Below are 72,089 nucleotides of genomic sequence, written 5' to 3' on the forward strand. Positions count from 1 at the left end.
TGGAGTTTTCAATCAAAGAAAAAATCAACAGGACCAACTGGAACACAATTCACCCATAAAGGACTTTCCGATAAATTTCCCTATATTATATGACTAAAGGTGTAAACATACTCCTTTTCTGAAATCAAAAGGGGTATATTTTCACGAAAGGCGTAAGGAATTTCAGAAAAAGGCGTAAGTCAACTCACATTTTTCTTAAAACTTACGCCTACTGTGAAATCATTTACACCTTTTATGAACACTTACTCCTTTTGTGAGTTGACTTACCAAAGGTGTAAACAAACGAAAACTTATACATTTTGCTTAAGCTTATACCTTTTCGTGAAAATACTTACACCATTTTTTGAAAAGTTACTCCTTTTGTGTAAGAATTTTTGGCATAACATTTATAGCTTCTCTTCGAACTTACACCTTTTGTGGAAGCCCAACTTAAAGTTTTTTCGGAAGTTACTTATACCTTTTGTGAAAAAATAAATTCATCAAATTTACACCTTTTGCTTCAGCTTATAGCTTTTCGTAGAAGTGCTTATATTTTTTTTGAAAAGTTACTCCTTTTGTGTAAGAATATTTAGCATAAGATTTATACCTTTTGCTTCAAACTTACACCTTTTGTGGAAACCTAACTTAAAGCTTTTCGGAAGTCACTTATACCTTTTGTGAAAAAATAAATTCATCAAATTTACACCTTTTGCTTCAGCTTATACCTTTTCGTGGAAGTGCTTATATTTTTTTTGAAAAGTTACTCCTTTTGTGAAATAATTTTTGTCATAAGATTTATACTTTTTCTTCAAACTTACACCTTCTGTGAAAGAGTATATAAGCACAAAAGTATAAATGTTATGCCAAAAATTCTTACACAAAATGAGTAACTTTTCAAAAATGGTGTAAGTCTTTTCAGGAAAAGGTGTAAGCTTAAGCAAAAGGTGCAAATTTCATGAATTTTTTTTTTCACAAAAGGTATAAGTGACTTCCGAAATAGCTTTAAGTTGGGCTTTCACAAAAGGTGTAAGTTCGAAGAAAAAGTATAAATCTTATGCCAACAATTCTTACACAAAAGGAGTAACTTTTCAAAAATGGTGTAAATATTTTCACGAAAAGTATGAAGGAGTAACATTTCAAAATGTTGATAACCAGAAAAGGAGTAACAAAGGGTTCATTTCAAAATGTTCGTAAATATAGAAGGAGTAATATATGTTCATCTCAAAGTAGTAAATACAAAAGGAGTAACATTTCGAAGTGTTCATAAACCAATTGCGACAACCACTGAACAAATCAAAGGGTCGTGACCCCCGCTGACCACCCAAGCGTCGGTGGGCTCCGGTGCTCACAGCCTTCTGAGATCGGCACCTCCACTGGCACCGCCGCCGCAAATCAAAGGTTTTTTGAAAGATTGGCTATCGATCTTGGTCTCTCTGTGTCGATGTCAGTCTCTCTCTGTCGATCCCTGTTTATCTCGGTCTGTCTCCAGCGATCTTGATTTGTCTGTGTCCATGTTGGTCTCTTATCTGTCGATCTCTGTCGATTTCGGTCCCTCTGTCGATCAGTGTCCATCTAGGTCTCTATGTCTGTTGATCTCAGTCTATCTCTCTCTCTCTCTCTCTCTGTCCGTTGCTCTATATTAAAAACGGTTCTCTTTTACATTGACATACTTGGTTGGGTTTGGGCTCGGAGTCGCTATTCCAAGCCCTCCCAGACTCGTCTTCTCTGAAACGGAGTTCTACTGAGAGAAAGGCCAAGCCCTCCGAAACGCCCTTCTCTCTCACATTGCCATTATCTGAACAAGACAAATACAGTGTGATTGGATTTTAGGAACTTACAAAAAAAACGGAACTTAGACGTTTTGCGAAGTTACTTACATCTCTTTGTGGCATAAGATTTATACTTTTTCTTCGAACTTACACCGTTTGTGAAAGCCCAACTTACAGCTTTTTCGGAAGTCACTTATACCTTTTGTGAAAAAAAAAATTCATCAAATTTACAAATTTTGGTTAAGGTTACAGCTTTTCGTGGAAGTGCTTACACTATTTCTGAAAACTTACTCTTTTTTTGTAAAAATTTTTGTTATAAGATTTATACGTTTTTTCCGAACTTACACCTTTTGTGAAAGTCCAACTTAAAGTTTTTTCGGAAGTCACTTATACCTTTTGTGAAAAAATAAATTCATCAAATTTACACCTTTTGCTTAAGCTTATACCTTTTCGTGGAAGTGCTTATATTTTTTTTTGAAAAGTTACTCATTTTATGTAAGATTTTTTGGCATAACATTTAAACCTTTTCTTCGAACTTACACCTTTTGTGAAAGCCCAACTTAAAGGTTTTTCGGAAGTCACTTATACCTTTTGTGAAAAAATAAATTCATCAAATTTACACCTTTTGCTTAAGCTTATACCTTTTCGTGGTACTGCTTATATTTTTTTTGAAAAGTTACTCCTTTTGTGTAAGAATTTTTGGCATAAGATTTATACCTTTTCTTCGAACTTACACCTTTTGTGAAAGCCCAACTTAAAGGTTTTTCGGAAGTCACTTATACCTTTTGTGAAAAAATAAATTCATCAAATTTACACCTTTTGCTTAAGCTTATACCTTTTCGTGGAACTGCTTATATTTTTTTTGAAAAGTTACTCCTTTTGTGTAAGAATTTTTGGCATAAGATTTACACCTTTTCTTCGAACTTACACCTTTTGTGAAAGCCCAACTTCAAGGTTTTTCGGAAATCACTTATACCTTTTGTGAAAAAATAAATTCATCAAATTTACACCTTTTGCTTAAGCTTATACCTTTTCGTGGAAGTGCTTATATTTTTTTTGAAAAGTTACTCCTTTTGTGTAAGAATTTTTGGCATAAGATTTATACTTTTTGCTTAGAACTTACACCTTTTGTGGAAGCCCAACTTAAAACTTTTTCGAAAGTGCTTATATTTTTTTTGAAAAGTTACTCCTTTTGTGTAAGAATTTTTGGCATAAGATTTATACCTTTTCTTCGAACTTATACCGTTTGTGGAAGCCCAACTTAAAGCTTTTTCGGAAGTCACTTATACCTTTTGTGAAAAAATAAATTCATCAAATTTACACCTTTTGCTTAAGCTTATACCTTTTCGTGGAAGTGCTTATATTTTTTTTGAAAAGTTACTCCTTTTGTGTAATAATTTTTGGCATAAGATTTATACCTTTTCTTCGAACTTACACCTTTTGTGGAAGCCCAACTTAAAGATTTTTCGGAAGTCACTTATACCTTTTGTGAAAAAATAAATTCATCAAATTTACACCTTTTGCTTCAGCTTATACCTTTTCGTGGAAGTGCTTATATTTTTTTTGAAAAGTTACTCCTTTTGTGAAATAATTTTTGTCATAAGATTTATACTTTTTCTGCAAACTTACACCTTTTGTGAAAGAGTATATAAGCACAAAAGTATAAATGTTGTGCCAAAAATTCTTGCACAAAAGGAGTAACTTTTCAAAAATGGTGTAAGTATTTTCAGGAAAAGGTGTAAGCTTAAGCAAAAGGTGCAAAATTCATGAAATTTTTTTTCACAAAAGGTATAAGTGACTTCCGAAATAGCTTTAAGTTGGGCTTTCACAAAAGGTATAAGTTCGAAGAAAAAGTATAAATCTTATGCCAACAATTCTTACACAAAAGGAGTAACTTTTCAAAAATGGTGTAAATATTTTCACGAAAAGTATGAAGGAGTAACATTTCAAAGTGTTGATAATTAGGAAAGGAGTAACAAAGGGTTCATTTTAAAATGTTCGTAAACACAGAAGGAGTAACATATGTTCATCTCAAAGTAGTAAACACAAAATGAGTAACATTTCGAAGTGTTCATAAACCAATTAAGACAACCACTGAACAAATCAAAGGGTTCGTGACCCTCGCTGACCACCCAAGCGTCGGTGGGCTCCGGTGCTCATAGCCTTCTGAGATCGGCACCTCCACTTGTACCGCCGCCGCAAATCAAAGGTTTTTTGAAAGATTGGCCATCGATCTTGGACTCTCTGTGTCGATGTCGGTCTCTCTCTGTCAATCCCTGTTTATCTCGGTCTGTCTCCAGCGATCTTGGTCTGTCTGTATCCATGTGGGTCTCTTCTCTGTCGATCTCTGCCGATTTCGGTCCCTCTGTCGATCAGTGTCCATCTAGGTCTCTATGTCTGTTGATCTCAGTCTATCTTTCTTTCTCTCTGTCTGTCTGTCTGTCTGTCCGTTGCTCTATATTAAAAACGGTTCTCTTTTACATTGACATACTTGGTTGGATTTGGACTCGGAGTCGCTATTCGAAGCCCTCACAGACTCGTCTTCTCTGAAACGGAGTTCTACTAGGAGAAAGGCCAAGCCCTCCGAAACGCCCTTCTCTCTCACATTGCCATTATCTGAACAAGACAAATACAGTGTGATTGGATTTTAGGAACTTACAGGTTTTCGGAGGAAAAAACGGAACTTAGACATTTTGCGAAGTTACTTACATCTCTTTGTGGCATAAGATTTATACTTTTTCTTCGAACTTACACCGTTTGTGAAAGCCCAACTTAAACCTTTTGTGTAAGAATTTTTGTCATAAGATTTATACTTTTTCTCCGAAGTTACACCTTTTGTGGAAAAAAAAATTCATCAAATTTACACATTTTCCTTAAGCTTACACCTTGTCGTGGAAGTGCTTACACTATTTTTGAAAAGTTACTCCTTTGGTGTAAGAACTTTTGGCATAACATTTATACTTTGTCTTCGAACTTACACCTTTTGTGAAAGCCCAACTTAAAGCTTCGTCGGAAGTCACTTATACCATTTGTGAAAAATAAAATTCATAAAATTTACACATTTTGCTTAAGCTTACACCTTTTCGTGGAAGTGCTTACACCATTTTTGATATGGTGTGGGCTTCGTTTAGGAAATCCTTATTGGTTTGAATATCCTTCGAGCAAGTCTGAACCATCTCTGAAAGGGTTGGCCATTCCGTAATGATCTTGGCCAATTGCTTTAGTTGAATAGGGTTGAAAGGATTAGGGGAGAGGTTTACAACAGCAGAAAGACGGGACAAGGTTTCATCATGTTTGTGGAGAATGATTTCTTCAACTGGGGTGTTAATGAGGTTGATGAAGGTGGTTAAGGTTTGTTGAGTTTCAGCATCAAACAGATGTAGCCTTTGAGGCAATGGTGATATTTCGTCTAGATCTTGTTGAAGAATAGAAAGTTCGGCCCAAATATCCTGGCATGGACCGACGGCCTGTGAACATTAATAGTTTGGTAAGAATATATGCTTGCAAGTAATAAAGAGTAAATAGGATGAGGTTGGAAATGATAGTACCTGTCCTAATAACGTGCGCGCAGACGGTTGGCCTTGTTCAGCTGTGGTTGTGGCATCAAGACGAGTTGTTTCTAGTACTGATGAAATGGCAGCATCAGCGCCTTGAGGCTCTTTCTCTGGTTCTGCTAACAGGGGAAAGTCATGAGGACCTTCAAGTTCTGTCTCGCCCATTGGTCGTGGAGATGAGTCCTGTATTATGTCCATCCCTGTAAATTGGAGAACAATACCAGTTACTTAAAGAGAAGTTTTTTTTTTCCCAAACGAACAGTAACATTTGTATTTCTATTTACCTTGGTTGTGGTGAACTTCTAGTTAAGGGGATTTTGTGTTGTCATCTGTTGGAGAGGATTGGCTGTTGATTGAAATGTCAAATTCAATCTTCTGTGATTCTTTGTTTGACGTTTGGGAATTGGAGGAATTAGATGGTGATGGTTGAGGGCTAGAGACAAAAGGGACAATGTGTTGAGGAGAAGTGGAAGGATGTTGTGATGCAGACTGTGTAGATTGCTGTGGCGAAGACTGTGAAGCAGGTTGTAAGGAAGTTTGTTGCGATGCTTCAGGTGGTGGTGGAGTTGGTTGTACAGTGGGTTCTATGGGTACATTGCTGATTGGACTAGGAATTTGATGAATGTGTTGAGGAGAAGTGGAAGCATCGTCATCATCAGCAGCAGCAAGGAGTAATCTCCTTCTTTTTCTCTGCACAAAAGTAAGTGATCAGTCGGGCGTGAATGGAAATTGAGATGCTGTAAATATGTAAAGTGAAGGCTTACTTGGTAGAGCTGCCCTGAAGGATTTGATGTTGTTTGGCCAACCATTTGGCTGAGACGGATATCCCACTCACTTAGGTCTGTGCTTAGAGCAGGAGTAGTGGAAGGCTCTTTTTTCTTCTTCGCCGTGACCTCTATCTCGGCAGGGGTACGGGTGGTAGTTCCTCTCTGTGCTTGTGTTTGCGCGGCTGCGAAAGAGTCTGCCATTAATTTTGGAACTGATGGGGTGTTTGTCTGAGTAGTTACATCCATTGGATCCTTGCCTTTACATTGGTCCCTAACCAATGGTTTAGCAGCAGGCCCAATTTTGGCTGTCAAAGGTTAAACAAGTTAGTGTTGTAGAGAAAAAAACAAAACAAATTGCATGACACAGTCAGGGATATGAAGTATATGAAGGAAGGATACCTGTAGCCTTAAGCTTGGAAGGCGAGGATATGCGGCCCTGAATATGAATACAAGTATCGTTAAGGCAGCTTTCAAGTGGCTTGCAGAAAATAATGGCAGACATAAGTCCCCACCAATGGTCAAAAGCAGCCGAGCAGTCTGAAGTAGGTTTGAAGAAGAAGGGGCCAAAATCTTGGAAAAGTTTGGTGTTCTCTGTCAGAATGGATTCAGCTTGTGTAGGATCTTTGAAGTGGATTCTGGACCCAATCTCCTTATGGATGGTTGGGTGGAAATAAAGATAAGGGATAGCCTGGGAAAGACCAAATTGCCTGGACCATTGATTGGGACAGTATGTCTCAAAACTGCAGCTGGATAGCTTGGCGGAGGATATGGAACAGCCAACCAAGACATGTCTAGAGGTGAGAATGTGTCTCCAACTCTCATTTTGTTCTTGGACTTGCTCATTGTGTAAATCAGAAGGGTCTGTGCAGAGGAAACGAAGTCTACTGGAGGAGAATTCAAAGTTTTGAAATGGCATGTACAGGTTGGAAGGTCTCTGCGAAGGAAGGTTGTAAAACATGGTAAGATGATTTCTGAAAGTGAGGATGGGTTGGCTGTTATAAGTGAGCAATTGCTCAGCATAGGAGTAGCAAACAGGTTTCAAGGTGTTAGGTGGTGGGGGTCGTGCCTCAGGGAAATAGGCATACAACCAGGCCTGGAAGAGCTAGAAGGGGCCACCACAGTTGCCAGAAATCTTCTTGTCGACAAAGGAAAATAGGGCCTTGTAAAGGGTGGCAAGAAGATAAGGGGCTAAAGCCATAAGTTGGCCATCTTGCATACACAAGGCAAGGGGGAGGTATTCTTTCGTGATCTTGTACCTAGGGACACAAAAAAAAAACTCACAAAGCCAAAGTAAGTAAAAAGCAGTTTTTTCTTTGTCATCGACAGGGGAACTAGGCTTGCCTTGGTATTTTTTGGCAAAATTTGTATAACACATGTCAGTGTTTAAAGTAAATGTCACTTTTGGAGGCTCAAGGAGAGCATGAATTGGATTGCCCAAGATTGGGAGACCAGTCAAGTGAGCTACATCTAAGATGGTAAGGGAAATCATACCAAAATTGAGGAGTAGGGAGTTACTAGACTGTGACCAAAAGCATGCAGCAGCAGCAATCAGCCCTTTGTCCATGTCATAAATTTTAGTCGACAGTCTAATTGCTTCACCAATGCCCTGGTGCTTCCATACTTCAGCGTCGTGACCTTCAATTCTCCTGGCCCAGCTTCGCCAATCAGAGTCTGGTGACCTCCACCCTCTGAGTGGGTTTTTGCTGACATTCCAGTTAGTCTACTTGAGTCCAGCTTGGTTGAGAAAAAGGTTCTCACCATTACCAAGGGGATAGTATGGAGCTAGCTCATCTGGGAAGTAAGACGCGAAGGTAGGGCCTAGAGTAGCCTTAGCGACAGAGCTTGTGCTGGGCAATAGGGTTGCAGCAAATTTTAGAGGAGCGATACGTGCTCTGATAGGGTCTGGGAAGCGGAGTAAGTCTTCATTGTTCTCCTCAAATGGAGATGGTTGAGATTTTTTCGGCGCTATGGCTTAGGGTTTTGTGGTGCTCTGGTTTTGAACAGCAATGGTTGAGAAGAAGGAGTACAGTTTGGGGAGTTCGAATCAGAGGGAAATGAAGTGGTTTGAAGTTGAAAGGGTGGGTCTTTTATAGCTTATGATGGGGCCAGTATATTTAAAAGCTCTTATATTGGGCTGTAGTTTATGTTTGTTTTGGCCCCGTATTAAGAAATTTACTATTGGGCCCAAACAATGGCCCCCTCGTTGAAGTTAAATATCATATGACTTGGACCCCCACAATGGGGGACCCCCATGACCCCCTCTCTCTCTGATTGGCCACTTTTTTTTTTTTTTTTTTTTTCAATTTCTTATTTTTTTTTCCTTCTCCAATCAGCAGCACCCACGTGTGTGTATGTGTGGGGGGGTGGGGGTGGGGGTGGTGCAGGTGGTGATTGGAGGGGGTCTCAATCACTTCCGCAATATTTAACTTGAACATGGGGGCCATTGTTTGCACCAAGTTTTGCCAGTCTCTGTCGACAGATGGTCCACTTAATTGAGGGCATGTGGCCAAGTCTGAAGGAATGCCCACGACCTGAAAGTGGGCTCTCTGCATGTGGGTCACCTAGAAGTGATAGGGGAAGTTTTTACCACCAGTCATGGAGTTAGTGGGCACACTTTCAAGAGGAAGCATGAGACAAAGCAGGAGCCTTGCTCTGTCGACAGAAATTTAAAACAGTTGGTGGCCATGAAATAAACACAAGAAAATGGAGCTCGACAGATAGAAGTGGAGGTTTAGTATTGATATCCGTATACTGTTTTTGTGGCCCATCATTGCATGATCCCACACGTCTACACCATAACTGCCACTGTAACTGCCCTCTGACTTCGAATCTTCAAGTCCCCTGAAAACCAATATTGACTCTTCCCCGTCGACCTTCCTTTTCACTATTGTGGGGCATGTCCCGTATCATTATGAGTTAGTGGGCATACTTTTAGGAGGAAGCATGAGACAAAGCAGGAGCCTTGCTCTGTCGACAGAAGTTTCAAACAGTTGGTGGCCATGAAATAAACACAAGAAAAGGGAGATCGACAGATAGAAGTGGAGGTTTAGTATACTTGGAATGCCTAGAACGGAGATCGTTGGTTTCGATATCCGTATACTGTTTTTGTGGCCCATCATTGCATGATCCCACACGTCTACACCATAACTGCGACTGTAACTGCCCCCTGACTTCGAATCTTCAAGTCCACTATGCCAAATATTGACTCTTCCCTGTCGACCTTCCTTTTCACCATTGTGGGGCATGTCCCTCATCATTATGAGACAAAAATCGACAGAATATTGTCCACTAAACACAACCACAATCCTTGCAAACTGGGCCAATGAACCGCAACACTTGGCCACTCACTGTTACTGCCCCTGACTATGAATCATCAAACTCTGCCAAATATTGAATTTTCCCTGTAATTTAATCAAAATATATTCAATTTCGGTAAACTTGAAAATATGTTTGAAATAACCTTTTTCTGTATTGTAATGACTTAAACACAATTGTTGTCCTACATTTTACGTAACGAAAATACACAACTTATTTATATCAAAAACAAAATATACATCTCGGGTTTATAATCAAAAAAATGGGGACTACTTTTTTTTAAAAAAAAGTTCACTCATATTTTCAGCTACATTCTGATTGGATATTAGATTAAAAATTCCTCTTTGCGCCTATTTTTCCCACATCCTCCCAACAGCTGCTACATTCAACTAACATTGAATCTTGCATGCCACCTGACTTACACGCTGGAGCAGTTACTGGCAGTGCTCATGGATTTAGTGGCCACCCTCCAAGAGAAAACATGAACGAATTGGGAGTCTGTATCTGTCGAGGAAAGGCTAAAAGGACCTGGGCACAGGTGGCAACTTCAATTATATGCACTTCGACAGGTACAAGTGAAGCTTTTATGTGGTTTCAATACACGGAAATGACCGTGCAGTTACAGAAGTTGCACAGAAGCAGTTGCAGAATTGGCAGATCATGGGGTCGTGGTAATTTTATTGCTATAAAGGGCAGAATGTTTGCAGAGAGAGAGGACATGAACAACAACACAACTTACTTTCTACATTGTAACTTCTGTGTAGTTTTTTCCCTTCTACTTTCTACTTTGTTACAAACAACACAACAACACAACAACTTACTTTCTACTTTCTACTTTGTTACTTTCTACTTTGTTACTTTCTACTTTGTTACCATCAGTTCATCGAAAGAAGTCTTCATCCATTTCAGGCATTTGAACCAATACCACAATTGCTTGATTTTCTTCTTGAACTTGTCAACTTTAAATTACTGCTTCGTTGCTGTCAATATAGGCCCACCATAATTTTACAAACAATAAACCCATACTTCCATAGTAAACATTAAATAATTTCACAACTCCTGTTCGTAACTCGTAATTCATATACCAATTAGCATGGAGATAAAGTAATGAGTTCGTTGGGTTACTTTCTCCAAGTAACACCCAAAATTAACTGCCACTTGGATTATATACAAAATGCACGTGCTGGTATGTAATTTTGCAAACCCACTTGGACAAAATTCGTATTTTACTCGAAATATAATACTAATTTACCGACACAAGTCATAACAAATCAATACGAAGCGAAACACATCGTTAGTTGATAAACCACACCGCAAAAAACCCTTCAGTTAGATCCAACCAAATATGGAACAGAAACAAGCAACCCGCAATAGAAATCTTGGAATACAGACATAAGCCAATTTCCCACCCAAAACAATACACAGACAACCCATATATATCTCACCTCACCTTCAATTAGCTTTGAAAATGACAAGTCACTGCAAACACAAATGACAGCATCACTTTAAACAATATGGGAAATTTACAACTCGTGGCCTTGTACATAAGTAATGTTGTGCCATTTCCTGGCATTGTACATAACCAATTATTTACACGTTACGTACAGCAATCCGTGCAAAATGAAAACTACATACATTATTTCCATGTGTTTTCAATAGCTAGTATTGTCTACCTAATAAATTAAGGGAATAAGTAAATCATACAAATTATACAATTACCTGATTCACCTCATCAATTGTGTTTGAATCATTTTTCCACACTGCTGCTTCAACACTACCGTATTGGCCCACAGGCTGCTTGGAATCAGGAGAAACATCGAAAAATAGTCGCCGTTGTTTAATGTGCGGTGTACTTGGATCCACCAACCCAGTTTTGCAGCGAACGGGAAATGACTCCGCATTGTACTCACGGTCAGTTATGTGGGGTGTATCTGCATCTGAGTTAGTACCCACTGTTCGGCTAAACCGAACCTTAGGACACGTTCGCTTTGTGTGCCCAATGCATTTGCAATTCCCATATTTTCTTGGTCTTCGACAGTTGGACGAGGCCCGTCCTGGGTTCCCTTTTGTCTTCACAACATCAGGATCTTCTACTGCAAATTGTCGACGGAATGAATGTTTCCCTTTGTCTCCATTCCCACCGTTCAAATTCTTCTCATATAACTCCTTCATCTGGCTCGTCATCGGAAGACATGCATCCTTAGCCTCTTTGAAACCTTCCGTTGATTGCGAGGCATAGAAACACATTTCGTTGTAGGAAGAACACAATATCCCATACCGGGCCATCTGTGTTGTAGTGCTATCAATTGAGGGTTGAGGCCATTGCTGGCCATCCTTGTTTGCAGCCCTTGTCCATCTATGCAGCACACAAGTTGGGGGAATTTGCGTAAAATTTTTAGCTTTCATAACACATATCATGTGGCAGCAAGGTAGCCCCAACGACTTAAACTTCATGCAAGAACATCTCATTGCAGCATCCACTGGACTGTGTGTTACTATCCATGATCTGTCATTCACTTTGTACTTATGAATATAGTAGCATTTCTGACCATCCGGCAAAGGGAACACGTCCTTGACATTCAACTTCCCCTCTTCTAAGATTTCATCACGGAACATTCTAAATATATTTCGGGTGAATAGCTCAGCTCCATGTCTCTCTATATCTCGCAATGGAGTAATTAATACCGGAAAAGTGTTATTTGTTTCAGCATCATCTCCAGCCTCGTTATACCTTATCCTTGCAAGAGCCCGATCATAGTGCCTAACAAATTCATATAGCTTCAATTTGTGTTGGAGGAAGGGATTGAAATAAGCATTCATACACTCCGAGCGCTGAGTGCTCTTCATCCCAGCAAAGAAATGTCCACGCATATATGCCTCAGCCCACATATGACGCTTCTCATATGTCTCCAACACTCAACTGTTGGTTTGAAGTCCAAATTTTTCGACCATTGTCGTCCAGCCATGCTCAAACTTTGTCTCATCCGTTTCCATGTCCATGCACTGCTTGAAAGCATGTGCAAAGCCACTTATGTGAACATTTGAAACAGCATTTTTCCCAAGATGCCAATTACATAATCGATGTCTTGCGTCTGGAAATACTCTTCTGATTGCCTCTCGTATCGCCTTATCCCCATCTGTCAGTACGGACACAGGTGCTTTATTGCCCATCGCCTCTATAAATGTTTCCAAAACCCATGTGTATGTCTCAATTGTCTCATTAGCTAGCAAAACACATGCAAATATCGTGGTCCTAAAGTGGCTAGTCACACTAGCCAACATGACAAAAGGTTTCTTGTATGCAATGGTTCTGTAAGTTGAGTCAAATATCAACATATCACCAAACTTTGCGTAGTCAGCCCGCGATTTCGAATCTGCCCAGAACAGATTTTGTAACTTGTTATCGTTACACACATCATTCTTGTAAAAAAAATGTGCATCAACATCAAGTTTTGCGCATAGGTGAACCAACGCACCCTGCGCATCACCATCCATAACCTCTGCTCTACGTTCGGCTTGAATATGGTTGTGCAGATCCGTACGGATGAAACCAACATTCTCATAAGACCCGGACTGATTTACCATATAGTCCATGATTTGGCTAGTCTTCACACCGACATTGCGCATAGCCATTGCTTGAGCTTTGTCACCGCTGTTTAAACTGCGATGTGACATCAGATACATCACACAGTGTTGTTCTGCCAATTCATGGTTGTGGTCTGCGACGAAGTGAGTCACAACATACTTTCCTCCTTCACCAGCATCCGCATCATACCGTATGCGAAATTGGGCTTTGCAACCTACTCTTGTTAGTGCCTTAGGAGCTCTACTCTTCTTAGCAACACGGTCCAAGTATTTTGGTAATCTCTGACCTTCCCTTGAACACAACCACAGCTTACTAACGACCTTTCCCTCTTTATTTGTGTTAAATCTGGATTTTCGTATACTAAATCCCTTGGCTTTAGCATACGCATTGTAGAAATCTTCTCCATCTTCGACCGAATCAAATTTCTGTTCCAGAATATCACGTTCAACATCACCAACCATGTCATTGCGATGAGCATCGTCAACCATTTCTTTTTTCACATCGGCTCCGCCATCTTCAACGTTCATGTTTGTTGCTTCTTCATTGCTCGGACTAGCTTCGCAACCATGACCAGGTTCTGCCCGACTTTCATTCATCAAACGAATGTCATCTGCTTCATTTGGAATGTCATAATCATCACCTTCCCTTTTAACTTCCGCTGGGGCCATACTGCACATGACATTACTACAAACAATTACTTGATGACCGAAAATTGTTAACACAAACACAAACATGACATTTTCACACGGTTTACCTGTTTGTGCAAACACAAACACTCGCTTGAGAAAGAGAAAGAGAAAGGTTAGCTGCCAATGGAGGGGTTTCCGTTGGAGCGAAGCGTAGAGTGGTTGAAGTTAGGATGGGGGTTTAGTTGAGGGAAAATAGCTGAAGTGAACGGGCCAGAGAGACAGAGAGGGAGACAGAGAGAGGGAGACAGCTCCATACCTCATATCTAGTTCGAGAGAAGGGCTTCACTTCAGCAATGGAACCAACACAGCCTTGTAGTTACGTTGTTGTTGGAAATCGCCCGTTATACTGTTCCCTATAGAGCTTCGTCAATGGAACGAACCCAACAGGGGCTTCTCCCTGTTAATGGAAATCAACAGTTACACTGACTCAACCTTACACAGAGAGGAGAACAGAGAGAGATAAAGACGAAATACAGAGAGTGAGTGGGATGCAATCATGCAAATACAAGCATTAACCGGTTGCCCCGGTTTTAACTTTTTCACGATTAAACAATTCAATGGTCTTGATCAATTATTGTAATCTAACGGCTAACAATTGGGTTGCATATGGTGTGCAACCTTAAGGGGGTTGCACACTTAAGCAGGACCCAAAATATATATATGTTTTTTGATTAAAATAATTTTTTTAAAAAAAATTCTTGTCACAAGTTTAGAAAGTTCAAAAAAAATAATAAATAAATACTACTCAGCTTTTTCACTTAAAAAAAACGAATTACACTAACCCGTCCCTATAGTTTGGGATTTGTGTTACTTTAATATTGACTTTTCAATTGTGATATATTTGACCTTAAATTTTAAATCTTGTTCTACATAAGAACAATTGAAAATACTATTGTTCAATTTCAATGGCAAAGTCGTTACTTTTATAAAATATAAACTAATTTGATAAAAATAAATGTAAAATTTTTTTAAAAAAAATTTAAAAATTATTTCTACCCACCAAAAATAATTATGTAAAATTGATAAATTTTCTACATATTTATGTATTTATTTATTTTTATCAAATTAACTTTTATTATATGTTTGGATGATGATCGTGTAATGGTTGGGGGTTTTTTTAATGCTTTTTTATGGTTATTATGTAATAGATAATTGTATTTGTTGTTAACAGATATTTTTTGATAATTATCATGTAATTGACGATTATTAGGCTTTTAATGTGTAATCGATATATTGAACCTATGAAATGTTTTTAGTTTTAGACTTTTTAATTTAATAGATTAGTTTAATAATGATATCAAAGTTGTCGCCATATTTGACTTTTTAAAAAATATAAAATAATTTAATGAAAATAAAAACAAACATCCATTACATGATCATTATCCAAACATATATTCAAAATTAATTTGTTAAAAATAAATATGTAAAAGATTTATCAATTTGATATAATTTTATCTTTAGTGGGTATAAATAATTTTTAAAAATTTAAAAATAATTTGTTGATATTTATTTTTATCAAACTAGTTTATATTTTATCAAATTGACGACTTTACCTTTAAAATTGAACAATGAATTTTCAATTGTCTTTATTTGAAACAATATTTAAAATTAAGAGTCAAATGTGTTACAATTGAAAAGTCAGACACCAAAGTGATACAAGTCCCAAACTATAGAAACCGTTAGTGTAATTCGCCAAAAAAAAATTCGAAAGCTGCCAAACTTCTTAAATGCATTTTACAAAATAATCATAAATAAATAAATAAATAAAATAACCCAAACGACCTTGTTGGACTTGGGGAAAACATTATCATAATCTTAAAAATCATTTTCTAATTTTATCTATAATGATATTTGATCTTATATGGCTTTAGGGATGGCAATATAAACCCGGCTCGACGGGGACCCGGACCGCCCCGTCCCGATAAATAGGGTTTTCCCCGAAAATTATTCCCCATAGGCCCGGGGCTGGTATTAAAAAATACATCCTCGATGATTTTCGGGCCGGGAATGGTGATAAGTCCTCCGGCCCTGGCCCCGTCCGAAATTCCCCAAAAAATCTCCACCTGTGTGTTTAGTTGTATTATATATATATATAGCTCATTCTTTGACTCTTTCAACTCTCTTACTGACTCACTCTCTCAACTCTTTCACTCTCTCATTCTTCTCTCTCTCACTCTCACCGACACGGCGACACAGTCACCGACTCTTCTCTCTCTCTCTCTCTCTCTCATACCTCGTTTGCTCTCTTATCTCTCCCCTTCAGCCGCTGATCGCACACTAGTCATCGACACCACCACCACTGCTAGTCCAGACTCCGATCTACAGATGACGACATCGACTTAGGACAAAAACCTCGGATCTCATTTTCTCCATCGTCGATCTCAAGTCTCTCCATCGCTGATCTCATTTTATAGATCTGTGTTGTTTGAATCTGTTTGTGTGTGTGTGTGTGATGACGACGACGACGACGACGACGACTCAGATCCGTAGATGTGTGCGCGTGTGTGTGATGATGATGACTACTCAAATCTGCAAATGTCTGTGTTTGTATGTATGTCTTTGCAGATGTCTATATGTGTATGTGTTTGTGTGTGTATGTCTCTGTGTGTGTATGTCTCACCGTCGGGGGTTTTTCAGGGTCGGGAAAACCTGATCCCCGTCGGGGGCGGGGGTGGAGGGAGTGATGGATTCCCTGCCGGGGATCGGGGCCGAGGATGGGGAATTTCATACTGTCGGGGATCGGGGACGGAGAGGGCAATCCCTGGCCTAGCCCCGCCCCGCCCCGTTGCCATTCCTATATGGCTCAACCCCTTTATCATTTTTAAGAAGGTGAATTATGAAAGAAATATCATTTTGTCTCTCAAATTATTATTTGAATCAATTTAACTCTTATACTTTCAATTATATTAATTTTATACCTAAATTATTCAATTTTGGATTAACTTCACCTATGCCGTGAGCTATGGTCTATAATTAGACGACACATGTTGCCGGATTCATTTGAGATTTCATTTTATCCCTTAAAGTATCCCAAGATATCAATTAAACCCTTAAACAATATGAAGTTTGGGATCTAATTGATATTTTTTAAATTGTTCGGGTGCAATTTCAAATGAAATTTCGGTATCACGTTAGCAACTTCCATTTGATTATAAATGGCAGCTAACTGTAAGGGTAAAATTTATCGAAAATCAAATAATTTAAGTGTAACATTGATATTATTAAAATAATATGAATTTAATTGATTTTTGAATAATAATTTGTTGGGCAGAATGATATTTCGTCATGAATTGTGGGTCTTTTAACATTCATTTTTTGAGTTCATGTACTTATTTCAATACTAAATCAACCAGTATATTTTTTTGACAAATTGTATATTAGTGGGATTGTTAAAAAAAATTGCACTACATGTGATAATCATTTTGTGCAAATTTGATACAGTACACACACAAATATATATATATATATATATATATATATATTATACCACTAACATATTTTTTTAAGCCTTAAAATAATTTATTTAAGACTATATTTTTTTAATCTTAAAATCTTATTTTACATATTATTTTATTTAGTTGGATTGAGCAATATATGGGGATATTAAGGCCAAGTTTGGCATATTATAAAAAAGTCAAAAAGTCAAAAAGTTGCTCAAAAAGTTAAAAAGTTAACACTATTCACCAAAAGTCAACAATTACGGCTGCACAACTCCCAATCCTAATTTTTCCATACAAATCAATTTTTATAATTTTTTATTACACATTTTCCATAAAAAGTCAAAAAATTAACCCAAACATCCATATTTTCTTCCTCAATTTTTTAGTCCAAAAAGACAAAAAGTGCACTTATTTAGGACATCCCAAACAACCCCAAATCTTATTTCAAAATAGAGGAAATATCATTTGTTAAAATGTATGTGAGATACATTTGATTTTAAAGGCCAAGATGAATCCTGAGCTTAGATCAACGGCCAAGATGAATCAGAGATACATTTCCCACCCGTTTTGAGTTCATCTCTCCCTCTGTCCCACGTTCTCTTCAGCTCCCTCTCTCCAGTGTCTCTCATCACCACAGCCATTGAAGACCCTTCGAACCCTTCGATACCCACCCTCCCTCTTCGCTACGCTACTCCTCCTTCCCTTACAACCCTTCTCTTCGGCCTGACCGAGGCTGTCACCGACCAAGCCTCCCTCCATCCGACGATCGAGTCGAGTCTCTCTCTCCGATGATCGAGTCTCTCGCCTGACTCGCTTCTCGCCGCTCAGTCCCGCCGGACTCTCTTCTGTCGACGATCTGTCTTCTCTCAACTCTCTCTCTCCGACCAGCCTGATTCTGTCTCCGACCCGAACCAGCGACTCCAACCTACAGGTATATAACTACAAATTGAAATCTGTTGTTGTAGAATTAGGTTTTTTTTTAGGATTTTTTTTAGGTTGTAGAATTAGGTTTTTTTGTTGTTGTTGTAGAATTTGGGATTTTTTTTTTAGGGTTTTTTGTAAGGGAAAAAAAGAAAAAGAAAATTGAAATGTGTTGTTGTAGAGATTCTCCACTGCTATTTTTTGTAGAAAATTGAAATTGAAAATTGAAATTTGTTCGACGCTCTGGAGTCAGCTCTCCCAAATTCTACAAATTGAAGGTGAGCAAATTTAATTTGTAGTGGCTATGCATTTTATTCTCCCACAGGGTTATTGGAAATGAGATTCTCCACTGCTATTTATGTTTGAACATCTAATTGATGCCATTCACTTCATTGCATAAAGCTGCATGCTCCTTCTTTAAATTCTGAAACAAAAAATAAAAATTAGAGACAACTACAAGAAATTTAAGAGTATAAATTTCAATGTATAAGAGTATAAATTTCAATGTATAAGAGTATAAATTCTGAAATCAATGTTTAAGAGTATAAATTTCAAGATTTACCTGAACTTGGTATTTTCAGACTCATGTTTCTTCTACCCTTAAAGCTTCCCTTCGATTTTCAGCTTTAGCAAATGCAATTACGCTCAAGAATCTCATAAGGAAGGGAATTCCGGCGGTTTTACGGCCTAAGGTCTGGTTTTCGCTCTCCGGGGCGGCTAAGAAGAAATCTACGGTGACTGAGAGCTATTACAATGATTTAATTAAGGCTGTCGACAGTAAGATCACGCCCGCTACAAGGCAGATTGATCAGGTGACTTTTTTCTTTCAGCAATACATTGATTATTGTGGCACATTTATCATCATGTGAAAATTGGATGGTTGATCAGTTGTTTCAGATACAATGTTTATGATATAATGATCATTGTAAATTTGTAATGTTTGATGTTTGTAGGACTCCACTTCATTACAAAAGATGGATTGTTTTGCAATTGGATAACGGATTCTTATCTTAATAATGCTATTTGTTTGATCCTGAACATGAAATCTCCAGGTTCAATTGAGCTTATTTAGTTTGCATTACATTACTTAACGACATAATTTTTTATCATACATTATTGTGGCACATTTATCATCATGCGAAAATTGGATGGTTGATCAGTTGTTTCAGATACAATGTTTATGATATAATGATCATTGTAAATTTGTAATGTTTGATGTTTGTGGGACTCCACTTCATTACAAAAGATGGATTGTTTTGCAATTGGATAACGGATTCTTATCTTAATAATGCTATTTGTTTGATCCTGAACATGAAATCTCCAGGTTCAATTGAGCTTATTTAGTTTGCATTACATTACTTAACGACATAATTTTTTATCATACATTATTGTGGCACATTTATCATCATGTGAAAATTGGATGGTTGATCAGTTGTTTCAGATACAATGTTTATGATATAATGATCATTGTAAATTTGTAATGTTTGATGTTTGTGGGACTCCACTTCATTACAAAAGATGGATTGTTTTGCAATTGGATAACGGATTCTTATCTTAATAATGCTATTTGTTTGATCCTGAACATGAAATCTCCAGGTTCAATTGAGCTTATTTAGTTTGCATTACATTACTTAACGACATAATTTTTTATCATACATGATGCTTGCTTGAGGACAATGTTTACTGAGGGAAGAATTTTCTGTCATTGTCAATATCCAGAATGGAATAGAAATACTGGAAATGGTTTTGGAAACCTTTTTCTGCATTGAGTCAAGTGGCTGATTTTATTATAGGCCAATTGGGGAATCTCTTGATTTAGTTTAATATTATTCGAAGGAATACAAATGTCAATATTTTCTAAGTTAAAGAGTTAATAGATATAGATGGATTTAATAATTATGGAGATGAATATGAGATCATAGCCTATTTTAGGTACACTTATACTTTTTTTTGGCAACATTTGATGTGATATGTAAGGACTGTGGAGACTTATAGCTGTTTTTTCTCTGAGAAATTTCTTTTTGTAATTTTTCATTTGTTTATGTCTTGGTAATGCATTTATGTCCTCAAGTTGAAGCTTATGGGTTGTGATCAAGCAGTAAGAATAGAGCATAAACAATATCTGTTTGTGTATGTATATGTTTGTAATTGGCTTTATTTATAATATGTTTGTTCAAATTTCTGCAAAATTGGAAGAGTCTGCACTTCATTAGAACACATTTCTTGGGTTCCATGTCCATCCGAAACATCGCTATCGTCCATCAAAGCTGTATTTTCCCCAATAAATTCTATTTTTATTTATTTATTTATTTATTTATTTATTTATTTATATATTTGTGTTTTCAATTCATGGCTATATTCAGAAAAACTTTATGGATTACCTACTAGATCTGTTTGAATGATTTTGATCGATTTTGGTGTTTAACTGACTATCTTTGATTGAGTCTCAAATTTTTTTTTTTGATTGACTATTTTCCGTCTGTTGCAATTCGGGTTTGAACTATGTATAATATTTTGTTTTGCCTCTGACTTGGAGATATTATCTGCTTAATTTTATGGTTTCTTTGTGTATGTGGACTATGCATGTATGTATTTAGTTCATTTGTGAGGATGTGGAGGATTGCAAGGCAAAAACTTGGAGCTGGAGGATTTCCTATTCCGGTAGGTCTTTCAATCGTGTGTTTTGATTTTGAAAAAGGAAGATTTTTTTGCATCTAATAGATAGTATTTAATTTCAGATTTTAGAACAATCCTTGCAGAGGATACAGCAGCCTGCAGTATCCGCGTTGAGATGTTATTCATCTGCTACCAAAGAGGTAGTTGTGGATTATGTTCATTGTGTTCAATTTTTTCGTTTTTCTTTGATGCTTATTTGGTTGTTTAGAGATGTTAGAATTAATTTTATTTCATGAGCTGATTTTTCCTATTTTGAAAATCATGAAAACATCGATTAGGTTATTGAAAACTTAACTTTTCACTTTATTTTTTTAGTTGGTTATTTATTTAGTTCAAACCCGTTAGTTATTTAAATAACTTAACTCCTCTGAAGGTGTTTAACTGACTATCAGATAATATTTATTTAGTTATTTATTTATTTAGGTCTCAATTTATTTATTTATCTGATAATAACTTCTCACCTTTAGATTCAAACTTAACTTCAATTAGGTTATTTATTTAGTTAGTTATTTATTTATTGTCAAATACCATGACCTGATTCTAACATATCCCTTTTTGGTAATGTTTATTGAGATGTTGGTAATGTTTATTTATTGAGATGTTGGTAATGTTTTTTTTTTTTTCCAGTTAAATTCTCATTTCTGTTTATCTCAATCCCTCTTTGTTCCTCTTCTTTATCTCTCCCTTCTCTCCGACTGGCTTCAATTCGCAACCCTTTGATTTGAAATTTTTGAATCATTTTTTTCATGGAAATCTTATAAGCCTCCTCGAGTTCTTGAGTAGTTAACATAGTTGTTTATTCTGAAATCTATGCTTTCCAAATTTATTCTGAAATCTATTCTGAATGAGTTTATGTCATTCATTCTATTTATTTCCTTTGTGTAGTATAAGTTTGGTTGCTGAGAAATTTGGAAGAAAAAGGGGAAAAAGACTCTATCATTTAGAATTAGAAGTCACACCCATTAAGTGTTTGTTTGAATGGGTCTGAGAGGTTCTTCCATTTTTTAACTGAATCGATAGTTGGGTTTTCTTGAGCTATCCATTTCATGGTTTTGTGCTGCTGGGTTTTCTGGTTCGGGTTCAAGATGGTATTACCATTGAAAATACTGAATTTATACAAAAAAAAAAAGCTTAAAAAAGTGAGATGAGAAAAAATCCCAAACTGTTTAAGAACATTGAATTATTGAAGAACATTGAATTTTTTAAATACACACCAAAAATTTAAGAACACAGTTTTTAAACACACAAAATGAAGACACAGAAAATTTAAGAACATTGATTTTGTTTTTTTTAAACACACACAAATTTTATGAACACTGATTGTATTAACAAATAAATCAAACTAATAAACCTTTCAATTTCCTATTTCAGTTCCAAGCTTTGCGAGCTATGGTGCAGGCCAATCCACAAATTTTGTAGGTTCTTATCCGCCACTCTGCAGCCAGTCTTTTTGTTTGTCCATCTAACATTTAAAAATGTGAACATTTTATTTTTCATTTTTCTTCTGAAAAAAAAAGAAGAAAAAAACCCACCCTAAACAGCCCCAATTACTCTTCTTATTGACAGCCCATGCTTCAGGAGCTAGGGAAGCAAAACCCTCACCTGATGAGGCTTATTCAGGAGCACCAGGCTGATTTTGTTCGCCTGATCAATGAACCTGTTGAAGGTGGAGAGGGGTATGTTCTCTGGTTGGTTATATTCATTTAAATGATAGTTATGAATGTTCACGGTCCTAATTTGCTGTTAATATGTTATCAGTAACGTACTGGGACAGCTTGCTGCAGCAATGCCACAGTCTGTAACAGTTACACCTGAGGAGCGTGAAGCCATAGAACGTGTAAGTATTGCCTTTTCCTAATTTTTATTTGAATTTATATGTGTTTAGTGTGGTGGTCTTGAAGTGATCTTTTGATAGGGGTTTTTTTCCCAATACCTATGAATTCTATTGGATCCATAACTATACATTGGAAGACTCCTTTGGATCTCCTAGAAATATATCCATCCCTGACCCCTCACATCAATTCCATGATCCTCTTAATCCTTTCTCATTCGAGTCCAACATCTGTTGGAATTGATACTTTGGATCCAGTTAGATAATATTTTGTAAATTTTAATTTTTTGTCAATTGTCCTTTATGTAAGCCACTTTATTTATTTGCATTTTTTTTGTCCAACTCATGTTTTTTGTTGTTCAAAAGTTTGACTTTTGTATTAGATGCTTGCTCTATTATTAGAATCTTGCGGTTTGCGATTCAGGTCATGATTCGATTTGCAATTCATGCATATATTGATACAAATCTATGGGTGAATCTATTATTAGAATCTTAATTGAATGTTTTGGTGGTCATAGGTTATGTTAAAGGAATAGTTTTGGTGGATATAGCAACCATGGTTTAAAGGAATATTATGAAAATATTCAAAGTTTGATTTTTTTATTTTGTATTCAAACAATCTGCCTTATTTTTACAATCTGCTTTATTTTTGTATTCAAACAATCTGCTCTATTTTTATTTTGTATATGGAAAGTATTTTTTCTGAGTTCTGAGGTACGGAGATAAATAAGGATTATAAGATTTACGTGGTGTGAATGCAACTGATTTTTGTGTTTGGAAAAAACTCTGGGAATCTTGAATTCCCTCTAAATGGGCAGTATTTGTGTGGAAGTGTCTTCATAATATAGTATCTGTGAGATGATAGTTAAAGATAAGAGATATTCCCAATCCAGTGTGATTGATTTGCGAATGCGGCCAAAACCATTGAACATCTCTTTTTTCAATGTCATGTATCACAAAGAATTTGGAGAGGTACTTCTAGGGGCTTGGACTTTACCTGTGGCCACCCAGTTTGCTTTAAACATGGTGGATCAATTGGGTTACAATGATTAAAGAAGAGGACATGATTGTTCAATCTATTGCCTTGCTATGGGCAATTTGGAGGCAGCGAAATAGTGTGGTCTTCCATAATGAAAAGATGACAATAGAGCAGAACTATTTCAATTGCTAATGAGATTCATCAACATTGGACTAACTGTGCATTCATGTTTTCCAATGATAATATCTTAGAATGTCTTACTGATATCTTTGGAAAAAGATGGAAATACAGAGAATTGTGGTCTTCTTGCTAATAACCTATCTTTAAATTCTGTTTTCCAGTTATATACGTGTGGTAGATGGAGCATGGAAGTGCAAAAATGGAGAGGCAGGAATAGCATGGGTCTGTTTCAATGAAAATCAAGACATTGTCTATCAACAAGCTGATTGTCTATCAATGAAAATCAAGACATTGCAGAATCCATTTTTAAGAAGTAAAACATGCTTTGGGAATTTTGAATTTTTATAATGAGCAGATGTTTTGAAGATGTTTTTATAAAAATGGAGTGCAGTAATTTGAATTCAAAATTTTTTATAAAAACATCTGTAATTTTGATTTTACAGATGTAATTTTGAGCAGATGTTTTGAACAAAAATGGAGTAATTTTGAACAAAAATGGAGCAAATGTAATTACTGCACTCAATTTTGATGATGTTTTTGTAAAATTACTGCACTCCATCTCATTAATTTTTGATTTCAAAATTTTAATTTTTGAATTCAAAACATCTGTTTTATAAAAATTCATAATCTATTAATTCAAAATTTTGAAGTAATATTACTTTGGAAATTTTGAATTTTTACAAAACATCTGCTCATTTTTAAAACATCTGATCAAAAATTACTGCATTCCATGTAATATTCATTTTTATAAAACATGTTTTTATAAGAAGTAAAAATTACTTTTGTTCAAAATTACATCTGTTTATAAAAGTATGTTTGAAGCATCTTTATAATGAGCATCTGTTTGTAACATATGTTTTTGAGATGATAAGTAATATCTCAAAGCATCTTTATAAAACATATTTTTGTAATCTGTCAATAAATAAAAATTTATTAGTGACAACATTTTTAAAGTAGAAAAATTGTCAGTAAATCCAATTTGAGGGGTGCATTAAGTATTAGATCCAAGCTTTGGTCTTTGTTGTTTATAAAGGCTCATGTTTGTTTTTCTTATGTAGTTAGAATTTGATTGGCAGCAGTAATACTAACTAGTGTGTATTTTAATTTTAATTTCTTTTAAATTACAGAGTACTGGTTGGTGTGCATTATTAGATATTTATTATTATTATTATTATTATTTTATATTTGATTTGTTTTGAATTGTAGAGTGTAGTCTATTAAATATATTTTTATAATTGCATTTTTATCTTAAATTTAAATAGTGTTGCGATTACAATTATATTATAATCCTAACATTATTTACACCGTGCCTTCAGACACGGGTATATGCTAGTATATATATATATATATATTATACCACTAACATATTTTTTTAAGCCTTAAAATAATTTATTTAAGACTATATTTTTTTAATCTTAAAATCTTATTTTACATATTATTTTATTTAGTTCGATTGAGCATATTAAGGCCAAGTTTGGCATATTATAAAAAAGTCAAAAAGTCAAAAAGTTACTCAAAAAGTTAAAAAGTTAACACTATTCACCAAAAGTCAACAATTACGGCTGCACAACTCCCAATCCTAATTTTTCCATACAAATCAAATTTTATAATTTTTTATTACACATTTTCCATAAAAAGTCAAAAAATTAACCCAAACATCCATATTTTCTTCCTCAATTTTTTAGTCCAAAAAGACAAAAAGTGCACTTATTTAGGACATCCCAAACAACCCCAAATCTTATTTCAAAATAGAGGAAATATCATTTTGCCTCCCAAACTATCACGTATTTTTCACGTTGACTCTCATATTTCGATTTATTTCAATTTAGTACTTAAAATTTTCACAAATTGATCAATTAGACACCTGTCGTCACTTTTCGTTTACAATTAGACGGAATGTGCTGACATGACATTTAAAATTTCATTTTATTTCTCAAATTATACTTTAAAAATCAATTTACCCTCCAAATTAAAAATCAATTTACCTCCCAAACTGTACTTTGAAAATCAATTTGTCTCCCACATCAGTACATTCCGTCTAATTGTGGACGGAAGGTAACGGTAATGATCTAATTGATCAATTTGTGAAAAGTTCAGGTACTAAATTGAAATAAATCGAAGTATAGGGGTCAACGTGAAAAACGCGTGATAATTTAAGAGAAAAATGATATTTTCTCTTTAAAATATTGTAATAAATATTTAAGTTTATAATATAAATTTACAAAAATATTATTATTATGTTATTGTTAATTACGGAAATAAAATTTCAATGTCGTAACTAATGGGTGTTGCGATGTTCCTAAATCAATTTTCTTACTTCACCATTGAATAAGAATATGCACGGCCCTGGCAGGGAATGGCGGCAGTGTCTTTTTTTTGTTAATATGGTAAATTACACTTACACCTTTTGAGATTTGGATTTAATATATATCATCTTTGATATTTAAAAAATTATACTAATATTTATGTCATTGTAATTATTTAGACGGAATGAAGACATCGAACTCATGTACTCTCTCTTTTTTTGCTTTCCTTTACTTTTTTTTTTCCTTTACTTTTTTTTTTAATGTAATTTCCTCTTTTTTTTTATTATTAAGAATTGTTATCTTTTACATAAATAAAAGGGTTTATAAAATGAGATTATTAAATACAAAGGTAAAAATATAATTTTTAAAACATTAGCAAATAAATAGTAATTGGACAAAATCTGAATGGGTGTCAATATAATTTACCCTTGTCAATAATTTGAGAATATTTGTGACTATGTATGTCGCTGGCGGGTGAATTGCGGCGGTGTCTTTATTTGTTAATAATTTGAGGTTATTTGTGAATATGCATGTCACTGGCGGAGAATTGCGACGGTTTCTTTATTTGTTAATAATTTTGAGATTATTTGCGAACATGCATGTCGCTAGCCGGGAACTGCAGCTTTTTTATTTATTTATTTATTTATTTATTTTTTAACACAAAAAAAAGGAGATTAGGTGGGGACATCACAACCTTCGCAGGCTCAGGCCCCGGGGTAGTCGGTTGTCGGCCTGGTTTAACCCAACTCATAGGAAGGGACTTACCACCAAGACACCAGTGGAGCTCATCAATCGCCCCAGCCCTGACTAAGTGCGATCGAAGTACAGCGCGAGATCTTAAGAAAGAGCCCTTAAAAAATTCAGGATTTTCGCACCCCCAGCAGTGTCTTTGTTTGATAATAATATGAGGTTATTTGTGTTTGTCGTATTGAGAATGTCTTACTCATGTTTGTTTCACTCTTTGAAAAAAAGGGATTAAACTAATGATACGTGAGACTTATTTAAAGTGTATTTAGTTGAGGATATGAGTAAGAAAATTAACTATTCTCTTGGATTAGTAATCCACTCTTGTGGTAAGGCTAACAAAGATATAGGAGGATTGAAATTAGGGCAAATTACGTTAATAGTCCCTATAGTTTGGAGCTCGTGTCACTTTAATTTCTGACTTTTCAATTGAGATACATTTAAACTTGAATTTTGAATATTGTTTCAAATAAGGATAATTGAACATTCCATTGCTTAATTTCAAGGGCAAAATCATCAATTTGATAAAATATAAACTAATTTGATAAAAATAAATGTAAAAAAATATTTTAAAAATTATTTCTATCCACCAAAGATAAAATTATGTAAAATTGATAAAAATTAATAAAACTTACATAATTAATTTTAAAAAATTAATTTTACATGACCATCATCCAAATATATAATAAAAATTAATTTGGTAAAAAAATAAATGTCTAAAAGATTTATCAATTTTATATAATTTTATCTCTAGTAGGTAGAAATAATTTTAAAAAATTCAAAAATAAATTTTTGACATTTATTTTTGTTAAATTAGTTTATATTTTATCAAATTGACGAATTTGCCCTTGAAAAATCCAATAGTATCTTCAATTGTCTTTATTTGGAACACTTCTCAAAATTCAGGGTCAAATATATCACAATTGAAAAGTCAGAGATCAAAGTGATAAAAATTGCAAATTATAGGAACTATTGGTGTAATTCACCCTTGATATTGTAAAGTGAGTGAGGGGATTGGTGAATTTTTAAATGATTTTTAAGCAAAAATTATATTTTTTATAACAAAAAAAAATTATAATACTAAAAATTTAAAATATATTAATTTTATATATTAATACTATCTATAGTATTATTAATCCGGTCATGTACAAACAAACACTCTTCATCTTACCTCTCAAATTTAATACCACCACACTAATAATCTTCTCATTTAATCCCATCGTACTCTTAAGCTCTTTCATTCTATGAAACCAAACAAACGTGGCTTTAGGGAGAGTAAGCGTAGATTTTATTTTTTATTTTTTTGTTTATCAAGAGTATGAGGGTGTTTGATAACTTATTCAGTACTTAAAATTGAATGTATTAAGTGATAATCAATTAATTTCATTTGCCTTAATTGATATTACTTAAAAATTTAAATACCTATTAAAATGTAGACTAAAACTAAAGAAAATTTTAAATTATATGAAACTTACACTACAACAAAACTGAGTTTTTATGGCTTCACATCAACGATGTCACGACCCAAACCTGGTACCCAAAGGCTCAGCGTCATAACAAGATAAAAATAAAATAATTCAGATAATTCTGTAGTCACAACGCAAGCGGATAAATTAAATAAATTAAAATAAATAACTGGGTGCCAACTGTTTATTTAAAAGGAAATAAAATATAGTCATTTGAGCTTCATTGTATTACAAGAGTTTAATAATAAAAGATAGAAATCTTAAAAAACAAAATAACATAGCGATTCATTTTCCATCTTGATCCTGCTAAACCTTGTCACCTAAAAGGGATAACAGCTATAAGCACATAGCAGAGTGAGAAATATTATACTATGAGGGGCACAAAATGGCCATGGATATTTATTTAAGCTAAAACATTATAAATTTAGTTGAGTTGAATACACAAATTAATTAAGTGCCAGAAACTGAAATAATTACTGTAACCACAGTACATCACTAAGTGACAAGCACTACACTGGTCAATGGATCAACGACAAACACTGGACCACGAAGTGGTCAAACACTAGCCAATGGTTATTTAAGTCTCCAAGGCATGGGACTCTCGTGGTGGTACTCACAAAACATATTTTCATATAAGGTCATAGCCAAATATTCTTTAAAAGTAAAACAAACATATCCATGGGTTTCCTTTAAAACGAATAGGGTTCAGAAAATAAACCACGTAACTGAAACTTTTATAAAACATAACTTTTATTAATATACCAATAAAATATAACTAGTATAAAATAGATTTTAGTAAGTCAAAACATCAGTAAAATATATTTTGATAACCCAAGGTATAATATAACTCACCTCTAGTATAAATTTATCGCTATTTTCCTTGCACTTCAGAGCCTCACTTGTTACGTTTCCTACGCTCACCTTTTTTCTGTGCTTCAGTAACGAATTTCACTTCTCTATTTATACTTAATAAGGTGCGAGGCCCAAGCAATTAGCCGTATACGTGGCAACATCTCTCAATTCTCCTCTGATTTACTTTTACTTTGACTCATATACTTTGACTCTGATCTTAATTCAAGGGCCTTATTCCTTGTTCAACCCTTATCTTGTACTAACGCAAGTCTTGAGAACCAACCCAAGTCTTGAGAATTTGAGTTATAAGTTTAAAGGGTTACTATCCTCTTTGGTTATCCACAATGATTCCTACAAATTACGTATAATGATAAGTTAGGTTCACGTCTAAAAACCTCACTATCTAACTATAAATCACCACGTACCACTTACTAAAATATTTAATGTGTAGTGTTTCACGACGTATTTCTTTAACCATAAAATTCTCAATTTCCTAAATTATGCATTTATTTATTATTATTTATTTATTATTATTATTATTATTATTATTATTCATTATTTTTTTTATTAATTTCTAAATCTATTTATTGAAATGTTAAATTTAAAACATTCGGGTGTCACAAACGACATGCAGTAAATGCAAGCCGTGGTTTCTCACTTTTATGGCTTGCTTTTTTTGCATGTCGTAAATAATTTTTCAACCACGACATATCTATTGCCTAGGTTGTGAATGCTAATAACAATGATTTTTTTACGGCTTGCAATGTTAGTCGTAAATAATAAAACTTTCTATGGCGTGCATATGGTCTGCCGTTAATATATCAACTATACACGACACGCCTATACCAGCTGTTAAAAATATTGAACATTTCATGACGCACAAAAAGCTAGCCGTTAAAAATTTCACTTTCCACGACGCACAAAAAGTTAGCCGTTAAAAATATTGTACTTTTTACGACATGCAATCGCTGTTGTGAAAGGTACGACAGAAAAAAAAAAAATAGCGCCAAAATAAAAATTTTAAGCGCCAAACACTAAAAATAAATAAATAAATAAAATAATCAAAAGTCCTGACTCTTAGCATCAATCTATACCTAATGGCTTTAATCATAAAGGAAGAACAAAGAACACCAGCGTTAGTGAGAGAAGCTTTTCCATCTCTTTGGAATTCCTAAAATTCTAGGGTTTCAATAGCTCATCGATGTCGATGGAGTCTCCACAGTTTACTAAAGGGGTTTTGTCTAGGGCTAAGGATGTAGTTAGGGATTCGAAATCACCAGCTTTATTGGGTTTAGGGCAAACGGAATCGGGTTGAGCTTAGAGTAAGGGGAATCGGTAAGTTCCTCTGAGGAGGTTCCTTCGATTAGTATTAACAGATTGGCGATTGGGGGGGGTGAAGGGAGTCTTAGCCCTAGTTCTAGGTTGTTCGCTGCTTCTATGGAGGGCCTTCGATCAAAAATTGTTGCGATGGATGCTCTTGGTCTTGATGAGTGAGATTCAACTAGAGGTAGGGTTTCAAATCGCGGTTCGGATGTGGTAATTTCTCAATCTCAGGCTATTGAGGACCTGCGGGCTAGGCTCAACACCATGAAAGCAAATATGTTAGGGGGTTTCGAGGGAGGATCTGGTACCCATTGAACTTGCTCAAGAGGAATTATCCACTCCTGCAGCTTTAGCGTTCAACCTACTTCAAACTAAGTGGTCGGACATTGTTGAAATGAAAGGGGGAGATGTTTCTTCTTTTTTGCTTGGAGGTTTGTCTCAATGTTGATTGCTTTGAAGTATTCTATGAAATTGAAATTGAATTAATTCAATACAGGAAAAATTTATAACTGACCAATCTTCCCTCGTAGATTCACCAGATGGGTCAAAGCCTAAACCCCATTTTCTGAAACAAATTGTGGAAAGATCTTCTCATCCACCAAAGGTATGAAATTTCATGCAATTGAATGTATTTTCTTATCCTGTTATGAATCAACTTCCCTTTTATGTGTGTTCATGGATTTGGCCTTGATTTGATTAAAAATGACTTCATGGTTGTGAGGATTTCATATTTGGGATCGGAAAATGGGTTTAGGGTTCCTCTTGAAGTCAAAATTTATGCCTCAGCGATGGTTTTTGGAGTGATTTTGATGGTGTTGTGCCGCGTTTTGGCATAGTTAATTACTTTTGGTCATAAGTTTATTTGAATGGGGAAGTTCATTGGGTTTCTTATAAGCTTGTTAACCCAGTTACTCGTGGTTGTTTTGCTCTGTTTTTTGATTTGGGTAATGAAATCTTTGGGGAGATTGAGTTGCCACTGAATCTGGTTCATCAGTTTCTTAGGAACACGTTGACTGCTATAGTGGGTGAATCGCTTTCAGTGCTACAGTATGATTCGCTGATATACAGTAAGAATTGTACCGTGTGGATTATGAAAGAATATAGGGTGGTGGGGTCTTGGAGTAAGCAATATACAATTGATCTTGATGGAAGATTGGTATTGACGCTTGGCTTGAGAAAGAACGGTGAAATGTTATTGGGAATGGGTAGATGATAGACCTGAGGAGAGTCTAGTTGAACAACTTGCATACTTCATGCAAACAGTTATGCTTGACACGTTTGAAGCTTGTCTTAGGTTTGCTGAATACCTTTTCTAGTTAAATACATGCGATTGACGTTCCTCGAGGACCTCTTTTGGATGCTAATATCTTGATTTTGGTGTGGTTTGTTACCCTTGTTGATTGTTTAGTTCATTACTTTATTATGGTATTTTGTTTTTTTGATGGAATAGAATTTGCACATTTCTAAATAGATGGTGTTATTGCATTGTTTGCTTGAACTGTGCTAGTGGTAGTTGGTTTCAAGTGGAGTAATTAGCATTTCTCTTGGCAATGGGCTGCAAAGGTTGTGTTCTATGTTTTCGGTGACTAATTTATTTGAACCAAATGAACATCCAATGATTACTTGATTTAATAAATCCTTTTTCACGATAATGTGCCAATTGTTGGGGAAGTTTAATTTCTTAGAATTTTGCTAAGAATATGGTATGAATACTAAATGATAATCATTTCGGTAATGGATGACATATCATACTAGATGAACCAGCGGTTCTTGATCTCAACTATAGTTCATGAATTTACCTTTTCTGTATGCATGGTATGAATAATGATAATCATTTCGGTAACGGATGACATATCATACTAGATGAACCAATGGTGCTTGATCTCAACTATAGTTCATGAATTTATCTTTTCTGTATGCAACTACTCATAAAGTTTGTGTGTCGTGTTTACTAATAGTTGAGATATCAAGATCGATTTGGGTAATTTTTAACATTGATTTATGAAGAATTATCTAGTTAGAAATGTTAAATGTAAGAATTTTAGAGAAACTTTTATTTAGTGACAGACAGAGCATCCACACTGTCACGCCCTCAAAATAAACCCATTATATATATATATCATTGGCATGCAATATTAAAAGAAACCAATTCATATCTCATTCATCAGAGTATTACAAAAAAAAAAAACATTACATATACTATCAAATTAAATGCCCTATGGGCTTACATCTTTCCAAGCCAACACTTGGACACAAAAATATGAGTTCTAACTCAAATACAAATTAAGCCCTAGGCTTGAATGTTTATCAAATAAAAACAAATAACTAAAGATAGTCTTCAAAATCCAAATCCTTCCAAGCTAAGTCCTTGGAGGTAGCTTATCACCTGGACCTGAAAATGATATTCCCATAAAGGGTGAGCCACAGCCCAGTAGAAATATACTAAACCAAATATAAGCATTGATTAAAGGAATAGCATTCAATAGATGGTTAACCAAGATAATCAATTACATCATTTTACAGTCTCATGACACTATTGTTTAAGACACGTTTTACTTTCCAACTTTATCAATATGGCTCAGAACCTGGCCAAACTTACAACAGTGAACTATATATATTATATTCACATTCTTCCAATGTCAACAAACAGATGAGACTCAGGCTCAAATCAAAACACTTCATACTTCCAGTTTGATACACATTTTGGTGCTGTATCAATAAAAACACTTCAATATAAATAAGCACACATAAAAGTGATGCTAATGGAGTCCATTCCCTATCTCCTCCCAAACAAAAATCCGGTTTAGAGGTCCATCCCCTATCTTCCCCTAAACCGTGGAGTACATCCCCTATCTCCTCCCACACAAAACAATGTATGCAATCACATAACATATACAACACACAATCAATACACATAATGTCTGTATTAATTCAGCAGTCAAAATTGATGACTTAATCAATGATTAGTTTCAGTTATCCCTAATCCACATGCAGTGTCTACAACAAGCACGGCTATCCTCCACCGATAGCCCAAAACAGTTATCTCTAAACTGAAAATAACTATATCAACAATTCAATAGACAAATGATTCAAATTATCCAACTACGCTATTTAATCAATGAATTCCCCAATTCCATGAATTTAACCATATTTTCCCAATTCCATGAATTAATTATACAAATGAATTTATTAATACAACTAGGGTTTTTCCCAAAATTACCAAAGTACCCCCAACATATCAAAATACTAAAACTTAGAACAAAACTTATAAGATGGAGTAGGAAATCCCTACCTCGAAGAAAACAACCCAAATGGAGAAGACAGAGATGAATACCCAAATACCAATGTGCTCCAAATCGCCAAATGTTCAGATTAAATGAAAGCCCTCGACTCCCTCTATTTTTTTAATAAAGCAACTAGGGTAGAAACACACTCTAAATAGATCAAACCTAAGAGAGAAGGTGAGTAGGGAGAGAGAGAAGTCGGACCTAGGGTTTGGAATCAAAAAGAAGATGAAAAAGACTGATCAAAACCCGTTGCTGCGTATATAAACTGGACAGGCTCGCTCGAGCGAAGACTTTGTCGCTCGAGCGACCAGAAACAAGAAATCCTCGCTCGAGCAAAGAAAAGCTCGCTCGAGCCAAGAATGCAATGCTACAGGTCCATACTGGACGCAATCTCTCGCTCGAGCGACCAAACCCCAGCTCGAGCGAAGAACCAAAAACAACAGCTCGCTCGAGCGACCAACTACTCGCTCGAGCGAAGAACCAAAATTCTGGACAGCAACACTTGGTTTCTAAACCCAACCAACCTGAAACAAACCTGCCCAACACATCCTATAACTCCAAATAAGAAAATATGGGACAACAACAACAATTATATAATGACAGAATCTGCGGAACCTAAGTCCGGATACAATAATCAAATGGGAAAAGACCGGGGTCGCTATAACCTTCCCCCCTTAAAGAATTTCGACCCCTTAAAGAATTTCGACCCCGAAATTATGCATAAGTTTGTAAACAAAAACAAGTTTTTCTTAATTCTCAAAGATATTAAATAACAACAATAAACATCTTGACCCAATACTGGTCACTTCATCTCTTTATCAAGGGGTATCTCACAATATATAAAACAACATATATCTCAACCTGTATCATTATTATGCATTATTCCTTTCAATGTTAACAATTCCCATATCATATTCAATCGCATGATATGTACAACACATTCAACAATGTACTCAACAGATGCAATGTTACACTAAACTTCTATAATGAAGCAAGTTTCAAGATACACCCATTTACTAAAACATACTCAACGTTTTACAACTTAAGACATATGTAAGGCTTTTAAGTTCAACAATATTACAAAATCTAAATACAAGATTACAAATCGATAAACATGTCCGGGTATTTTTCGCGGACTTCCAACTCACGTTCCCAAGTGGCTTCCTCCACTTCGTGATGTTTCTACAAAACTTTGACCAAAGGGATGGTTTTGCCTCGCAAAACTTGATCCCGCCTATCTAAGACCCGAACCGGTCTCTCCTCATACGAGACATCCTCATCAACCACTAAATTAGTCCAATCCAACACATGTGATGGATCCGGCTCATATTTCTGAAGCATACTCACATGAAACACGTCATGTACTCCGGACAACTGCGGTGGCAAAGCTAGACAATAGGCAGCCTCGCTAATCCTCTCAAGGATCTCAAAAGGACCAATGAACCGAGGGGATAACTTCCCGCGCTTCCCAAACCTCATCAAACCCCGTCTAGGTGATATCTTCAGAAAGACATGATCACCCACCTCAAACACCAAAGGTCTCCTCCTATGGTCGGCATAAGATTTCTGACGACTCTGTGCTGTAACAAGCCTCTTACTGATAAGCTCAACTTTCTCCGTCGTTTCCCTCACCAACTCCGGACCCAACAGAGGTGCATCACCCACCTCGGCCCAACAAACTGGAGATCTACACGGTCGGCCATACAAGGCCTCAAATGGTGCCATACCGATACTAGACTGGAAACTGTTGTTGTAGGAAAACTCCACCAACGGCAAGTGCCTCTCCCACGACCCACTAAAGTCTAGAACACAACCCCGCAACATATCCTCAAGGATCTGAATAGTACGCTCGGACTGCCCGTCAGTCTGAGGATGATAAGCCGTGCTAAAGGTCAACTTAGTGCCTAAGGCACTCTGCAAACTTTGCCACAACCTGGCAGTAAAACGAGGATCTCTATTTGAGACGATCGTCACTGGAACCCCGTGTAACCTCACTATGTCCAGAATATACAAGTCGGCAAGATGATCGACTGAATCTCTCACGCGCATAGGAATGAAGTGCGCCGACTTAGTCAACCGGTCTACAACCACCCAAATAGCATCACTACCCCGCTGAGTCCTCGGAAGACCCACAACGAAGTCCATAGTGACATGCTCCCACTTCCACTCGGCAATAGGCAAGGGTTGCAACAAACCCGCTGGCCTCTGATGTTTGGCCTTCACTTGCTGACAAGTAAGGCACTTAGACACAAAAGCTGCCACATCTTTCTTCATACCCCGCCACCAAAACTGGCGACCCAAATCCCGATACATCTTAGTGCCTCCCGGATGCACCGCAAGGCGTGAATGATGAAACTCTCGGAGTACCTCCTCTCGGCAAGACTCCGGCACAAACAGACGGTCTCGGTATCTCACACTCAGGTCGGGATACACCGTCAAACCCTTCTCAACCTTCCCACCGGAAATCTTCTCACGGAGGGTTTCTACCTCAAGGTCACCCCTCTGAGCCTCTAACACTCGAGTCACGAGTGTAGGCTGTACAACAACAGAAAACAAGGCCGCAGCCTCAATGGATTCGCCCAGAAGTAAATTAAACTCCCCAAGTGCACCCAACATCTCCCATTCTCGGATGGCTATACTAGCTATGTCACCAACAGGTTTCCTGCTAAGGGCATCGGCCACCACATTGGCCTTTCCCGGATGATAATGCAACTCAAAGTCATAATCCTCTATAAACTCCATCCACCTCCTCTGCCTCAGGTTCAAGTCTTTCTGTGTAAACAAATATTTCAGACTCTTATGATCCGAGAATACCTCGAATCTCTCACCATAAAGATAATGCCTCCAAATCTTCAAGGCAAAAATCATAGCTGCTAACTCTAGATCATGCGTAGGGTAATTCTGCTCGTGAATTTTCAACTAACGTGAGCCATAGGCAACTACTTTCCCTTCTTACATTAACACACAACCCAGACCCTCTCGTGAGGCGTCACAATAGACTGTATAACCCAACCCTCTCTCTGGAATAAGCAATACTGGAGCGGTAGTCAGTCTAACTTTCAACTCCTGGAACGACTTTTCACAAGTCTCACTCCATACAAATTTGACTCCCTTCCGAGTCAACCTAGTCAAAGGCGAAGCTAATTTGGAGAAATCTTTCACAAACCGACGGTAATACCCAGCTAACCCTAGAAAACTGCGGATCTCAAACACACTCTTAGGCTGTGCCCAATCTTGCACTGCCTCAGTCTTGAATGTATCAACAGACACTCCTTCCCCAGAAACTACATGGCCTAAGAACTTAACCTCTTCTAGCCAGAACTCACACTTCCCAAACTTAGCATAAAGCTTATGGGCTCTAAGTAACTCAAGCACCACTCTCAAGTGTTCCTTGTGCTTCTCCTCAGAAGGTGAATAGATAAGGATGTCGTCCACAAAGACGACTACAAAACGATCTAAAAATTTCCGGAATATTCGGTTCATCAAATCCATAAAAACTACCGGTGCATTGGTGAGCCCAAATGGCATCACCAGAAACTCATAGTGGCCATACCGCGCACGGAATGCCGTCTTCGGAATATCCTCCTCCCTGACTCTTAACTGATGATAACCCGATCTCAAGTCTATCTTCGAGAAACAACGGGAACCCTTCAACTGATCGAACAGATCATCTATACGAGGCATAGGGTACTTATTCTTAACCGTAGCCCGATTCAATTTCCGGTAATCTATGCAAAGTCTCAAAGCACCACCTTTCTTTTTGACAAAGAGGGCCGGTGCTCCCCACGGCGAGACACTAGGACGTATAAAACCCTTGTCTAGTAACTCATGGAGCTGAATCTTCAACTCAACTAACTCGGCTGGGGCAAAACGATAAGGTGCCATAGAAATCGGCGCCGTGCCGGGCACTAGGTCAATAGAGAATTCAATCTCCCGATGCGGTGGCAAACCAACAAGATCCTCGGGAAAGACATCCGAGTACTCACAAACCACCATTGGCAACACAATCTGAGTCTCATCATCCTCACTAATCGAAAGGTTAGCAAGTAGACCACTAAGCTCACTCCATCCTCGCGGAACATACCCCGGTGGCAACACATTACCAACCCGGTCCCCTAGAAAATGAAAATACTCTCCGCTCACGGTACAACAAGTGACCCTCTGGCGGTAGCAATCAATAACTGCCCGGTATGACGCTAACCAGTCCATACCCAAAATAACATCGAAACCCCTCATAGGCATAACTACAAAGGAAAATGGGATTCTATGATAATCAACCTCTAAATCACAACCCCTAACACCTTGTTTCAAAATCAATTCACCCCCAAGAGGTGACACTACACAAATAGGAGATGCTAACTGTGCTAACTCCAACTCCAAAACAGATGCAAATGCAGCAGACACAAAGGAATAAGATGTACCCGTATCAATCAAAACACTAGCAACCGAGTTGCAAAACAAGAAGGTACCTCTCACAACTGATGGTGCCGGCACAAGATCCTGCGCGGTAACAGCATACACGCGCCTAGACGACCTCTGATCAACCTGCTCACCCCTAGGAGCATAAGATTGCTGCACCGACTGGGACGATGAAGCCCCCTGATTGGCCCTCGAGGCCTGACCCGACTGAGCTGGCTGCTGACCCTGAATCGGCCTCAAACCAGATGCACCAGATGTGTCACCCAACTGCGGGCAATACCTCTTCATATGCCCTGGTTGACCACACTGATAACACGAGAGTGGCTGGCCTCTACCCTGGCTCTGGCTCTGAAATCGAGCCGAAGATGATGCTGCTCTCTGCACTCCTCCCCTCTGAGGACAAACTGGAGACTTGTGGCCCAGCTGGCCACACTTGAAGCAGGTAATGTCTCCCTGACTGCCTTTCCCCGAACTAGCACTCGGCACAGGAAAAGTCGATCTAGAAAAGCTACCCTGAGACTGCTGAGGATTAAAACCCTTTTGTCTCCTACCATCACTCTGACCATCCTGACTCCTCTTGGAGCCCTTCTGTCCTTCCTCCTCCTCCTGCATCATGATTTCCATGTGGGCTGCAGCATCAACCATACGCCCATAATCCCGAATCATAGTTCCCCCAACTCTCAGCTTGAGGCCACGCCTCATCTTTTTCTCAAACTCGATACAACGGCGTTCCTCAGACGCCACCAACTCAGGTGCAAACCTGGACAAGCTAGTAAATGCAGCCTCAAACTCGGCCACTGAAGAACTCGACTGCTTAAGCTGACAAAACTGGTCTCTCAGCTTCTCCCTAACTGCTGGAGATAAGAACTTCTCTTGAAATGCATTCACAAAAGCCTCCCATGTACCTCCAACACGAGCCTTAGTGAACTTCCACCACTGACCCGCATCCCCCTTCAGCTGGAAAGATGCCAAGGTCACTTTCAACCCCTCGTCTTCGATGCCAAGCATCTCAAACGTCTTCGTTGTCTGTTCGAGCCATTCATCTGCCTTAAGCGGCTCTTTAAGATCACCCACAAATTCATCCGGGTTAGACCGGAAGAACTCCCTCTTCAGAAAGGAAGGTCCTGCATCCGCAACAACAACCTGAGCTTGATTCTCAGCTCTGAGAATGCCTGCTGACTCCCTGAATGCCCCTGCTATCTCTCGGGCTAGAGCGCCTATAGCCTGCTGGCCTACTGGCTCGGCCACATTGGCCTGGCCAATTCCCTCCTGAACTGCTGGAATCTCCTCAGGCACAGGCACCTCCTGCCTACCCGGCCTACCACGCCTACCGCGTTCTCGTCCTGACATCCTAATAAAGGAAACAAAGACGTTAGCACATTAATAAATGTGCCGAAGCTAAACACTCGCGTCCTAATACATTGGACAACAATAATTCATTCCACATAAGCACATAATCACATAAGCACCTACGAACTTTATTCCCGGATGATGATAGTTCCGAAGCGTTACTATAGTTCCGGTTGGAAGCAGCATTGATCAAGTGCCTTTCCAACAAGACTACTAGAAACTCAAGGGTCCAATCAACATCCTAGGAACTACATTCCATACCCACATAGTCACATAAACATGTTATCACATAAGCATATAACATTACACTAAGTCTCTATCAAACGAGACGAACCCAATGTGATACTAATCACTTCCCACGTACCCAAAGTATTCAAACCCGGTACGCTCTGATACCAAGTTGTCACGCCCTCAAAATAAACCCATTATATATATATATATCATTGGCATGCAATATTAAAAGAAACCAATTCATATCTCATTCATTAGAGTATTACAAAAAAAAAAAAACATTACATATACTATCAAATTAAATGCCCTATGGGCTTACATCTTTCCAAGCCAACACTTGGACACAAAAATATGAATTCTAACTCAAATACAAATTAAGCCCTAGGCTTGAATGTTTATCAAATAAAAACAAATAACTAAAGATAGTCTTCAAAATCCAAATCCTTCCAAGCTAAGTCCTTGGAGGTAGCTTATCACCTGGACCTGAAAATGATATTCCCATAAAAGGTGAGCCACAGCCCAGTAGAAATATACTAAACCAAATATAAGCATTGATTAAAGAAATAGCATTCAATAGATGGTTAACCAAGATAATCAATTACATCATTTTACAGTCTCATGACACTATTGTTTAAGACACGTTTTACTTTCCAACTTTATCAATATGGCTCAGAACCTGGCCAAACTTACAACAGTGAACTATATATATTATATTCACATTCTTCCAATGTCAACAAACAGATGAGACTCAGGCTCAAATCAAAACACTTCATACTTCCAGTTTGATACACATTTCAGTGCTGTATCAATAAAAACACTTCAATATAAATAAGCACACATAAAAGTGATGCTAATGGAGTCCATCCCCTATCTCCTCCCAAACAAAAATCCGGTTTAGAGGTCCATCCCCTATCTTCCCCTAAACCGTGGAGTACATCCCCTATCTCCTCCCACACAAAACAATGTATGCAATCACATAACATATATAACACACAATCAATACACATAATGTCTGTATTAATTCAGCAGTCAAAATTGATGACTTAATCAATGATTAGTTTCAGTTATCCCTAATCCATATGCAGTGTCTACAACAAGCACGGCTATCCTCCACCGATAGCCCAAAACAGTTATCTCTAAACTGAAAATAACTATATCAACAATTCAATAGACAAATGATTCAAATTATCCAACTACGCCATTTAATCAATGAATTCCCCAATTCCATGAATTTAACCATATTTTCCCAATTCCATAAATTAATTATACAAATGAATTTATTAATACAACTAGGGTTTTTCCCAAAATTACCAAAGTACCCCCAACATATCAAAATACTAAAACTTAGAACAAAACTTATAAGATGGAGTAGGAAATCCCTACCTCGAAGAAAACAACCCAAATGGAGAAGACAGAGATGAATACCCAAATACCAATGTGCTCCAAATCGCCAAATGTTCAGATTAAATGAAAGCCCTCGACTCCCTCTATCTTTTTAATAAAGCAACTAGGGTAGAAACACACTCTAAATAGATCAAACCTAAGAGAGAAGGTGAGTAGGGAGAGAGAGAAGTCGGACCTAGGGTTTGGAATAAAAAAGAAGATGAAAAAGACTGATCAAAACCCGCTGCTGCGTGTATAAACTGGACAGGCTCGCTCGAGCGAAGACTTTGTCGCTTGAGCGACCAGAAATAAGAAATCCTCGCTCGAGCAAAGAAAAGCTCGCTCGAGCCAAGAATGCAATGCTACAGGTACATACTGGACGCAATCTCTCGCTCGAGCGACCAAACCCCAGCTCGAGCGAAGAACCAAAAACAACAGCTCGCTCGAGCGACCAACTACTCGCTCGAGCGAAGAACCAAAATTCTGGATAGCAACACTTGGTTTCTAAACCCAACCAACCTGAAACAAACCTGCCCAACACATCCTATAACTCCAAATAAGAAAATATGGGACAACAACAACAATTATATAATGATAGAATCTACGGAACCTAAGTCCGGATACAATAATCAAATGGGAAAAGACCGGGGTCGCTATACACACTGCCTTCTCTCCTCTAGTGCACAACTTATTTTGTTTTTCCTAATCTCTGTGTCAACATAACGAATAGAAAGCTAAAAATACAGAAAAAGGGGAAAAAAAGTAAGTCAGTGTGACAATTATTGTGTGTGTAGACGATGAGTACTAATAATGCTATATTGGACTTAACAAAGTGAGGTGGTGGTGTGAACGTGATAGGAGGGAAAATTTGAGACCCAATTGTTGAATGGGAAACTTCTCAAATACACCCAATTGTTGTTGATTCCAAAACCATTGAATTAAGTTAAGATTCCAAACCATTGATTTGTTTGTTCACGATTGTGTTTGATCTGGTTTTGTGGATCATTTTTGTTATCACACCTTGGTTACTCAAAAGTGGGTTATTGGGGTGGATGGTGAAAGTTTAATTAAGATTGGATAAGTGTAGCGGATGGATCCTTTTGAGTGTAATTTTTCAACACATATGATGTAGAACAAGTGGGGATAACCTTTACCATTCAATAGGGGTTCTTAGGGGCTGGATTTAATAAGTTGATGTGGCTGAAATTTTGGTAAAGTTATTTATTTAACAACTACTTATTTATTTATTTTTATTTTATTTTAAGGTTGAATTATAATTATATACTTGGAAACACTAGGTTTGGTGATAGGCTAACAGCCAAAAGCACCAATGTAGCCTTTTGCAGCTAGTTTTGCTGCTTGTATTTTCTTTTGTGCTTTTTCGTGGACAACTTGTCCCCCTTGTTCTTTGTACTTGTTTTGTAATTATTAGTAATATTCCTTTTGTTGCTGTTCAAAAAAGGAAAATACAGGGTGTTTCATTGGGAGTATGTGCAATAAAAAAATTTCAAAATGAATGAATATGGGGTAAATGTTTGGAAACTTCGAAATGATACACCAAATTTTCTCCTTTTATTTAGTATAGTATAGATGTACATATTTATGTTCTTTTTCTGTTTATATTTAGTTACTTGTTTAATTGGTTTGGTACTTTGATTTCTCTTTGTATAGCTGTTGAGTATCTTTAGAATTAGATTCAGAACAAGACTGCACTGCGATGTTGATGGAATAGGTTAAAAAAAATTACCTTGTTCTGTGAAGTTTAAAATTTGTTGAGATCCTACATATCATTTTGGCTACATCAGTTTGATTTATTTATATTTTTTTATTTTTTAAATTTAAGAATATGACTGTTATTAGGTTGGGTTGGGTTTGATCCTTGTAGAAGCAAAGTGCTCGGGATTGGGTTTGATCCTTGAGTTTGTAAATCCAGGTCAATGAAATCCAGGTCAAATTTTCCTTTCCTCATCTTATTCGAAGAAGTTAAGTTCATACATTTTTTGATAAGTAAAGATGTATGTGAAAGAACCACTAGAAGGCAGCAAACCTCTACACAAAATAAAGAAATAAAAAAGGCTTAGCATAGATTATTTCTCAAAAAAGTATTTGACAGTAGATTGAGGCATCCCAATAGCAACAATAATTATGTAATCACTAAATTTAGATCTCCTCGTCTTAGCTTAGATAATTAATTGCATACGTACAATTAACTCGGTGATGAAAGCAAAAGAAAGTAATATAGCACTATCATGCAACCTTTTCTTTGTAGCTCATCCTCATAATGCAAGGCATACAATATTATGTATGCTTAAGTATTACACCAAATAAATAGGCTCCTTTCAACCCTTCCCAACAAAAAAGGTAGATAGAGAACTAGAGCCCAAGAGCTTGGAACAATGGGAATGGAAAAGTGTCAAACATTTTGGCCCCATTGGACTTGGTTCTTCACCTCAGGAATCAAAGTAGACCAAAGGGGAGTTCGAAGTTAATGAATTAGTACCATGCTTGATACTTCACTCAAGTGAGCTGCTAGCACCTTGGGCAGTGCAAGGCTTCTTGCCCTGCGGCTTCCTTCTTTAAGAACAATTTTCTTTTAACAATTACACACACTATAACAAAAAGAGGTTATAGTAACGTTTTTTTTTTTGTGTGGCTTTTTTTGAAAATCCCGTAAATATGTGACAGTCTACTCGTACCCGCGTTATGAAAGGACAACATTTTTTAAACATGGTGTTAACGGTGTTGTTTTGTTTTCAATTTTTTTTCCACCCGATTTAGCTGATTTCTAACATTTTTTTTGCTTTTCCCCCCCTTCTGTTTTTGGTATCTCTTATCCACACATTGGGATAGGTTATTTCCATTAACGTTTCTCTGGCAACACTGACCCTGAGCCTAGGGGGTGTTGCCAACGGATGGAAAGAAATGGTGTACCAATTGAGAGATATTGTTGTTGATCGAAAGGTGTATCCAGTAGCCTTAAAATCACACAACATCAGTTCAAAGGCTTGTAGTGTGGTTCTAAGAACCTTTGTGATGTTTCTCAATAGGTTTTTTTTTCCTTCTAATAAATGTTGCTCAATAGGTACTATGGTTCTGATCTTTCTGATTTGTTTACTCATTATACATTTTGATTCTTGGAAACAATAGTCTATTACTGTTGGAGGTCACCCCATGTGAAAGGGGTGATCCTCATGTCAACAAAGGAAGACAACCAACCAAGTCAAGCTTGGTGGCCACCAACCATAGCAAAGGTCAAGAATGGAGGCTACCCAAGTCAAGAATGAAGGCTCTCCCACCTACTCCTTTGTGTATAAATAGAGACGGGAGGGAGAGGATGACATACAGATCAGAAATTAGAGAGTGAGAGCTGTGAGTTGAGTGAGTTTCATCTCCTCCTCTGTATTTTGTATTTTGCTCCATTTTAGTGAAAACTTCTCATTTCTGTCCGTGGATGTAGGCATTGGGCCGAACCACGTAAATATTGTGTTCCCTGTGTGTGTGAGATATATTTCTGGGTGTGTTTGATCCTAACAAGTGGTATCAGAGCCGGTGTTGTGCGTTTTGCGGAAAAACAGAGTGTTGTTCCGAAACTGCCCAGAAATCGTATTGCTCGAAATCAGATTTTGAGCATACCAGGAGCAAGGGCTCGACGAGAGGAGTCCAGAAACATAAAACAGACACCCAACAGAGGCCAGACGCGCTCTCACGCGCCCCTAGAAGTTGGCGCGTGAATCCCAGTCGCGTCACGCGCCGCACGCGCTTTCAGAGGTAGAAGACGCGTGAGTTCACGCGCATGCACGCGCCTCACGCGCTTTCAGAGGTAGACGACGCGTGATCTCACGCGCGGCACGCGCTGCACGCGCGCGCATCAAGCCGCTCGAGCCGGAGCCGCGTTGACCGAGCCGGAGCCGCTGACCGAGCCGCTGACTGAGCCGATGACGCCAGCCTGACGTCAGCATAACTGGAGGAGTAATCTGGTGCTTCGCAGGCGCACCAGATTCTGCCGATCTGCACCGTTAAAATTGTTTTGGCTTGATCTAAGCCATTTGGAGTCCGTTTTTGGTGATCCAATAGTGGTTTCTGACTATTTGGAGTATTCCGGACACATCCGTACGGTCAGATTTTGCAACAAAGCCTGTTTTTCAAACAGAGATTACTTTCTGGATGATGGAAGAATCCACATCAGCTTCAGGGCCGATGATTCGGTTGAACGCTTCTAATTATGCGATATGGAAGCCGCGGATGGAGGACGTCCTGTATTGTAGAGATCTGTTTGACCCTATAGCGCTAAAGGGGGTCAAACCAGATGGAGACAAGGATGTGGACTGGATAAAAACCAACCGGAAGACTGTCGGTCAAATCAGACAGTGGATTGACCACAGTGTGTTCCACCATGTTGCCCAAGAGACAGACGCCTATGCCCTATGGATGAAATTGGAGGGCATGTACCAGTCCAAGACCGCACGGAACAAAGCCTTGATAATGAGAAGGCTTATAAACTTGAAGCTGAAGAATGGTGTGTCTGTTGCTGAACACACCAGTGAATTCCACAGCCTTGTGAACCAGCTTGCATCAATCAAAATGGAGTTGGAGGATGAGATGCAAGCATTATTATTACTCAGTTCCTTACCAGATAGCTGGGAGACGTTGGTGGTTTCTCTCAGTAATTCTGCACCCGAAGGGAAGCTGACCATGGGAATGGTCACAGACGCCTTATTCAACGAGGAGGCAAGGAAGAAAGAGATGGAAGGAGAGCAGTCCCATGCCCTTGTCACAGAAAGTAGAGGCAGAGATAGAGAAAGGGGCAGAGGTAGAGGAAGAAGTAAAAGCAGAGGGCGTTCACAGTTCAGACAGGACAACACGAGGAGGTGTTTTTACTGTGATCAAGAGGATCACGTAATAAGAGATTGCCCAGAGAAAAAGGCGGACAGACAAGCCAAAGAGAAGGCTAAGGGACACGGAGGTCCCTCAACTACAGCAGTTGCAGTGCATTCCTCTGACGATGAAGAGGTGTTGCTTACAATCTCGTCAGAGTTAGAGACACCCGGCTGGATTTTGGATTCAGGGTGTACGTTCCACATATGTGCGGATAAGAAGCTTTTCTCCACTTATCGAAGAGTCAGCGGTAGCACTATCCGGATGGCCAACAACACAGTGAATAGAGTTGTCGGCATAGGGACAGTGCGATTCCTTACTAAGGATGGAAGAAAAGTAATTTTATCTGAGGTCCGACATGTGCCAGGAGTACGGAGGAATCTAATCTCCCTGAGTATGCTAGATCTAAAAGGAAATTGTTTCTCATCTAGTGGCGGGGTTCTTCATGTACGCAGAGGTGATAGAGAAATGTTGCAAGGCAAATTGTGCAACAAACTGTATAGACTGGAAGGAGAAGCTTTGACAAAGATGAGTGTTGTCAAATGCCAGTCAAAGGGTACAAAGAGAGAACATACGCAACCAAAGCGTATGATTGAGCAAGGCTTTCATCAGGAATGGCGAAAACGGTGCACGGGAACGCAAGGAGGCAGTTCAAAGGTGCACAGATCTGAGCCAGTGAAGCCAATCTTGAAGAAAGTTCAGAGCAAAGAAACCAAGTCTGTAGAAACTATGCCAGTGAAGAAGAGAGTTTCTTTTGCTCCCGTGTTAAAGACATTTTGCAACCTCTCAAAAGATGCAAGGGAGGGATGCAATTTCAAGTCGCAAAGTGAGCTTTGCAATGCACTCCAATAAGGGGGTGCAAGCACTATGCACGGAGTTGCATAGTGGTAACTTGTACAGACCGGTGGAAGGTGCCTTGGCAGAAGGGCTAACTGTCAAACATCAGAACGGACGTACAAGTGAGACAGAACCGAACATCAGGGATTGCAGCACAGACAACGGGCGTATGAGAACGCTGGGAAGTTGTTCTGAAGTGCAGAAAGCAAAGGCTGGTTGTTCAGAAATAAGCTCCGAGCAAGGAAAATTGAGGATGTTGATGTGTCAAACTCTGAAGTTTTCTAGTTGCTCCCGTGTTCATCATGGAAGGAGTTGCACGGTAAAGGGTATCCCGAGCAAGGGGTGCAGTGCATCCAATCAGGGGGTGCTTGATACCTTGGCAGCAGGTTTTGTTGTGGATCACCTCACATGGGCTGAGGGGGTGATTGTTGGAGGTCACCCCATGTGAAAGGGGTGATCCTCATGTCAACAAAGGAAGACAACCAACCAAGTCAAGCTTGGTGGCCACCAACCATAGCAAAGGTCAAGAATGGAGGCTACCCAAGTCAAGAATGAAGGCTCTCCCACCTACTCCTTTGTGTATAAATAGAGACGGGAGGGAGAGGATGACATACAGATCAGAAATTAGAGAGTGAGAGCTGTGAGTTGAGTGAGTTTCATCTCCTCCTCTGTATTTTGTATTTTGCTCCATTTTAGTGAAAACTTCTCATTTCTGTCCGTGGATGTAGGCATTGGGCCGAACCACGTAAATATTGTGTTCCCTGTGTGTGTGAGATATATTTCTGGGTGTGTTTGATCCTAACAATTACTCTAATTTCGATCTTCCCAGAGTAAACTTTTTGAGGTTATAAAATTCCTAGAGTAAACTTCTTGTAATTTTTGTTTGTTATAATTTCTGATGTCCATCATGGTTTGCAAATTTTCTTATTGCTAGCTACTTGATTTCTTTATGAAATTACTGAGAATGTTGGTTTACTTGAAATATGAAGGAAAAACCATGTTGTCTTGTAGTTTTATAGGTTTTCTGATGTGTCTATGTTATGTCAGGAATCAAGATTGTAGATCTGTGATGACTTTAGGTAGTGAGGATTTAAAAATGGCTTCCAATCTACCAATCCAAGGAATGGAAACTAAAATAGCACTTGTAAGAGTTTCTAATTGAATAAACTGCTCGAACGCTCTTCGCATAATTGGTTGGTCATTTAGACTTAGCTAAGCCCAGGGGAGTGGAAGTTAAACCTTACCGACTTATACAAGGGACTGATGTCCATGTTTAGAACGATGACTTTGGACTGTGACATGATAGCCGTGGGATGTTATCCTTTCATTTGACTGTATCTCATTTTGCCATTTATCCTCATATTTGTTATTTGTGTCTCATCTTTTTTTGTTTTTTGGTTCTCCTTTTCCCAGGTGCAAACCATTGTGAAACCAGGGTGTTCACAGGATGTTCTCAAGGCAACTTTGAGTGCCATGGCTTCTGTGACTGAAATTTTCTCAGTAATGTCCTCGTCTTCAAACAGTGGGGTGACGCCATTTTAGAAGAACAAATTAACCACTTTGGAACTGGAATTCCAAATTCCTTTTGATTCTTGTTTTACTTCAGTAGTTTCATAAATTTATTTAGGTAAGGTTGAGGATTTTTTTTTCCCCAAAATTTTGCAAACTAGGTGATGCAAAATAAATGGAAGCTGTGTTGAGGCTTATTGAAAGTTAAGATTTTTTTCTCTGTTGTCAGAAAAATGGTGAACCATGTTTTGTTCCTTACCGAATGAAATTTGTACGCATCAAGACATAAATAGCGATTTGATGTTTTTGTAGTAATTTTAAAAAGTTAAACTCTTAATAAGAATAAATTTGCTTTTATCTTACTAGCTTACATGATATGTGATCCTAGTAGACATATTTAAAATCTTACCTCCATCATATGAATAAATACCCTTTCCTCCATTATCTTATTAATTGTTCATGTACTTAATTGGGTGATAATATCGTTGAAATTTTTTGTTCAGGAAGGCAGAAAGAGAAAACTAGAAACAGAAGGAGTTCAGCAAAAAGGAAGTCTTGTTCAATATGGATTTTTGACATACTAGTTCAGGTAATGAATTTTTTTAGAACTTGACAAGTTTTACACTTGGATTACCATTTCTATACTTCATTAATTTCATCGAAAAAAACATTTTAGATTTTCTTTTACTTGGTCTCATATGTGTCATAAAATAAATATTACTCAAGAACTATAAAGCGCAAATGTATATATACTTACACATATATACTTGAGTACATCAAAAAGAGGAGAAAAAAGAAAATAAAAGCATTTTAAATCCAAAAAAAAAGAAAGAAATTTATCATGTTTATGAAATTTTGTAATTTATGGGATCAATGAGCATGCTTGTGTGGTCTGCGGGGATGAATTTTATAACCTTTGTGAGGCAAATGTGATGATTATGTGGTTGTTCTTGATTTGCATTTGAGGTTTAGTGGTTATTTCTTGAAGTTTGCATACTCTGTTAATCCTTTGCATCTAATCTGAACGTAGACCCGTTGGTGAGTTTGTCGTATCAGTATTATTACATACATTTAAGTCATTTGCTAATTTTTCATTGTGACATTGCTTTTATGGGGCCATTAAATTATCTTATTAATTTTGGAAATGTTTTGTTGATGTTTTAAAATTTCTTGATCATTTCTTAATACCTCAAGATATATTTTTGTCCCTAAATCATTGGTTTTTGTATTTATGTGAAGTTTTCTTTGTCATGCAGACAAGAAATGTTGCAGGGTTAGTTGCTCCAGCTATTGCTGCAGGTTTAGGTGCCTTAACACATATATTGGGCACCCTCGTTGTCACGACCCAAACCCGCCCCTATGGGTTTAGCACCGTAACCAGCCCGTGATTACCGAAGGCCTGCTTAACAGTAATAACAGTAATACAGAGTACAGGGGCTGGCGGAAGCCAAAACAATAATAAAAGATGTCCAATGAGTTGTGACAGTCTATATGCAAAAAGACTTTTTATACATATTCACATTCAGAACCAAAACAGTATATACATACATATACAATCATCCAGGACAGTGACTTAATCCCTATTAGAACAGTACAGTACAGGTACAGTCAGTCTATACAAAAAAAACAGAGACAGAAAGGATGAATCTAAACCTCTCAGTGAGGCACAGTGGTTGGCTTGACAAAAAAGGAGTTAAACCCAAAGCTCCTAGCTCCGATTCGGTGCCTGGACACCTACATATTTATATAAATAGTGAGCTAAAGCCCAGTGAATAACAGTTGTGTAAAGAGGTTAAAAATGAATGTCCTTTCAGTTATTAAACAGTCATATCAGTCATTTAGAAATCATAGTAGTTATATGTGGTACATCCAATAGCAAACAGTACAGTAGGTCTTAACAGACCAAACAGTCAGTTGATGGCCATCATATCAGTAAACAGTAGTGGTTCCAAACATGGAAACCGATAGAGATCTCTGTGATAGTAGCAGTACAGTACAGTAACAGTAAATTGTTATGGATGCCACGAATACAGTTCGCAAATAGGACAAGCATTCATTCAGTAAGAAATATCATTTCAGAAAGCAATACAGTTGATCATTCAGAAAATATTCATGATTGAATATATCTTTACAACATTGCTACTCACAAAGTACTGGGCTACAGATAGGCTAGAGCGTTCTCGGATGCCAACCCTACACAGTTACAGAATGAACACACACTAAGTTGCACGTTTGGGAAACAATAACTTAGTCCCTATCTTGACTCAGTGTGGTTCTATAGCATTATCCTCATTAAGATGCCTTAAACTAGGCCTAGGAATGCCTAGGATGGAATGAGGATGCAAAGATGCACTTTAAGACACTTTTCAAAATTTTCAGAAAAACAGGGGTCTCGCTCGAGCGTGACTTACCTCGCTCGAGCGGACTGCAAAAGTACTAGATGCATGAAATTCACGCTCAACGGGCGCTCGACCCCCGCTCGAGCGTGAGACACAAGTTCTCGCTCGAGCGTGCATTCTCTCGCTCGAGCGGACTGTAAACACATGCAAAGTACTGGATACACGCATTTCACGCTCGAGCGTTACTTTTCCCGCTCGAGCGAAATGCATGCACTCAGAGTGTACGCTCGAGCGTGAAGTTCCTCGCTCGAGTGTGGATCCAAAATCTGGAATTTCCAGATTTGTCTCCAAGCATGAAACTCAACATTTAAAGCATCAAATTCGATCCTTTTGGGCTAATTTTTTGAAAAACACTTTAAAACTCATATTATGACATGTTTCAAAGATCAATTTGCAAAATCAAAGCCCAAAGGTAGTTCAATTGAACCCATTTCCAAACAAAACTTCAAGAACATGATGTACATGCAACATGCAAGTGTTCAATTGAAATCAAAGCTTCAAATACTTGATCAAATGAGCCAATCCTTCCAAAACATGATGAATTCATGAACTATAACCCAAATATGGACATGCATGTGAGGATTCTATGAAAACAACCTCAAAATGCAAGAATGTAAACATGCATGCATGATACAAGCTCACTATTCCACATTTTAAGCCATAACTTGGCTCTAGACTTCAACATTCTTCTAAACCATGCAAGAACCAACTCAATTCATAAAAAAGAAGGTAAAAGCTCTACCTTAAGTCTTCAATTTCAAGAATAGAAGCTCAATTGTGCAATCTACTCTTCAATTCCTCTAAATTTCCAAGCAATTCTTGATGAAACCAAAGCTCTCCTAACTCTCTCTCTCTCTCTAGTCGGTTTGGTCTCTCAAAGATGAACAAAAGATGCAACCAACATGAATGAGGTAGAAAATGGATGGTCTAGTGTCAAGCCACTAAGTGGCAATATTGTAATAAATCCAAACTATTGTAATTTAACACTATTTAATCTAATTTAATCATACCAAATCAAATTTCAACTAAACATACCATAAAATCACATAAATTCTAATTAACATAAAACACCAATCAATTTCGGATTCAGCCGCCGATAAGGCCTTCAATTTACAGTTCGAAACTTAAAATATGAACAGATCAATTAATGGCAAACAGATAGAAATGCCTTTAAACCCATATACTCAGGTAATCAGTTCAGAATTTCAATCTAATCAGTTACTTAATCATGTTCAGTCACAGTTTAGCAATGATCAGTGGTATTATCAGTAAACAGTGGTGAGAGTTGTCACAATCTCCCCTCTTTACAAAGAGTTTGGTCCTCCAAACTCGAATTACCTTCATTTTGGAAGAACACTGGATCCAGAGGAAACAATTCAGGATATCTCTTGATCATATCGTCTTCCCTTTCCCAAGTGGCATACACGCCACTATGGTTTTGCCAGTCAACTTTCACTAACGGGATTTCTTTGTTCCTTAACTTATTGATCCGTCTGTTTACAATCTGAATAGGCCGTTCTTCATAAGTGTAGTCATCACTTAGCACTACACGGGTAGGCTCAATAACATAAAAGGGATCCCGAAGATAATCCCTCAACATTGAAATATGGAAGACATTATGCATATGCTCCATTTCAGGAGGAAGCGCTACTTGATATGCCACCGGATTGATTTTCTCAATAATCTCATACGACCCGACATATCTCGGCGCTAACTTACCCTTGACTCTAAAACGAGTCTGGCCTTTCATCGGTATCACTTTAACAAAAACGTGATCACCTACTTCATATTCTCTGTCTCGCCTTCGGACATCCGCATAACTTTTCTGTCGGCTTTGTGCGGTTTTCAGTCTTTGTTGAATCAGTTTCACATTTTCTGTGGTTTTCTGTACAATCTTAGGCCTAAGCAAGGCCCATCTCCAGCTTCTGCCCAACAGATAGGAGATCGACATTTCCTGCCATATAAAGCCTCGAAAGGCGCCATACCAATGCTTAAATGAAAACTGTTGTTGTAGGCAAATTCAGCCAACGGTAAGTGGCTTTCCCAATTTCCCTGAAAATCAAGGACACACATTCTCAGTAAATCCTCCAGAGTCTGGATGGTTCTTTCTGACTGGCCACCTATCTGAGGATGGTATGCACTACTCAGTCTCAGTTCAGTACCCAATGTTGTCTGTAGGCTTTGCCAGAATCTCGATGTAAACTTCGAGTCCCTATCAGAAACAATGGATACAGGCACTCCATGCAATCTAATAATCTCATCGATATAGAGTATAGCCAATTTGTCCGCATTATAAATTGTTTTGACAGGTAAGAAGTGAGCAGATTTAGTCAGTCTATCAACAATAACCCAAATTGAGTCCATACCTTTACTGGAGCGAAGTAAACCAACAATGAAATCCATAGTGATATGTTCTCATTTCCACTCCGGTATTGGTAAGGGCTGCAGTAAGCCTGCGGGTCGTTGATGTTCAGTTTTAACTGGTTGGCAATGAAGACATTTCGATACAAAGTCTGTAATCTCTTTCTTCATTCCCAGCCACCAGAAATTCAGTTCAAGTCTTGGTACATTTTCGTATTTCCTGGATGGGTAGACAGTTTCGAATTGTGGCCCTCTTGCAGAATTCTTCTTTTCAGTTCAGAATCACTCGGTACACATAATCTTCCCTGAAATTTTAACACATTGTTCTCAAATTTGAAACCCGGCCTCGGTTTAGATTCTCGTTCATCGATGATCTTCTTCAAGAAGTCATCTTGTTGTTGTTTTTCTTTAATCTCTTCAATAAGTGCCGGTTGGGCAGAGATAGCAGCTAATGTTCCACCTTGTTCGCGCAAAACCATCTCAACTTCAAATCTTTCAAGGTCACATAGCAATTATTTCTGCCTGGTGAGTAAACAGGCTAAATTCCCAACTGATTTCTGGCTGAGCGCATCAGCAACGGTGTTAGCTTTCCTCGGATGGTACAAAATTTGCAAATCATAATCCTTTATCAGTTCTAACCATCTCCGCTGCCTCATGTTCAGTTCTTTCTGTGTGAAGAAGTACTTCAAACTCTTGTGGTCTGTATACACCTCACATGTTGTCCCATAAAGGTAGTGACGCCAGATTTTCAATGCAAACACTACTGCAGCAAGTTTCAAATCATGGGTCGGGTAGTTCTTTTCATGTGGTCTTAGTTGTCGGGAAGTATATGCAATCACTTTACCATTCTGCATTAAAACACATCCCAAACCCTTATAAGAAGCATCACTAAATATAGTATAACCATCTGTACCTGAGGGTAGGGTAAGAATCTGTGACAACCCTCACCACTGTTTACTGATAAACCACTGATCACTGTTAAATTGAGACTGATTATGATAATTGACTGAATTAACTGAAATCACTAAACTGATTGATTGATTGTGCTAGTTTGAATGCATATCTATCTGTTGACTGCTAAGTTATCTGTTCATGTTTTATGCTTTAAACTGCAAATTGAAGGCCTTATTGGCGGCCGAATCTGAAATTGGTTAGTGATATGTGTTAATAATAATTTATGTGATTTTATGGTGTATTTATCTGAAATGTGATTTGGTATGATTAAATTAGATTAAAATAAGCTAAATCCCACAAGTTGCATTATTTACAATTTTGCCCTATTAGTGGGCCACTACACCAAACATTTTGAGGCTTGTTTTATTCCATCTTGTGCATCATCTTGTTCATTCTTCTTGCTATAGCCGACCAAGAGTGAGAGAGAGTGAGAGAATTGAGTTCAACTTGATGGTTTGCTTGGAAATTAGAAGAATTGTTAGGGAATTTGCCAAATTGAGCTTCTAGTCTTGTGATTGAGGGCCCAAGGTAGGATATTCAACCTCTCATTGATGTATTTAAGTTAGTTCTTGCATGGTTCATTCTCAATTGAAGAGTTGAGTCTAGAATTGGTTCTATATGTTGAATTGTAGCTCAAATCATGCATACATGTTGTCATTCTTGAGTTTTGAAGTTATTGTTCATGAGATTGCTTCATGCATGTTCATCTTTTGATCATAGTTCATGATTGTGCCATGTTTTAGAAGGAATTGGCTCACTAGAGCATGTAATTGAAGCTTTGAATTGGTTTAAACTCATGCATGTCATGTTTGAGTTATGTTCATGAAAATTGGTTTGAAATTGATTGTGCCATGTTTTAGAAGGAATTGGCTCACTAGAGCATGTAATTGAAGCTTTGAATTGGTTTAAACTCATGCATGTCATGTTTGAGTTATGTTCATGAAAATTGGTTTGAAATTGGATTTAATTGAACTACCTTTGGCTTTGATTTCTCAAATTGATCTTTGAAACATGTTATATTATGGGTTTTGAAGTGTTTTGCAGAAAATTAGCCTAAAAGGATCAAATTTGGTACATTGAAACTTGGTTTTGAGCTTGAGGTTCGAATCTGAAATTTCCAGAATTTGGACTTTCGCTCGAGCGGGGTTACTGGCGCTCGAGCAGGAAAATCGTGTTCCCAGTACTTTACACTGTTTTACAGTCCGCACGAGCAGGGTATTGGACGCTCGAGCGAGGACTTGTTTCACACAATCGAACGGGTATCGAGCGCCCAATTGAGTGTGATTTTCACACATCCAGTACTTTTTCAGTACGCTTGAGCGAGAAAGTTTATGCTCGAGCGGAGTCTTTTGTTTGCATGTCCGCTCGAGCGGGGAATCCCACGCTCGAGCGAGACCCTTATTTTTCTGAAAACTCTGAAAATGTTTTCTAAGTGCATCTTTGCATCCTCATTTCATTCTAGGCATTCTTAGGCCTAGTTTAAGACATCTTAATGAGGAAATTGATGTAGAACCACACCGAGTCAAGATAGGGATTAAGTTACTATTTTTCCCAACTGTGTAGCTTAGTGTGTGTTCACTCTGTAACTGTGTAGGGTTGGCATTCAGAGACGCGCTCTAGCTTATCTGTAGGCCAGAACTTTGTGAGTAACAATGTTGTAAAGATATGTTCGAAAATGAATATTTTTTGAATGATTAACTGAACTATTTACTGTTAACTGAATGAATGTTTATCCTCTATTCTGAACTGTATTGTGGCATCCTTAGCAACTACTGTTACTGTTACTGCTACTGCTACTGTTACAGAGATCTCTGTCAGTTCCTATTTTGGAACTTCTGTTTACTGTTATGATGGCCATCACTGACTGTTTGGTCTTTCAAGACCTACTGTTTACTGTACTGTTCTGCTAATGGATGTACCACATATGACTGTTATGACTGAATGACTGATATACTAAATCAATTAACTATGTTCAATACTGAAAGGACATTCATTCTTAACCTATTTACGCATTATGTTATTCAGTGGGCTTTAGCTCACTGCTCATATATATATGTAAGTATATAGGCACCAGACCGGAGCTAGGAGCGTGGGTTAGACTCCCTTTTGTCAAAGCCAACCACTGTGCCTCACCGCGAGGTTCCGAGCCTGTCAAGCTAGGGCTTCGGGGGTGTTTTAGTTTCCCCTTTTTTTGCATCTGTTTTGTAATTACTATATAGACTGAATGACATCGTACTGTACTATTATGGTAGGGATCCGATCCCTAACCTGAATATCTGTATATGATGTATGTATGTACTCTTTTATTCTAAATGTGCGTATATATGAAAAGTCTTTTTGCATACAGACTCAGCTCATTGGACATTGTCTATTTACTGTTTTGGCTTCCGCCGTGCCCCTGCACTCTGTATTATTGTTTGACTGTTAAGCAGGCCTTCAGTAATCTTGGATTACTGGCCAGTTACAGTGTTAAACCCATAGGGGCGGGTTTGGGTCGTGACAGAGTGGTATTAGAGCGATACTTAAATCACGAGTTATACCGCACACACTTGTCCAAATGAGCTATAGGGTGTCCTAGAAAAGTGATTAGGGCATTACATGAGCATGATAAGTGTGTGTGGCTAAGACATGAATATAACTGTTAATGTGATAATCTGTTTATGTATGCAACTGCCTATGTTTAAAATTGCTATAACTGCCTATAGTGAGATGGACAACGCAAGAAATGTTGACGAAACTGAATCCTCTGAGGAAAGAATGGCAAGGTTGGAGAGAATGGTGGAACTAATAACTCAGAGACTAGAGCAACAACAGAACCAACAGCCCCCACCTCCTCCAGTACAACCAGAGCCACCTATGAATGATGATATCATAGCTCTGACGCAGAAATTTAGGTTAGGTTCTTGAGACTGAAAAGTTATTTGAAGTTTTTCCGTGTTCTGAAGCACACAAGGTGTTGCTAGCTACCTTCACCTTACAAGAAGAAGCTAGAAAGTGGTGGATGTTGATCCGTGATACAAATACTGTCATGACCTGGGCTCAATTTAAGGAGTCCTTCTTTGAAAAGTACTTCCGTCAGTGTGTCAGGAACAGAAAAGTGACTGAGTTTGAACAACTGAAACAAGCCACCATGTCTGTCGCGGAATATGAGACAAAGTTCATCGAACTTGCTAGATATGCACCACACATGGTGGACACCGACTACAAGAAGGCCAGAAAGTTTGAAGGCGGCCTCAATGTAGAAATATTGGACAGAATCAATGTGCTAAAGTTACTGAAATATGTAGACGTTCTTGACCGAGCCATTATGGCCGAAGCAAATATCGAAGCCTTGAAACAGACTGAAACACCCGCAACTGAGTGGCGCGAGAAGAAACGAGGTTTTAAATTCAAGAAGGGCAAAAACAATTCATTGAACAAAAAGCAAAACTCAGGGTCAACCACCAGTTCCAGTCAGGGAAATGGTTTCGTACTGCCCTGTTCTGAATGTGGTAAGAAACACAAAGGGGTTTGTTATAAATTATCTAGCGCTTGTTACAGGTGTGGCAAGGTTGGCCACATGGTAAAAGATTACCCCTCTGCTCCTCAGGGCAATAGTAAAGTTGCAGCCAACGGCGCAGCATCAATTGCTCCACCGAAACCCAACCCCAAAGCTACTGGGAAAGAGCCTATGAGGTAAGGCTGAGTGTTCGCACTCGTACCGGGAGACGTACAAAATACCGAGACCGTCGTGTCAGGTATCCTCTCTATTTGTACCCAAAATGCTAATGTACTGATTGATTTAGGGTTTACACATTCATATGTATCGCATGCTTTTTCGTGAAAGTTGAATAGACCATTAGAGCCCATGAATTATCTGTTAGCTGTATCTTCACCTGTTGGGAGATCTATGACTTGTGCTTATATGTACCCTGCATGTGAAATTATTGTTGGAGAGGCACATTTGTATATTGATTTACTGCCATTGAATATTGACCATTTTGATGTAATATTGGGGATGGACTGGTTAACGAAATATCATGCTACCATAGACTGTGTAACAAAACAAGTTGTTTTCCGTCCATTCGGACTGCCTGAATTTGTGTTTAATTGAGTAGGAGTAGTACCTCCCCCATATCTGATTTCATTTATAAAAGCTTGTAAACTGATTAGAAAGGGGTGTAAAGGGTACCTATGTTCTGTATTGACTGTACCTACTGATGATAATACTGATGTGAACAATGTTCCTATAGTCGGAGAATTCCCAGATGTTTTTCCAGATGATCTGCCTGGGGATTTGATTGATGGGGAGATTGAGTTCACCGTTGATGTGATTCCGGTTACACAGCCAGTATTTAAAGCTCCTTATCAAATAGCTTCGACTGAACTGAAAGAATTGAAAGTGCAACTGCAAGAACTGTTAGATAAGAAGTTTATCAGGCCCAGTACTTCGCCATGGGGTGCGCCAGTCTTATTTGTAAAAAAGAAAGACGGCTCACTAAGACTTTGTATTGACTACCGTGAACTGAACAAGGTAACTGTGAAAAATAAATATCTTTTGCTGCGTATTGATGACTTATTTGATCAGTTACAGGGTGCTCAAGTGTTCTCCAAGATTGATCTCAAATCCGATTATCATCAGCTGAAAGTTAAACCAGAGGACATTGACAAAACTGCTTTTTGAACGAGGTATGGACATTACGAATTCCTAGTTATGCCTTTCGGAGTTACCAATGCACCTGCTGCATTTATGGACCTTATGAATAGAATTTTTAAACCATTCCTTGATGACTTTATTGTTGTATTTATAGACGACATTCTGATTTATTCTAAAAGTAGAGAAGAACATGAACATCATCTGAGACTTGCCCTACAGACCCTAAGAGAACATAAACTGTATGCTAAACTGTCTAAATGTGAATTTTGGCTTAATAATGTAATGTTTTTGGGGCATGTAATCAATAAAGATGGTATTTTAGTTGATCCACAAAAAATTGAAGCAGTAGTGAACTGGCCTAGACCGACGAATGTTACAGAAGTCTGAAGCTTTTTGGGGTGAGCTAGGTATTACAGAAGATTTGTCAAAGACTTCTCCAAAATTGCCTTACCACTGACACAGTTGACTCAGAAGGGGATATCATTTGACTGGACTGACCAAAGAGAATCAGCATTCCAAGAGTTGAAAACTCGACTTGTGACTGCACCAGTTTTTACCCTACCTTTAGGTATGGATAGTTTTATCATTTTTAGTGATACTTCTCATAAGGGTTTGGGATGTGTTTCAATGCAGAATGGGAGAGTTATTGCCTATGCTTCCCGACAATTGAGACCGCATGAAAAGAATTACCCAACCCATGATTTAGAACTTGCTGCAGTAGTGTTTGCACTGAAAATCTGGCGTCACTACCTTTATGGGGCGACATGTGAGGTGTATACAGACCACAAAAGTTTAAAATACTTCTTCACATAGAAAGAACTGAATATGAGGCAACGGAGATGGTTAGAACTGATGAAAGACTATGACTTACAAATTTTGTACCATCCGGGGAAAGCTAACACCGTCGCCGATGCATTAAGCCGAAAATCGATTGGAAACTTAGCCTGTTTACTCACCAGACAGAGAGAGTTGCTTTGTGACCTTGAGAAATCTAAAATTGAGATTGTTTCGTGAGAACAAGGTGGAATAATAGCTGATATTTCTGCTCAACCGGCACTGATTGAAGAAATTAAAGAAAAACAGCAACAGGATGACTTCTTGAAGAAGATCATCGAAGAACGAGAATCCAAACCGAGGCCGGATTTCAAATTTGAGAATAATGTATTGAAATTCCAGGGAAGACTGTGTGTACCGAATGATTCTAAACTGAAAAGAAGAGTTCTGCAAGAGGGTCACAATTCAAAATTGTCTATCCATCCAGGGAATACAAAAATGTACCAAGACTTGAAATTGAATTTCTGGTGGTCGGGAATGAAGAAAGAAATTGTTGATTTTGTATCAAAATGTCTTCATTGCCAACAAGTCAAAGCCGAACATCAACGACCCGCAGGCTTACTGCAACCCTTATTGATACCGGAGTGGAAATGGGAACATATTACCATGGATTTCATCGTTGGTTTACCTCGCTCCAGTAAAGGTATGGACTCAATTTGGGTTATTGTTGATAGACTGACTAAATCTGCTCACTTCTTACCTGTCAAAATAATTTATAATGCGGACAAATTGGCTATACTTTACATTGATGAAATTGTTAGATTGCATGGAGTGCCTGTGTCCATTGTTTTTGATAGGGACTCGAAGTTTACATCGAGATTTTGACAAAGCTTACAGACAGCATTGGGTACTAAACTGAGATTGAGTAATGCCTACTGTACGGGGAGCAAATATTCCGGCAAGCCCGTACTTCTTTCTTCCGAGCTCCGTTTTTGTCCGATCACCTGCGAGCAAATAACGGTGAGCTACCCGGCAGTGTGTGGCTGGAAAAACCTTCCGACGATCAAGTTAGCGCACACCTTAGGATAGAGAGAGAGAGAGGGAGGACTGTTTGAGTGTAAGAATTTCCTTACAAAGTGTTCCTGTCTCGCGTATGGGGGGCACAGACATGCTTATATACCCTTCTGCGCTCCAAATCTACTCCCATTGGTCTCTCGACACGTGGCTCTGTTATCCCATCTGTCAGCACAAATCTTGCTATACATCACCTAACCCAACTGCCAGCCCACTCTGCTGGGAGCACGGCAGCCGGGAAACATTGTCTCGGCTGTCAACGGCCATACCGAACATGCCCAAGTGCAGTTGATGTCGTAGTTTCCTACTACCGGGCTTAATTCCAGCCGTGCTCAACTGTATTCCGGCGAAGCTGAGCTGGAGATTGGTGACGCCGGTCAGCCAAAGACCTTCTCGGCCAAGCTCCAAGCACAGGCCTTCCTACCGGGTTAAGGTGCGTGCATTACAACCTTGCAACGCGTGAGCCAAGGAGCCTCATCTAGGCTGTTCCTCCACCTGTCCAGCCTTCGCGGAACCGAGATCAGATAACTCGGTTCCACGTGGGCTTTGCCATTACCGAGCAATATCACGACCTGATCTTGGAGCCTAGTACCTCGGCCCAAATCTGCCCGGCTAACGTCACGGCCCAATCTCAAATCATAAATCTCCCTCTCAATTGCCTTTTAATTCCGTCCGCAAAAGCGTGACTGGGATTACTTGTTTCGACCAGGATAACTCTTCTTCGGTCCTCAGAATGCGAAATGACGACCGGGCTGGTTGACATTCCTGTCTGCGAACTTGCCCAGTTATACTCCACGGTTGACGTCCTCTTCTTCAAAAGTAGCCCAGTTGACTCAACTCTTCAACCTGTCTCTTCAGTTCTGACGTCGTCATAAATGGGGACACGTGGCAGTCTGCCATTGGTTCTCAAGCAGCCAACCCGTCGTCTTGCCAGAATTTGAATTTGGGCGGTCTCGTCTCCTCTATAAACATTCCCCCATCATCTTCCTTGAGCTCTTACTGACTCACTGCCATTCCAAGTAACCCAGAGCTCTTGCCTCTCCTCTGCCATTCCTGAACTCGCGCTCGAAGACGAAGCAGCCACTGCTCCATATTGGTAAGCCCTCCAACCCTTGTTATTGTTATTTTCCTTGATATTTCACACAATAGGGCAATAAAACGTAGTTCTTAGGACATAGGCCATAGAAATCGTCCCAAACCTCCCACTGTTCATGGTGTTCTTCATTTTCGCTGATGAACTTCGAAGAACTGGGGCGGACCGGGCTCCAGGTCTTCGTTTGATCCAAAAAACCATCCCGACCGAGCAAATAACCTGTTAGACTTAACCATAACAAGAACCGGGATAACAAAGGTCTTGGCCACTCAACCGGGCTAAAATCTGGTCTGCTTGGGCTGCCGAGCTCCTTGGTTAGCCTCTATGACCGAGGTGGTTTGGCACTCTAGACGACCGAGCTAAAGTCAAGCTCACTTTGCGCTACCGCGCTCCCTCTTACACTTGTTCTCCTTTTCCTGCAGAGTCTAAGGGGACCACTGACCATTCCTGAGGCTCCCAAAGACCGAGCAGCCACAAATCACCTGACAGTGCCAAACCACAGCCGAACTAATTTAGCTGGTCGTAAATGGGGAAATTCCGCTTCCTCGTGGATACTCCAGCTGCGCTAGCTGCGTTCAGGGAGGAGTACGGCATCCCGGCCGATGTCCACCTTGAGCTCGCAGAAGAAGAGACCACGCCTTGGGGTAGAACAGAACAATGCCCCTTCACCGTGCTGTCCATCGTCGAAGGAGGCCTCCGCTTCCCACTCAACCCACTTATTACCGAGTTCCTCCGCCGCACCGGGCTGGCACCCACACAAGTGTTCACCAACACTTACCAAATTATCAACGGTGTCCATGAACTGAACAAACTTAGGTCTAGCCGAGATATTAAGGCAATACACGATGGGTCACACCGGTGACGACCTAGCCTATTATTTGAAAATCAGACTGGGCAAGGAGAAAATTATAACCGGCACCCCAGATAAAGACTTGCACGACGACGATTTTTTCTGGGTGTCGGGCAATTACGAAACAGTCGAGGTACCGAGCTGGTTTATAAGCAAGAATTTCGGTTCCTCACGTAAGCCGCTCAAACTTGCTCGGTCAGCCTACCTTCTTTATTCTGTAATTAACCAGTTTTCTTGTTTCTTTTACAGCAATCCAAGCCTTGCAAGCCAACTACCAATTTCCCAACGTAGAGGCAATTCGGACCGTGCTCCGCCATCGCCATCGAGATTGCAACGAGCTGCTCGGTTACACTCCAACCTACAGATACTCTGCTCCCCGCCGGAGTAAAGTTACAGACTTTCTCCGTGCTCCATCACCTCCTCCAGATCCAACCTTGCCAGACGTTCCACTAATCCGGTTGACAGAAGAGGAAGAGATGGCCAAACGAAGCCGAATCAAAAACCTGATCACCACAACGTCTGCCGAGATACCGAGCGTCGTCACCCGCTCTCCAGCTGCCGGTCAGTCAAGGGGCGCCGTGGTCGCCCTAGCTTCTCAAGCTACCGGGGAGTCAAGCCAAGCAACACGCTGGGCTGGCAAAAGAGCTCACGCGGACTCGTCTGCCGAGCTGATTACCGAACTATCTACCGAGCAACCTACCGTCATAGTTGACCCAACGCCGGCATGGAGACCGCAGCTCAAGCACCGGGGAAAGGAGATCCCGGCAACGGCCTCCTTCAAGGGAGACAAAGAACACCTTCTTGCCTTTGATCTCTCCAAAGCCCTTCTCCTGCCGAGTGACGTGGTTGGCAGCGACCACGTTCCTGACACCCGGCTGGTGAAATTAGCCGTGAAGTCTATGACCAGGGTAAAAGTCTCAACCTTCTACTCCAATTTTCACTAGTGTTTGCACGGTTTCTTCTTCTTCTCTGATCAGGTTTCCTTTTTGCAGGCCATCCAAAAACAACACTTAGTCATGGAGCGCATCCACCGACTTCGGCAAAAGGCAGCCGACACTGACAGCCAAGTCCAAAGCCTTCAAGTCGAGCTTGGCCGGGCAAAAGCATCTCTCCAAATCGCCAATGCTGACAACAACAGGTTGCACGGTCAGCTTGATGAGGCCGAGAAGAAGCGCGATGTGCTCCAGGCCGAGCTGGACGCTCTGAAAAAGTCAAGGAAGAAGGACTGCCGAGATGCAAACAACGCCGGCTTCCTAGAAGCCGAGGGAAGCTACAAGAAGCAGGTCTTCGCTACCCAAGACATCTACTTCAAAGCGGGTTGGAAGTCTGCCTGTGAGCATCTCGGTCAAGGTCCTGATACTGACGTCTTTGCCACCCCGCCGCTTGTTTCCCTGCCGGCCTACCTCGTGCCATATGCCAATGATGTCTTCAGTGCATTGCAGGCTGAGGCCGAGGAAGGGCTTGAAGAGGAAGAGGCTGGGGAAGATACTGACGGAGAGGAGCAACTAGAACAGGAGCAGCTCGGCCGAACTGAGCCCGGTGTTGAAGACCGATCTCCAGCAGTGAACTTGGAGACAACTCCGGATAATGAATTCACCAATCTCTCCCCCTTAGCTTAGTTTTTTCTTTTTTTTATTGCTTTTTTTTTTTGCTTTGCACATGTAACCGGGCTCTCTGCCCCTCATTTTGTATTAATTTTCTATCAATGAAAAGCTTTAATTGCATCAAGTGTTTGCACGGTTTTCTCGAACTCTATTTTCAGCAAAACATCTCGGTTTAAATCACGAAGTTGCACAAATCACCAACTAGCTTGACCGGAGTTAACATCTCGGTAAATTTAGTAAAATTAATTAACTTCTTCAACCAGAATAAACATCTCGGTGGAAACAACAAAGTTGAACAAATCACTAATTCTTTCAACCGGACTAAACCATCATGGTTGAGCATGCCTGAACTGAACAAAACATCTTGTATAACCGGAATACACCATCTCAATTTTAATTCTGATAGAACTGAACAAAGCATCCTCTCCCTCAACCGGAGTAGGGCATCTCGGTTGGAATCTCTGAGTCGAACAAACCATCAACTCCTTCAACCGGAGTAACTCATCTCGGCTGGAATCTTTGAGTCGAACAAACCATCAACTCCTTCAACCGGAGTAACTCATCTCGGTTGGAATCTCTGAGTCGAACAAACCATCAACTCCTTCAACCGGAGTCACTCATCTCGGTTGGAATCTTTGAGTTAAACAAACCACCAACTCCTTCAACCAGAGTAACTCATCTCGGTTGGAATATTTGAGTTGAACAAACCATCAACTCCTTCAACCGGAGTAAATCATCGCGGTTGAGAATCTCAAGTATTCAAAGCAATCAATCAAAATGCTAAGGCAAAGAAGGCACTTCTATATATTGACAAAAAAAATTACATTCTGAAGTGTAAGGCAAAAAATTCCTTTGCACAAAAAGAAAACAAAAGCTAGAAATAGTACAGTTTGAGGTTGGCCGCATTCCATGGTCGGGGTATTCCTCTGCCATCGAGATCCTCCAAGTGGTATGCCCCCTTGCCCACCAGACCGGTTATCTTGTAGGGTCCTTCCCAATTTGCCCCTAGTTTGCCTTCACCTGGCACCAGGGTGTTGCCCGTAACTTTCCTCAAGACCCAATCACCCACCTTAAACGGTCTGGGGTGCACCGTCTTGTTGTACTACCTGGAGAGCTCTTGCTGGTAGGCGGCCACATGGATAAGAGCCTTTTCCCGGCGCTCTTCCACCAGATCCAATTCCAGAGCAATGGCCTCGGCGTTCAGCTCGGGCTCAAAACTTTCACTTCTGAGAGTGGGCATGCCAACTTCCAATGGAATGACCGCCTCCATGCCATAAGCCAAAGCAAACGGAGTTTCCCCGGTCGACCTTCGAGGGGTTGTACGGTATGCCCAGAGGACGCTGGGAAGCTCCTCGGCCCACTTTCCCTTGGCCTTCTCAAGCCTCTTCTTCAGTCCGTCAAGAATAGTCTTGTTTGACGCCTCGGCTTGACCGTTGGACTGTGGGTAAGCCGGAGTAGATTTGTAGAATTCAATCTTCAAATCTTCACAAAATCCTCTGAATAGGCGACCGCCAAACTGGGTGCCGTTATCAGAGATCAAAATTTTAGGGACGCCGAACCGTGTGACCACATTCTACCAGACAAACCGCTTCACGTCTTTCTCCTTGATTGTTGCCAAAGGTTCAGCTTCAACCCACTTGGTGAAGTAGTCTGTTGCCGCGATGAAGAACTTCCAGTTGCCTGGTGCTGTTGGGAGCGGCCCCATTATGTCTAATCCCCACATTGCAAAAGGCCAAGGGCTGGTTAGGGGAAGAAGTTCTCTGGTCGGCTGATGGATCTGGCGTGCGAACTTCTGGCACTTCTCGCACTTGCGAACATATTTCTGGGCGTCGTCTTGCATGCACGGCCACCAATAGCCTTGTGAAATAGCTCATGTGCGGGGAGCAAATATTCAGGCAAGCCCGCACTCCTTTCTTCCAAGCTCCGCTTCTATCCGATCACCTGCACACACAAAGGCGGTGAGCTACCTGGCGGTGTGTGGCCGGAAAACCCCTCCGACGGTCAAGTTAGAACACACACCAAGGAATAGATAGAGAGAAGGGAGAGAATTGTGTTTAGTGTATGGCTCACCAAATGTTCATCTCCTCAGCATGAGGGGCGCAGACTCGCTTATATACCTCCTGCGCCCAAAATCTACTCTCATCCGTCTCTCGACACGTGGTGCTGCTATCCCATCTGTCAGCACAAATCTTGCTGAACACCACCTAACCAAACTGCCAGCCCACTCTACTGGGAGCTCGGCAGCCGGGCTACATCTTCTCGGCTATCAACGACCGTGCTATGCAACTGGCCAGAGCGCTCCACTCGCCGCGCTTAATGAGGATCGAGCTCGGCTGCATTCCGGCAGAGCCGAGCTCGGGACAGCTCATGCTGGTTTGCCGTCGGCCTTCCTGCCGAGCTAACTCATGAACCCGGGTCCAACCACGCCTTTCCTGGCGCCGGACATCTCACTCGACTGGCCTCTATACCATGCAGCTATGTAGCTCGGTCCAACCACGCCTTGCCTTAACCGAGCAAATCCTTTCAGCACAGGACCGCGCTACCTTGGCCTAATCTTGTATGGCTCAAATCTGTCTGGCCATTACCACGGCCCAATCCAGATCATAAATCTCCCTCTCACCTACCATCCTCAGACAGATGGTCAGTAAGAAAGAACCATCCAAACTCTAGAGGATTTACTATGGATGTGTGTTCTTGATTTCCAGGAAAATTGGGAAAGTCATCTATCATTGGCTGAATTCACCTACAACAACAGTTTCCATTCAAGTATTGGTATGGCGCCTTTCGAGGCATTGTATGGCAGAAAATGTAGATCTCCGATTTGTTGGGCAGAAGTTGGAGATGGGCTTTTGCTTGGGCCCGAGATTGTGTATGAAACTACAGAAAAAGTAAAACTGATCCAACAGAGACTGAAAACCGTGCAGAGCCGACAGAAAAGTTATGCGGATGTCAGAAGGCGAGACAGAGAGTATGAAGTAGGTGATCACGTTTTTGTGAAAGTGACACCAATGAAAGGTCAGACTCGTTTTGGATTTAAAGGCAAGTTAGCGCCGAGATATGTCGGGCCGTATGAGATTATTGAGAAAATTAATCTGGTGGCATATCAAGTAGTGCTTCCTCTTGAAATAGAGCATATGCATAACGTGTTCTATATTTCAATGTTGAGGGAATACCTTTGGGATCCTTTCCATGTGATTGAGTCTACTCGTGTAGTGCTGAGTGATGACTACACTTATGAAGAACGACCCATTCAGATTGTGAACAGACGGATCAAGAAGTTGAGAAACAAAGAGATCCCGTTAGTGAAAGTTGACTGGCAAAACCATGGTGGCGTGTATGCCACTTGGGAAAGGGAAGATGACATGGCCAAGAGATATCCTGAACTGTTTCCACTGAATCCTATTTTCTTCCAGAATGAAGGTAATTCGAGTTTAGAGGACCAAACTCTTTATAAGGAGGGGAGACTGTGATAACCCTCACCACTGTTTACTGATAAACCACTGATCACTGTTAAACTGAGACTGATTATGATAATTGACTGAATTAACTGAAATCACTAAACTGATTGATTGATTATGCTAGTTTGAATACATATCTATCTGTTGACTGCTAAGTTATTTGTTCATGTTTTATGCTTTAAACTGCAAATTGAAGGCCTTATCGGCGGCCGAATCTGAAATTGGTTAGTGATATGTGTTAATAATAATTTATGTGATTTTATGATGTATTTATCTGAAATGTGATTTGGTACGATTAAATTAGATTAAAATAAGCTAAATCCCACAAGTTGCATTATTTATAATTTTGCCCTATTAGTGGGCCACTACACCAAACATTTTGAGGCTTGTTTTATTCCATCTTGTGCATCATCTTGTTCATTCTTCTTGCTATAGCCGACCAAGAGTGAGAGAGAGTGAGATAATTGAGTTTAACTTGATGGTTTGCTTGGAAATTGGAAGAATTGTTAGGGAATTTGCCAAATTGAGCTTCTAGTCTTGTGATTGAGGACCCAAGGTAGGATATTCAACCTCTCATTGATGTATTTAAGTTAGTTCTTGCATGGTTCATTCTCAATTGAAGAGTTGAGTCTAGAATTGGTTCTATATGTTGAATTGTAGCTCAAATCATGCATGCATGTTGCCATTCTTGAGTTTTGAAGTTATTGTTCATGAGATTGCTTCATGCATGTTCATCTTTTGATCATAGTTCATGATTTTGCCATGTTTTAGAAGGAATTGGCTCACTAGAGCATGTAATTGAAGCTTTGAATTGGTTTAAACTCATGCATGTCATGTTTGAGTTATGTTCATGAAAATTGGTTTGAAATTGGATTTAATTAAACTATCTTTGGGCTTTGATTTCTCAAATTGATCTTTGAAACATGTTATATTATGGGTTTTGAAGTGTTTTGCAGAAAATTAGCCCAAAAGGATCGAATTTGGTACATTGAAACTTGGTTTTGAGCTTGAGGTTCGAATCTGGAATTTTCAAAATTTGGACTTCCGCTCGAGCGGGGTTACCGGCGCTCAAGCGGGAAAATCGTGTTTCCAGTACTTTACACTGTTTTACAGTCCGCTCCAGCGGGGTATTGGATGCTCGAGTGAGGACTTGTTTCACACGCTCAAGCGGGTATTGAGTGCCCAATCGAGCGTGATTTTCACACATCCAGTACTTTTTCAGTACGCTCGAACAGGAAAGTTTACGCTCGAGTGGAGTCTTTTGTTTGCATGTCCGCTCGAGCGGGGAATCCCACGCTCGAGCAAGATCCCTGTTTTCTGAAAACTCTGAAAATGTTTTCTAAGTGCATCTTTGCATCCTCATTTCATTCTAGGCATTCTTTGGCCTAGTTTAAGACATTTTAATGAGGAAATTGATGTAGAACCACACCGAGTCAAGATAGGGATTAAGTTACTTATTTTCCCAACTGTGTAGCTTAGTGTGTGTTCACTCTGTAACTGTGTTGGGTTGGCATTCAGAGACGCGCTCTAGTTTATCTGTAGCCCAGAACTCTGTGAGTAACATTATTGTAAAGATATGTTCGAAAATGAATATTTCCTGAATGATTAACTGAACTGTTTTCTGAACTGTTTACTGTTAACTGAATGAATGTTTGTCCTCTATTCTGAACTGTATTGTGGCATCCTTAGCAACTACTGTTACTGTTACTGTTACTATTACAGAGATCTCTGTCAGTTCCTATTTTGGAACTTCTGTTTACTGTTATGATGGCCATCACTAACTGTTCGGTCTTTCAAGACCTACTGTTTACTGTACTGTTCTGCTAATGGATGTACCACATATGACTGTTATGACTGAATGACTGATATACTAAATCAATTAATTGTTTTCAATACTGAAAGAACATTCATTCTTAACCTCTTTACGCATTATGTTATTCAGTGGGCTTTAGCTCACTGCTCATATATATATGTAAGTGTACAAGCACCAGACCGGAGCTAGGAGCGTGGGTTAGACTCCCTTTTGTTAAAGCCAACCACTGTGCCTCACCGCGAGGTTCCGAGCCTGTCAAGTTAGGGCTTCGGGGGTGTTTTAGTTTCCCCCTTTTTGTATCTGTTTTGTAATTACTGTATAGACTGAATGACATCGTACTGTACTATTATGGTAGCGATCCGATCCCTAATCTGAATATCTGTATATGATGTATGTATGTACTCTTTTGTTCTGAATGTGCATATATATGAAAAGTCTTTTTGCATACAGACTGTCACAGCTCATTGGACATTGTTTATTTACTGTTTTGGCTTCCGCCGTGCCCCTGTACTCTGTATTATTGTTTGACTGTTAAGCAGGCCTTCGGTAATCTCGAATTACTGGCCAGTTACAGTGCTAAACCCATAGGGGTGGGTTTGGGTCGTGACAGAATCGGTGCAGTCACAAGTCGAGTCTTTAACTCTTGAAAGGCTGATTCTCTCTGTTTGGTCCAGTCAAATGATATCTCCTTTTGAGTCAATTGAGTCAGTGGTAGGGCAATTTTGGAGAAGTCTTTGACAAACCTTCTGTAATACCCGGCTAAGCCTAGAAAACTTCGAACTTCAGTAACATTTGTCGGTCTAGGCCAATTCACTACTGCTTCAATTTTCTGCGGATCAACTGAAATTCCATCCTTACTGATTACATGTCCCAAAAACATAACATTGTCAAGCCAAAATTCAGATTTTGTCAGTTTAGCATACAGTTTCTGTTCTCTTAGGGTCTGTAGGGCAGTTCTCAAATGGTGTTCATGTTCTTCCGTGCTTTTGGAATAAATTAAAATGTCATCTATGAAAACAACTACAAATTCATCAAGGTATGGTTTGAAAATTCTGTTCATAAGGTCCATAAATGTAGCAGGTGCATTAGTAACTCTGAAAGGTATAACTAAGAATTCATAATGTCCGTACCTCGTTTGAAAGATAATCTTTTCAATGTCCTATGTCTTGACTTTCAACTGGTGGTATCCAGATCTAAGGTCAATTTTGGAGAACACTTGGGTACCCTGTAACTGGTCAAATAAATCATCAATACGAGGCAGTAGATATTTATTTTTTAGTGTTACCTTGTTCAGTTCACGGTAGCCAATGCAGAGTCTCAATGAGCCGTCTTTCTTTTTCACAAATAAGACTGGTGCGCCCCATGGCGAAGTACTAGGCCTGATGAACTTCTTGTCTAACAGTTCCTGTAGCTGAACTTTCAACTCTTTCAATTTAGTCGGTGCCATTCTGTAAAGAGCTTTAGATACTGGCTGTGTACCCGGAATCACATCAATGGTGAATTCAATTCCCTATCAATCAAATCCCCTAGAAAATCATCTGGAAAAATATCTGGGAATTCTCTGACTATAGGAATACTGTTCACATCAGTTTTAGCATCAGTAGGTACAGTCAATACACAACACAGATACCCTTTACATCATTTTTTAATAAGTTTAAAAGCTTTCATGGATGAAATCAGATACGGGGGAGGTATTACTCCAACTCCGTTAAACACAAATTCAGGCAATCTAGGTGGACGGAAAATAACCTGTTTTGTTACACAGTCTATGGTAGCATGATATTTTGTTAACCAGTCCATTCCCAATATTATATCAAAATGATCAATATTCAATGACAGTAAATCAATATACAAATGCGCATCTCCAACAATAATCTCACATGCAGGGTACATATAAGCACAAGTCATGGATCCCCCAACAGGTGAAGATACACCTAACAGATAGTTCATAGGTTCCAGTGGTCTATTTAATTTTTGTGAAAAAACATGCGATACATATGAATGTGTAAACTCCGAATCAATCAGAACATATGCAGTTTGAGCACAAATTGAGAGTATACCTGACACAACGGTCTCGGTATTCTGCACATCTCCCGATACGAGTGCGAACACTCGGCCTTGCCTCATAGGCTCTTTTCCAGGAGCTTTAGGATTAGGTTTTGGTGCAACAGTTGATGCTGTGGCGCTGGCTGCAACTTTACTATTGCCCTGAGGAGTAGAAAGGCAATCTTTGACCATGTGGCCCACCTTGCCACACCTGTAACAAGCACCTGAAATTTTATAGCAAACCCCTTTATGTTTCTCACAACACTCAGAACATGGTGGTATGGAACCACTTCCCTGACTGGAACTGGTTGTTGACCCTGTATTTTGCTTTTTATTCAATGAACTGTTCTGGCCTTTCTTAAACTTGAAGCCTCGTCTCTTACCACGCCACTCGGTCGCTGGTGTTTCAGTCTGTTTCAGTGCCTCGATATTCGACTCAGCCATTATTGCTCGGTCAAGAACATCTACATATTTTAGTAGTTTCAGAACATTGATTCTGTTATGGATTTCAACATTAAGGCCGCCCTCAAACTTCCTGGCCTTTTTTGTAATCGATATCCACCATGTGTGGTGCATATCTGGTGAGTTCAGGGAATTTCGATTCGTACTCAGCTACGGACATAGTGCCTTATTTCAGTTGTTCAAATTCAGTCACTTTTCGGTCCCTGACACACTGTGGAAAGTATTTCTCAAAGAAGGCTCCCTTAAACTGAGCCGAAGTCATAGCAGTATTGGTGTCACGGACAAGTATCCACCACC

At 39.0% G+C, this 72,089-nt stretch overlaps 2 long non-coding RNA genes across 2 annotated transcripts; both read left to right on the plus strand.

The window, feature by feature from the left end:
- Nucleotides 1-22,054: 22,054 nt before the first annotated feature.
- LOC114268599 (uncharacterized) lies at nt 22,055-24,237 on the plus strand. The gene is made up of 3 exons (XR_014350675.1): nt 22,055-22,115; nt 22,263-22,372; nt 22,455-24,237. It is a non-coding gene; the product is annotated as an uncharacterized LOC114268599 (long non-coding RNA).
- Nucleotides 24,238-30,134: 5,897 nt separating this feature from the next.
- LOC114264758 (uncharacterized) lies at nt 30,135-49,831 on the plus strand. Its single transcript, XR_014350859.1, has 5 exons — nt 30,135-30,808; nt 30,908-30,981; nt 48,173-48,259; nt 48,772-48,857; nt 49,525-49,831. It is a non-coding gene; the product is annotated as an uncharacterized LOC114264758 (long non-coding RNA).
- The last annotated feature ends 22,258 nt before the right edge of the window (nt 49,832-72,089 follow it).

The sequence above is a fragment of the Camellia sinensis genome, chromosome 14, assembly GCF_055761805.1.
Source record: "Camellia sinensis isolate YWXY chromosome 14, ASM5576180v1, whole genome shotgun sequence".
Classification (NCBI taxonomy): Eukaryota; Viridiplantae; Streptophyta; class Magnoliopsida; order Ericales; family Theaceae; genus Camellia; species Camellia sinensis.